Source organism: Homalodisca vitripennis, chromosome 2 (genome assembly GCF_021130785.1).
Source record: "Homalodisca vitripennis isolate AUS2020 chromosome 2, UT_GWSS_2.1, whole genome shotgun sequence".
NCBI classification, from domain to species: Eukaryota; Metazoa; Arthropoda; class Insecta; order Hemiptera; family Cicadellidae; genus Homalodisca; species Homalodisca vitripennis.
In genome coordinates this window covers 89,278,032-89,350,120 of record NC_060208.1, presented here as the reverse complement: position 1 = coordinate 89,350,120, position 72,089 = coordinate 89,278,032, and positions in this window count along the sequence as shown.

Here is a 72,089-nt window from a genome sequence, read left to right as displayed (position 1 = left end):
GGAGAAAACTTTATCAATAATGACTTTAATTTGGTAAATTCAAGTTTTTAACGTATAAGATATATCGTATTGTATGGTAGATATGATATATCAATCATAATAAAAGCAGATCTAAAAATCCGTTTCCGTTAATAGTGTTATCCGGTAAATACTAACTTGGACAGTTGTCCAGCAGAGAATTTGTTGTAAACAATAATGTTTACTAAAATGTTTCTAAAAATCAAAGATAAATTAAATATAATGTACTAGTTGTTTTTTAAAGAATAATCTGTTAAGTTATAATATTTTTGTAATTAAATTTCAAACATTTTGAAAAATCAGTAGTGCCTTAATTTAATGTAGCAAATGTCTCGAATGGAGGCTAATTATTAGTTTTTTTCAGGCAGGTATGTGATATTTCAAGGCAACATATTTTCGTAGTAGCACCATTTCATGGCAGATTTATATCATGGCATCACTAATCGGGTCAGTACCATTTCGTACGTTAGTTTTCAAATTCTTTGCTGCCAGATCTTTGTAGTTGTACTGCAAGTATCAGTATAGTGTGCTACTGTTCAGTAAAGCCACCAAAGTAATAGAAATCTACAGTTTACATAAGGGAAGTCATTATTCTTAGTAATTAGATGATAATTCTGTATTAGATTTTAGGACACTTTTTAGTGTTTTACCATGACATTGGAAAATCAGAATCATTCGTTATGAGCTTAGTGGCAATTAGTATTCAATAAGATTGATTGAAATTCACATTTATTGAAAGCTCTAATAGAACTAATATTTAATTTAATTTTACGTAAATTCCTATACTTCAGTATAAGCCATTAAGAATCCGATTATGAATCAAGTCAAAAGCAACTGTAACCTCCAGAAAGATTTTCATATGACAGTAAAATTTAATAATTGATAATCCAAATTTCAAATTTAAGCCTATTAAAATGAACCTCTATGAGTACATAAACTAAAACTATAAAATACATCTACAATAATGTCCATTTTAACACAATAAGATAGCAATGCGGATTCAATATCATTATAAAGTGTAAGAATGATAATAATAATCGTTACACATTGTTTTCACAAGCATATCCGCAAAAAGGCAACTAAAGTAATGTTGAGTCGCACAAAAAAGTCGCTTTGTTTAATTGAAAAAACAAACAGTGCTTATCCAGTCTGACACCGCTTCATTCTTTGTGGTGGGTTTTATTATGAAACCTCCTTTAGGATAGAATTTAACAGAAATACTAATACCCCAGGTAGTGAAAATTATATCTTATGAATGAGGACAAATCCAATTCCTTTTATCCTAATTATAATTATTTTACAAGTAAACTAATCAGAAAGTGTACAATATTATTTCTGTTTATGACATTGCATGGAGATGGAAATAATATTTTGTATAGTTGCTGTTTCATGTTAATATTTACTTATTGAAATATTAATAAGTATTTAATGTTTATTCATTTATTGGCAGTAAGTAAATTAAAGGTATTTTCTTGACATTTATTTATATATGTGGCATATATGTGGTATTTCCTAGTGGGCTACATCCTAAGTCAAAAAGGTAGCTTCTAATGACAATGAAATTGCAATAAATTATTTATTAAAAGTGGGTAAGGTAAGTGGATAGACCCCATAATGTTTTGTATAATGAAGCAACTTAATGATAATCCTGAATTTTTCCCTTCAGATATATTTATATAAATGTTATGTCTGTTAGTATAAAAGGATTTTTTTACTTTTTAAAATCACAAATATTTTTTTTCTTTCCTGGTTCAACAACTAAAGTTGTTGCCATTTAAAAATGCAGTAACATGCTCAAATTGTTACTGTACTATTTATAATTATTGTACACGGAAAATAATTAGTGGCTTTACATAAGTATTATCCTATTTAGTTTCTATATTTAAATTAAACGGATACATGTTCATACATGTACGTACACGAAGTTACATAGATTCAACTTGAACTTGTAGACATATACATTGCTTTATAATAATTAGTTATCAAAGGCTAGCACTCACGGAGCTGGTTAAGTTTTATTTCTGTCCGTCTGTCTATCAGTCCACACGATGTCTATAAAATTAAAAGACCTATAGACTAAAAATTGTGCATGAAGCTTCATTTTAGTTTAGGTAACACTGAGTCTGATGATGCCCCATCTGTTTTGACTAAGCATTTTCCAAATTATTGACATTGGTCTTATGAGTAAATAATGTATATAACAATAATAATATACAACAACAACAATAATGTACAACGATAAATATAATTGTAAACAAATGGAACAGAATCATTAAATTAAATTTTACTATCCTCAATTCACATAGTAACACATGTAGCTGTAGGCTTCAAATGTTGCATGCAACCTCAGCAAAACCTGTTACGTAACACGTGGTGTAGCGTACCTTGCCATACAAGCTATACACACACAACGTACTGTTGTACTGTGGCAGTACTTTTCTAACGGGAATATTATACATTTAAGGTCTGGAAGTATGCGTTGCATATGAACGGAAGATGTTGCGTTGTAGTCTCTTGAAATGCATGCATTTAAGGAAAGTTATGATAGGGCATTCAACATAAATCTAAATTTTCACGATTTTCATCAATAAAAGATCAACATCTTTAATCGATTTTAAAAACATTACCCTAATGGCTCTTCCCCAACCTTTAGTCAGTCTATTGCTAATCAGTTGTTTTAAGTATAAATATAAGAAATAAGAAATATAAGATAATTCCATATTTTATGAAGCGTGCATAACACGACTAGCTGTATAAATAGAGTGAGGTGTGTTATTAATATAATAATCACGAGTATGCTCAGATAAAATTGACTTTCTGTCCGATTTTGAGGAGACTAGCCTATTCGGTTGGATTTCATGAGCATAGAGGGAGTTAGAGGGGAAATAGAACAACTATCCAAATTTCATCTCATTGTCGTATAACTAGAGATAATTATTTGATTTGTTGTATTTAAGCTGTTATAGATTCCAGATTCAATGGGAAAAGTTTTTGGAAAAACTGGCAGAAATTTTGCAGAGAAAAACTATATTTCACTGACTATTACTTACTTACCTCAGGTGTGCTATTTCACTACTCTTGTTATGATTCCAAGTTAAGTATCTAGTGACTATGAGTAATCTATCTTGGAGCAGTAGTATTTCGTATAAGTGTATAATTATGATTTATGTAGAATATACTCGTAAGTTTTGGAAAATAAAGTATAAATAACGTGGACAAATTTAATATCATCAAACCATGATTTTTATAAGGTGTTAGATGATCATTTCTTGTTTATGTAAATTTATGTTGAATGGTTTAGCAATGGTACTGCGATTGTGGAGTAAACTTAATACAATGGTGAAATAATTTTAGATAAATTGCATAATTCAATTCACTTTGAAAATAATCTTGAGACACAAAATTTAAAATATGGCATGGTATTTAATAAAAATAAAAACATTGAATATTATGCCACTCTTTAAGAATAAGTAAAATAAAACATATTTTATGAAAAACCGGTAAGCTTTGAATCTGCGACTGTTGCAATGAGCAAGAAGGCAGAATAATTTATCCTTATCATTTGTCGTCCATTTATTTCCAGAGTGCCTGTCTCTCCCGAGTTATTTTCTGGAAACCGTCTTGAGTTTTAAAAGTAGAATCATCTCTCCAACATATCTTTTGTACTATCCAAAGCCTAACACTATGCATACTATTATATTAGTAGTAAAAATATAATTTACGTTATTAGCTTACTTTCCTTACTTTTATAAACTAACTTATTTGTAGGAACTAATTTATTGATTCACTTCGGCTAGTTAAAACTATACAAAATATTTCCATAAAATATATTCTGAACTAGAATTGTTACGGAAGAAAACATTTTTAGAGATTTAGACATGTCTGGTAGTTAGCATATGAAATTCAAAATTTACATTATGAAATCAAGGTAGATATTTTCCTTTCATAAAGGTCATAAATATAGGATTGAGTAAAACGACTCTCAGAAATATTTAATTATATTGAAGGGGTTTACTGAAGGAAAGGATTTCTCAAGCTGTTGTCAACACTACTATTAAGAACACAGAACCGAATGACATTCGCAATTACAACCGTCAAATACCATTCTCGTTTCTATGTTTATCTGTTGTATTTAATATTTTTCCTTCCAGCAGTAAGCGTACTAGTACATGAAATTCAGCACTTTGGTTAAGACAATACCTCATAATAGTATGGAGATGTTCACCACACACATGGAAAATGGGTATGGGAAATACGTGTTCACAAGTGGAAGATGCATTTAGTTCCATAAATATATAATATCATTCTCTTTTTCATTTTTATCAATATATATGACACGTGTAGAGTAAAATATAAATGGGAAAGAAATTAAATGATGAAACGGGTATGAGAAGCTTTAATAGTGACTATTTTATTATTCAACTAATTCCCATACACACGAACACATACGAGTACAATATATACCATTTTTATCCAAATAATGAATGCAGCTTTGACAGTAGTTTTATTCCATCTACTAAAGTGTTCATACTGTGACTTGGAGACCCAAAATATGGTTCTCTGATGTCTTAGTTCCAAACATATCAAGAATTCAATGCCTCAGATGAACACATTGTGCCCGACGAGAAAATGGTGTCATTAGCCTCACAGTTGTACTTCAAAAACACACAAATAAAGCCCTCTAGATGCTGTGCTACTTTTCAGTGATCTAAACCAATAACAAAAGTTATCATAAGATTTATCGTAAATAACCAATTAGTGTTAAGTGCTTTTAATTGAGATATAGTCACGATATACATAAAATTACACAAATATGGAAAAATTCTCTCCTTTTTGTGGACTGAATCTACCAGCTTGAAGACTGGAATTAAAAGTAAGAAAGATACAAGAGGTATAATAGCGTGTGCTGCTAGAACATAGAACATTATTGGGAAAAATATTATATCTCAAAGCTAAGCTCATATTGAATTCCATTACATGAAGTAAAATTACTGCTTTGAGACACTTTATATGCTTTCGTACAGAGATTGATGCTCAAGACCTGTATTAATATTTACGCATCTCTTCACAAACATCTAAATTCTTGTCAACTGCTTTACTTCTAACAAACTCAGTTTACAATATAGTACCCGATATTTAATTTTTGAAAGAACACATTTAGGTTCATAATGTTTTATAGAGCCATACACAACTTAGTATTTAAAATTAATTTTTAATAATTATTTTGAAAATATTGCTTGTTTCGATTTAATTACTTAAATAAATATATCTCCGCATAGGGAGGATTAAAAAAATTCTAATATGCAGGATAATGTTCTTTATATTCTTACAGGTGATATGAATTGTGACACTCTTAATCCGTTCTCTAGAAGAAAGGTATAAGGATATTTAGATGAGGCAGGTTTCATGAACTGTATCAATATGGTTACGCATCCACTTAGTGAATGTTGTTTAGATCATCGCTATATAAAACTCAAGAATCATAACTATTAGTTCATGTGTCCTGGAATCGGCCGTTACTGACCACTTAACGCTTTGTCTTGATATCTCATCTAAAAAACATATAAAACCCAAAAGTACCGTAATGATTTATTCTGTAAATCTTGCAATTGGTATAAAATACATAATAATTTAAAGAAACAAAATTGGGAAGAAGTTTTAAGTTCAGTGCAAAAAAAATAAATTTATTTGCACCTATGTGCAAATACATTTGTATGGAAAATACAAGACACAATGCAGTGTAACTCAGAAAACTTTAAATCATCAGCAAACGTTTTTAAATAAAGCCATGGAATACTTCTGAACTGGTAAAATCGATTCAAAATTGTAATAAAATTTGTGAAAGGATCAAGGGAGAACGTTATAACGTTTAATTAAAACCTAATGTGTATGATATACACACTTCTTAAATCCCCTAATAAATAGCGCCAAATTTAATTATTATAAAAACAAAAGCATTAACGCGGCGGATAGCGCTAGGAAATTTTGGAATGAACTAAACGGGATAGCGGGAGGATCTGGGGTTAAGGAGCGGTTCCTGATCGAGGCGTGTGGTGATAGCGGCAAATGTGCCGACCGCGCACATATCAAAATAACCAGCCAATATTTTATTCAGTATTTTGCTTCTGTATGGGGGGCAGCTGGCTGGTACTATAGCACCGCGTGGAGTATCGAAGTAGATGATGCGGACTACGCCGTGGAATCAGTATTTACAATGCCAGTTGTCACTAAACAGGAGGTTTTTAATGTCGTTAAATCTTTGAGAGGAAGATATTACTACGCTAGATTGGGATAATATTCGAACAAAAACGTTCCAGGATTCAACTTATTGTCTAATAGAGCCTCTGACGCATATAATAAATGTCAGTATCCGTTCTGGAATATTTCCTTTTCAATACATTGCAAAAGTTATTATAGTATTCAAATCTAGTGTGAAAACAGTTATGAGTAACTTTAAACCAATATATCTATAGTATTAAATATAGGTAATAAAATAGAGCAATGTATTAAAATCAAACTTTAAAATATTTCGAACGAGAACACATGATCGCTGACGGCCAATATGGCTTTAGACGAAGTAAAAATACTGGTGACTATTTGTTTGATTTTACTAAGGCCATAGCTGAGAACTGTGCAGTAAAAATCATATAGTCCTAACATTTCTATATTTAGCAAATGCTTTTGACTCAGTATATTGGATAAAATTAATTTCGAAGATAAAAACTATTGGGATTTAAGGGACTTCCTTAAATTGGTTCGCTACTTGAATTCTCGGCTTCAGTTTGAGTTTATAAACGGCACTAAGAGTGACAACATAGATATAAATTATGGTGTTATAAAGGGCAGTTCTCTATATCCCTTCTTATTTTTGTATACATAAACAATATCTCAAAATTAAACATCTCTGGCAACATCTTCCTTTCGGACGATAGTGTGTTGGTTTCTGCTGACTGCACGTCGGAGGAGCCTGTAGTATGGCATCATATGACCTGACTTAAATTAAAAATTCGTTTTAAAATAATACATTAACTTTTAATATAAGTAAAACAAAACATTTCCCAATATTTTCAAAATCTGCACTTTTGTGTTGATACGTGGGCTGCTTCCTATGGTTGCGACTTCATTGAGCGAGTTGACCATTACAAATATCATGGAGTAATTATTGACCATTAGTTATGTTTGGTCCCAAACTTTCAATACGTTAAAAATAGGCTCACAAAAATGACTTACTCCTTCTCACAAATAAGTAAGGTGCTGTCCGTGGATCTCTGCAGGACAGTTTATTTCACCTACGTGCAGTCGGTGCTACAGTATGGCATCTTGGCCTGGGGCGGTGGCTCCGCGGATGTATTTTGAGCTTGTAGCGGTTACACAGAGGGTAATTATTAAAAATGGAGTATATTCCCAAGTGAAATACTGCAAAGGGACTTTATAGTTCTTAGTATCCGAAAATGGTTTATTGAAATTCTCCTAATACACGTAAAGAATGATAAAAATGATTTATTCTTAGATGTTCGGCACGAGTATCCGACGCGAAATCGAATTAATTATGGATTATTCACTCCTAGGCTAATTAATAATATTGGAAAAACAAATTCTTTCTATCTTTCACAAATAATATATAGAAATGTACCCAATCGTATATTAGAGGCTGAGGGGAGTAGTGTCGCTAAATACGGTAGTAGGGTGTGAGAGCTTTTGATAGACGCAGGATTAGATGCACCGGTGGCAATCTTGCACTTGCATGACACATAGCCATTTTGTGTCGTCTCAATATCAACATTAGAGTTTTAGACCATTAAAATCAACAACAGAAGCGATACACTGGTAGCACTGGTAGGTATCATTACAAACACCTCGTTATGTTATACTAACATTTTGTGTGTGTGTGGGGGGGGGGGTGCGCCCGCGTCCGTTCGTTTTTGTATGTATGTCTATTAATGAATATACAATGTATGTATGAATGCTTTATTTCGGTTCTTTGAGACCTCTATTGTAAATTTCAGATAAACATTAGCAACCTTATAGGATTTTGGTGTCACGAACTTTTAAAATAACTTATTCTGATATCAATTCTGTCTTATAAAATACTGATGCTCAAACAATCACTTTGATTCTCAATAGGATTCAGTCCCTAAAATTATAAATAAGAAATGTATAAGCATTATCAATTTATTAGTAAATAATTAATTATTTAATCCAAGGAAAACAATATTCAATTTAAATTTAAATCGTAAAATAGGGACTTTTCACTATAAATATATACAGTATAGTGTGTATATAATATATACTATATATATATATATATATATATATATATATATATATATATATATATATATACATTCATTAAATTTGTATAAATGGCAATAGCCGAATTTTAATTTATTTCAATAAACATTGAATCGCAAAAAGTACTTGCTCCGCCGGGACTCGAACCCGGATCTCTCACTTGCCGGGTGAATGTGCTACCATTACACCACAGAGCCCTCACTTTTTACGATTCAATTATTTTGTATTTGGCCGTTTCTTTCACATATGTGTTTAAATAACCAAACTAAACATATGATCGGAAGACCAAATACCTGTCAAATGACTTTTATTTACATTCATTAAATTTGTATAAATGGCAATAGCCGAATTTTAATTTATTTCAATAAACATTGAATCGCAAAAAGTACTTGCTCCGCCGGGACTCGAACCCGGATCTCTCACTTGCCGGGTGAATGTGCTACCATTACACCACAGAGCCCTCACTTTTTACGATTCAATTATTTTGTATTTGGCCGTTTCTTTCACATATGTGTTTAAATAACCAAACTAACATATGATCGGAAGACCAAATACCTGTCAAATGACTTTTATTTACATTCATTAAATTTGTATAAATGGCAATAGCCGAATTTTAATTTATTTCAATAAACATTGAATCGCAAAAAGTACTTGCTCCGCCGGGACTCGAACCCGGATCTCTCACTTGCCGGGTGAATGTGCTACCATTACACCACAGAGCCCTCACTTTTTACGATTCAATTATTTTGTATTTGGCCGTTTCTTTCACATATGTGTTTAAATAACCAAACTAACATATGATCGGAAGACCAAATACCTGTCAAATGACTTTTATTTACATTCATTAAATTTGTATAAATGGCAATAGCCGAATTTTATATATATATATATATACACACCACAGTAAGGGCTCTGTGGTGTAATGGTAGCACATTCACCCGGCAAGTGAGAGATCCGGGTTCGAGTCCCGGCGGAGCAAGTACTTTTTGTGATTCAATATTTATTGAAATTAAAAAAATAAGGCTATTGCCACTTATACAAATTTAATGAATGTAAAAGAAGTCACTTTGACAGGTATTTGGTCTTCCGATCATATGTTAGTTTGGTTATTTAAACACATATGTGACAGATACGGCCAAATACAAAATAATTGAATCGTAAAAAGTAAGGGTTCTGTGGTGTAATGGTAGCACATTCACCCGGCAAGTGAGAGATCCGGGTTCGAGTCCCGGGGGAGCAAGTACTGTTTGCGATTCAATATTTATTGAAATTAAATTTGGCTATTGCCACTTATATAAATTTGATTAATTTATATACATATATTTCCAACTGATTATAACATACTGATATTTGAATAAATATAATTTATTGAATTTGATAATAAATATCTGATAAACACAGACAACATGTCTGATATACGCAGCTTAAAGGTATTATATTTAACACACAGTATGGTCAAATAGTTTTTCAGGTATTATTTTGAAGTAAACCATGTCAAAATACAGTCAAACTGAACTGATTTCTTAAATCATCATTACCACTATCGTGATGAACAAAAAACTTTAACCCTGCTAAACAAGATTTATACTTTCATTTTAAGTTCATTATATTAGTTAAATTGCTCCTTAAATCATGATATAATGAACTACACTCACAGATTATATGTGTATCAGAATATAAATCCGTTTATTATAGATTTTACGGATAATAGTCCAGACACGTACCTAAGCATGAAAGCATGATGCTTGCATAGTCATTCGGACGCATTTAGTTTAAAACGTCTACCTATTGTATATTCCTTTAAGCCATGATAAGTTTTTAATAAATAGTTATTTTCTTTTTTCATCGGTTATAATAGCTAAATACCACGATATAAATACTTGCAGTCACTATACGAAACGGATTTTCTATGAATAGGTCAAATACGAAACATATCACATCGGAATGCCATTTGAGACATCACTAGGTGCAAACGCCCCGGTACGTGTGAGGTTTTGATGTAGCTGCTTTTATTGTGGCACTAGCCTAAACATAAATACAATATGCTCGTTATTTCCTACTGAATAAATATATCTATTTTTACTACTCATGATGAGATTTTGTGTCAAATCGAACACTCCCCTAAATGGCTATTTTCTTAATTACAAATCAAACTAGTTTAAATAACAAAAAAGCAGAGTTTTGTTATGTTCGTGCACTTTGCTTCTGCACTGATATTTAGAGTAAGGTCGAGTATTATAGTTTTGTTTTTTTTTTCGTAATGCATTTATGAAATGATTCTAATTGTGTGCGGCATTTGATTAATCGATATAAGCCCACAACATTTTAATAATTAACACGATGGTACTATTTAACACACTGTTCATTGTAATTAACACACAAAAAACTAAACTGCCGGTTTTATGGTGTTACATAGAAAGTAAATCACCCTCATGGAACTAATAAACAGGAGATGAATCCACTTCCCGTCCTATAACAGTGCGTAATAATTTACTCTTATCTTGCTGGAGGGCGCTGTGCTGTTCCCATTTTATTTTTACATACTAATCTTGTTGAAATTAAGAATATAAAACTTGATTTAGCGAATATTCTTATACTAGACAATTAACAAACTATTCAACCATTCAAATTATGCTAAAAGTAATGGAACATGTAAATTTATAATACATTTTAAATATGAAATAACATTTATTTTTCGAATATTTTGACACTTCGGAGGATATGAAAATTTTGAAATACTATTATTTGCCTCCTTTGCTAATTTATCATTGCGAAATAAGTAAACCAACAAACATATTATTAGCTGAGCATTAGTGAAACCAATCATGAGTTAAGCAGGATCAATAATTGTCTTTCTGTCTCTCTGTTCTATCTTCGCACGATATACCTAGAATAAATTATCTCATATACTTGAAATTTTGCTCGACTATATAGTCAAAGTCAGTTTGATGATGATACATGTGACTCCTTCGTATATTTCTGAGCGTTACTGGAGCCTATAACTATGTGACCTAGAAAACTTTCATTTATATCTTTCCGTCTATCTGATTGTCTGTTCGCATGATATCGAGAAATAAATTACTAATAGACTTGAAATTATGCTTGATTATTCAATGCAACATTATTTTGATGATGATGCGTATCATTCCATCTGGTTTGGCTAAATGTAATTGAAGATTTTTATATTGGGCCTACAGATGGAATAAAAATTTTGAATACTGTCTCAGCGAAGTCTGTGACTGAATAAATAAATGTGATTGAATAAATAAATATATGTTTTATAACTTAAAAACAGAGACGACAAAAATAAAATATAGCCTATATTTAATTCATTGATTTTAATGTTTATTTAAATGACAATTTTTTTAGATGCCTTGGCCTGAAATATGTTTTAAAATTAATGTTTAGTACAATTGGGCTCATCATAATTCAAATGTTTATTTTAAAATACAATTTTCCCTTTTATACAAAATCATATATCATATAAGTTCTGATAATCTTCTTTTTGTTCATAATGCTATATTATCTTGTTTAATAATTACCAAAGCAGTTTAGAAAATACCTTTAAATACTACTTAAACAGGACTAAAGTGGATATTATTCCCAAAACTTAAACCGGTTACAAACAATAGCTGCATATACTGTAAATTAAATAAGCAAGTGTAAAGTAAAGAATATAATTACAATATTCAGAGCATATACAACATAAAAAGGTCATGGTGATAAAATAATAAAGATGTTCTAGCTGAGATGTTACAAGTGGGAAAGTTTTTAAGAGTGATCTATATAGTGAAGCAAAGTATATTGAGGTCTCCTTTTATTCACTTTTATATCATGTAGGCCTAAACGTTTCCTGTATCACAGAAATACAGAAATTTTTGTTATTTAAAATCAATGAATAACTGGAATAAGAATCATTGGCTTATTGAATAAATAATGTACGAGTAGTAGGAATGTATGTCTGGAGTAATAGGTATACGAGTCACTTTTTGTTCTTGGATATATAACAATACTTCCAGCCACTGAGGCATGGTAGCGAACTGATCAACTGTGTATAACCTGAGGGAACATGGTTCGTGAAATATTGCTAAAATTCCTCTCTGGCACGAAAGTGACTGAAGGCGTGATGGCAGGTGAAAGGGCCGAGAATCGTTTTCCGATATCACACAAGGGCGGGGGTTTCCTCTTCATGTGGATTGAGAAAGAACCTTGGATATTGTCCAATACCTGGACCGCGTAATAGAATATTATAGCTTATTCAGTATTTCTAATGCGACCGACACTCTTGCCACAATTGTTTATTTTATTCAATTTTATCAATAAAATAGGTGCTAAGGCTTCCTCCAACAAATAAAATAATTTAGTAATACAATGTTATGAAAGAATTTTGTTTAACTTCAGTGATAAATCAAATTAAATTTTAAAATTTCAAATTAAATAAACTCAAATTGATTACCCAGGTAAATAAAAATATAAATTTTTTGAAAAAAAAAAGAGCTGGCTTCAAAATTTAAAGTATCGGAGAGTGCAGGTTCTAACCCTACGTTATACCGTACCGATTTTCCTCCTTCTATTGTATAATATCATGGCACAGTCCAGTGGTTCTTGTGGAGGGGGATAATTAGATTAAAAGAGGATTGGCCTCTCCTTAAAAAAGAAAACAAAAAAATCAAATCTACTTGTTATAGGGATTCCAGACTCGTAATAGTTATAGAGATTACTCTTAATTGTGGACCTAATAATATAGAAGGTTATTTATGTTATTCTTATATCAGATGTACATGTTACATAATAACTAACAAATATAGAAATCGCAATTACGTTATACAAACCCAGAGGGAAGGTATACATATCAATGACATTGATGATGATATTGCAGAAGACCAAGAGCACTACACAACAATGTCCTATGCACAAGTGAATTTGAGGGACTGAAAAGAAAATAACTATTATACTCATGTTCTGTTATTTTATTTGAAATTATGGTTTTTGCTGAGTAATTCATCTACTGACACTATAGCCTATATATATATATAATATATTCTATATTCTAGCCTATATTCTATATTTCGGCTTAAGCCGTCTTCAGGAAATTACAAAAATATAAATAGGGCTATAAGAACAGAATAAATATAAAACATCAACACAGAAAATGAAAATTAAGAATGCATTATGTACAATGGTAAATATATGATTTAATTTTATAAATTCACTTTGTTGACTAAGTCACCTTAAATTTTATCCACTTGGAAATTTTGATTTAGTGACGAGTTGATGGGCTTGTTCTATGGTTCTCAGACTGTGTGTACTTAAATTTTCTAATATTTTTCTAATTGGTTTCACTGAATATGTTTCTTCAAAATTTAAATTATGTTTTAAGCCATGTGCCACTACAGGTTGCTGTCTTTTTATGTTTATATGCATACCTGTGCCCTGCCATCCTTGTTTTAAGAGAATTTATCCTTGAGCCAATATAATCTTTAGGGCATAACTTGCACTGAATTTGGTAAACAATATTTTTTTATTCACATGTTAAGTCTTCAAATATATTGTATGATTTATGTGTAGATTCATGTTCCTTTATATTTATATATATATATATATATATATATATATATATATATATATATATATATAAAGGAACATTGATCATTGATTACCGCAAAGCACAGTGTATTTTACAATAAATATTTTAAAATTCATTTCTCCTAAACTGTACAGTAAAATTTTATCATCAGAGCGGTGCAAAATGTACCATATCACATCATATATCAATCTTTTATTTAAAACCATCATAAATGTGTTAAACACAGTTTATTTAAGTTAAATAGTTAGTCAGATCGGTACTTAGACAAGCATATTATTTTTTATATATTACTGTTTTTGGTAGTTTTATAGAAACTTAAATTACCTTATAATAACACACAATTGCTGTGATAACTTTATACCTATCGTAGTGGAATTCTACACGTCTTTTTTAGCTTATAAAATGATACATAATTAAATTAAAATATAATTAAACTGATCAAAACTATGATAAATTACAAAACTATCATTCATCAGGAACTTTCTGTCTCAATAAACAATGCAATAACTAAAAAACTATGTATTTAAATGATCCATTAAAAAGTTATATAGATTTAACTTTCAACTAAAAAGGTAACTTTCAACGCAACAGAATTCCAGTAAAACTGTTTTAGATTGTCTAAATGTTAGTAATAAAAGGTACTTTGCGCTTAAGATATTAAGCAATAATTTGTTTTATTACGTTTTTGAAGTAAAATACACAAATTTAAAAATTACTAATATTTAAACATTTAAATATTTTACGAATATTGATCGAGTATATAATAAAAATACAATAAAAAATCTAACCTTAATGATGCTGATTACTGTATATAAAAATCAAGTTTCATTGATAATTAATTCTAAGTTTATAATTACATCTGCATTCGTCATAACCTGCGGAGAGTGATAGGCTTCTTTAATGACAATATTCTTTAACGCTATATTACTAAACTTTAATTTCTTATTTCGTCTTAGTTAAATAACAGCCAATTAAAGTGTCTGTACGTGCACATATTACGGTACAGTTAAAAGAGATGGAATACTCAGAAATTAAGAAACTTTTTAATTTTTTGGTCACATTCACCTAAACAGTATTGAATTGCTCTGAGTATCAGACACAATTTGCGTTATGGTGCAATACGAGTTCCCTAACTGTCGTTCCACAGAAGACAGTTGTAATAGGTTCAGAATAGGCATTCATCACAATAACGTTTACTTCCTATATAATATTTTACTGTCTCATTCCTGCCATTTGTTTAAATCGTTATGAACATAATACATTTATGTTACAAGCTCCAATATCTTTCAAACCGTAAACTTCTATTTAATATGGTAAATGTAAAGAACTTAGCTTTTCAAAATAAACTACATTAAACTTAGTTTGCCTATACATACATACAAAGTCATCGTTAGAATAGACATGGAAACCTAATAATAGACGAAATGTAGTGGATTTTTAACTTGTTAAAACAGACTATCCTACCATGGAAGTAGATGTTTGCCTTAAACTCCGTATTTAAATCTGTTTAGTCCATTAAATAAAAATGTAAGTTAGAAAACACCCTGTTTGAGAATATAGGTTTCCGTAACAAGGCTGGTAATCAGGAATAGAACTAACTTAACTCGATTTTCATTACATTATGTGCAATAACAAAAAGCTTAATAATAAATTTCATCGTTCATTATGTGAACTTAATAGCACGTCAAATTTCACAGGGTTCACAGGGTCATTCTACAATTTGTATGGATTGCTATATAACCTCTTTCTAAGCGTAAAATACACGTTTATTTCTATAAAATTTTAAACAATCCACTTTCAAATGTAAACTCATAAAGCAGTAATTTATTACGAAGAGCTAGATAATTGATTTTACATACAGAAAACCAACGTCTTCAGCTGTTCAATCTTATAAAACAATGGCTGGAGGTAAATTGTGCTTTTCTAAAGAAAGTTAAACTCTGGCACTAAAAACAAAGCTTTTACTGTGTAAAGCTTTCAGAAGTTGATACATATCAGCGGAAAAGCGATTACTTCGTTACAGCCGAGTAAGTAAAGGGTTTTGACTTTGAATAATACATTAAGTTTGATATATTCCAGCTTAAGCTCCAGTGTTGAGGTGATTTGAGCGAGTACCCAAGCATATAAATTACCACCCTTATGGATATCAAGTTCTGATTTACTGTGCAACCAAAACATATGTTTGCAGCCTTACGTATTAATTTGTTTATCCATGCAACAATAAGTATTTTTGTAAATGAACGCTTTTACATGTCAGAGTACTGAGCTACATTGCAATACATTTTGAGTTTATCCACTATAACTTGATCATCTTCAATTAATGAAGTGAATGAATTAAAGTTAATGAAAGTGAGAGCTACTCCAAAGTCGTACTCCAGAATGGGATCCAGTCACGGAACATGGCGGGAGCTGTCCTCTCCAGGATCTGTCATGTGCATTGCTTGATATTTCGGATGTTCCACGTGTTAAGTCACATTATGTTATATAAACCATATATAATTGTGTGCACTAATATTCAATATGGTTCCATCTGATAAGGGCACGTCAGGTCTGATTTGGTCATTGAGTTCCAAATGCTATTACAAGCATTAGGTAATATCAATAGCAATACCAAATAAACTTAACGCGTAATAATAACTGAACTTTTGCAAAGTTCCTCTCTAAATATAGCAACTGATGACGTCATCTAAAGATATTATATTACCGTCACGTCCACAGCTGACACCACGAGGACATTAGAGTCCAGGTGTTCGCTGTAGCGGTGCTGATTGTGGTTTGTTCAATCTCTCATATTACTGTCACGTTATATAACGCTTTGTTCGTCTGAAAATTACTTGTACGTATAAATTCTCTCTGACCGGGTAGAAAATATTGACTATTCAATTTTATTAATAAAAGAGTAGTTTTTTGGTCTTGTTCAATTTAAACATCCTTATTTCTCAAGATATTTTTCCTGCGACTAAAAATATTACATAAAAATATGAGTGAGGTAAGGTACTGTATCTGTTTATTTAATATAAATATGTTCCAAAAATGTGTAATATTTGCGACGGTAGATATTTGAGGCATATATACCTGTGTTAAAAATTTGAAAACAGTATTAAATTAAGATACGAACGAGTACTCTAAGAAACTAAATTAAGGTTTTGGATTTAAGGAAAGAGGAAAATAAATTTGGAATTCAAATTACAAATTGTTATCTAGAAGTTAGGTTATACGTTATGCTAACGTAAACATCATCATATCTTTATTAAGCTAGTAAGAATCATTGCTATTATTCTCATTGTTTAGAGACCTTATCTGTAACTGTAATAATACAGTCATTACAATAACTTGCACAGTGTCTTTGAAACAATACAACAAAATCATACTGTATACTGAAAATAATACAAATGTACCAGCTGCAGAATAAGATTCTAACTTATATTTCATTGTTACATTTCTCATATTATATTGGCTTTAATAGATGAAGTGTTTAGCATTCACAGGTCAAACATAATACCTAATATGAAGCCACGATCTGATCCCCAACAGTATACAACAGTGCACAGCTCAAGCGTTTGTGACAGAAGCAGGCTTGTTATTTGCATGACAGATTGTCAGCTCTGGCGATATTTCTTACTGTCCAACATGACACACTTAGTTTGTCGCATATGAAAGCAGATTTTTTGATTAAGTGTTTGAGTATTTTGCCTTTGATATTTCTGCAGTAAAAATATGACAATATCAAACTAGCCAGGATATTGAATTGATTTAATATTGATTTTTAGTTTAAAGTTGTTACAATATTTAAAATATCGCAGCATTTGTTTAAAGGTGAATTTTGTGAAAGGCTGTAAGGTGAAAAGTATCAATTTAAAATATTAAGCTTCTTTAGAACAACTTTTAGAGAATTTTTATTTATAATTATGTTTTATAAGGTTATATTAACAAAACTCAATTATTGACATTAACAAGTATTTAAGTTTTTTTATTTTATTTTAAAATATACCATACTGTTAAATTGTTAAACATTTTGTATATATGTAACTGTTCTTTTTTAGGAATAAATTTCCGTATCACCAGAATAATACATTATATTCAGCGCATCATTCACGAAACATAATATATTTTAAAACAAGTACAGGTGAGAGAACAGGTATAGATCATAATTTTAATAATAAGATGTGTATTAACGCGCACGTTTACTTCCCTTCCCACCCTTTGTATGACAGGTATTTATTTCACTTGATACTACGAACAAAATCTATTTCAATTGTAGGAAACTCATCATACATAAAACTTGTTTGACGTTAATCGTACATTATCATACATAAATTACAAATAAAGTTCATGAATATAAAGGTATTTAATAATAATCCAGAATGGTGCCCAGTCACGGAACATTACATGAGCTACCTATTTCTGGATCTGTCAGGAGCATTTTTTAAAATTTGGAATGCTAAGTGCTTTAATGCACGTGTTATGGTCTAATATTTATTAAAGATCTAGTTAGAGCAATGTTTTGAGGAATTTAATAATAAGTAAAACTACAAGGATACATATATCATTTTTTTATTCCAACGAAGAATAATACTTCAAAAAATTCACTCTCGATTCAAATCACTCCATACGATCAGGATCGTAGGGGTTTTTCAACGAATGTTTTTATAAGAGTTCAGTCTCTTAAGCTGGATGGGTTTGGTACTCACAAGTTCAAAATCTGGGTACGCTGTAACACATTGACAGCTAAAATCTGCTGTCTTTGTGTGATTTAAAATACAAACCTTCACTAGTCCAGAGTATATACTTATTTGCTCCACCACTTTTTCGCGAGGAAATGGTGCTTAACCAGGAGACTGGTGATTAGTGAGCCTGGTTTACCACAAGGTGGGGTGAAAAACCATTTCAAAACACAACTTTGAACCTTTGTTGTTGTAACCACAGTGAGATCATCACGCTTCTACTATTGATCTTCATAAAATAATATTTGAACTTAATTTCAAACAGCCTTACTGAGCTAGTAAGCGATTATAATATTTTCTGGGTTAAGATCGACCAGTCAACTTAAAGTTAAAAGCGTATTCGAAAGTAAACATAACGCTTACTAACATTTAACTTGAGCAGAATATGTTTACAATTACGATAACTAATGACGTTAAAATAGGGTGTTATATATCCAACGCGTGCACTAAGCAAACCCCACGAGAGCATTACAGCGCAGATAGTTTGTGCGAAAGTGATTGTGGTTTGACCAATCTCTGACATTACTGACATTTATTAACACAATATTACTTTTAGTTACTACAACTGACATTTTAATTTACAAGTACATTGTAGTACAGGTTTTTCTGCGATACCGATTGTGTTTGAATTAGTCTCTTATAATACTGCCATTTACCATAAATATTGAATTATGATGTTGATTATAAATTTACCTTCTCACGTTCCTTACTATCGAGAATATGCTACGCGTTTCGTGAACGCTGTGGTATCCTCAGATATCCACGCATTATCGTTTCGTTAAGGTTGAAATTAGAAACAAATATTAGACAACAAAATAGGACTTAAATAAATAAATATGGCTAAGGCACAGAGGACACAATTTCACACGTGCTGGGCGTATGGTTTGCCTCCAGTAGGTGCAAGCTAATGAATTAAATAGGTAAAATTATCCAGTTTAAAATTATATCAACAAATTATCCCTGGTAATCTGGATAGGCAAGACAGTGGGAAGAGTTAAAACAAAAGTATAGCTTTTATTTAGGTTGTAACACCATCTAAATCTCTGTATGTGATTGACCTTCACAGAAAATCTTTTATTTTTCTCTTGAAAGCACGAGACACACGTAAGGCTAATTTTATGGTGGTAGGGAACCAGAAAAATTTAGCAAAAAATTGTAGTTCGTATGGGATTTCTACCATTTTCAATCCCTATGGGTGGCTGGTAAACCTTCACAAATATGTTATTTTCGTGAATTATCACGTTATAAAAGTGATATGGACGTGAGTGAAAAAATGTATGTTTTCTAAGAAAGCGATCAGTTAAAAATGCGATGAATCTAGAGATTGCTATCCTATGTTAGCCGCAAAGGGTGATTGAACTGCATGGTAAATCTTTTTTTCTTTCTTTTGATACGATAATGCACATGTGTGCAAAATTTTATATTTGTAATAACTTAAGAAATTATAAAACACTGTATAGTTTTTTTAGGATTACAATTCGATTTCAACCCTTATAGGTGTTTGGTCTTCATGAAAATCTTAGATTTTTAAGTAAATCATAAAGTACCTCTGAATGAAATTATATCTTTCTAGAACAGTCAGACGTTGAAAATAAAAAAATATAGGTCTCTTAGGGATTGCAGCCCTTTTTCAGCCATATGGGTTTGATCTTCATGAAAAATATTTTATGTCTCTCTTGAAAACGTAAGAAACATGTTTATAAAATTCCATCTTTCTAAGACATCGATAAGTAAAAAACAAAATATAGTTATTTTGTTTTGGATTGCTACCCCCTTGGAATCTTTATAGACATTGAGCTTTTTTAAAATGTCTTAGTGTTTTAACAGGAGGTATATGTGTGCCCAAACTGAACTTGCGGTATATCGGAAACTATTAGACTAGCCTCTACCTTTATATATATATATATATATATATATATATAAAATTATATATTATTTATATGTATATATATATATATATATATATATATATATATATATATATATTCAATAAATATTGAATGACAAAAATGTTCTGACGGGACTAGTTACTTAAGAACATAATTTAATTTTTTACCTAGTTTGTTTTAAATTGAGTTTAATGTGTTATTTATTTTTTCTATGAGTCCTTACGCTCTTGTAATACAAACTCATAAGATGAAAACTTTTAGACTTATAGTTTTTAAGATATCGTGATATGAGAATATAGTATTAAAAGTAAGTGGCTGTGTTATGCGTTCTTATTACATTTTTTGTTTGACTTTGAATATCATCATTTATGGAATGTACATTTCATTTACAAGTCTCGAAAGTGACCTATTGCAATAGAATGTTTGAGACTAGTATTAAACATTACTTGTATCATAATGCAAAAATAACACATGTAATCTTTTAAAAGATTATCTGATATTTCATATTTCATGAGGAATTAAAACACTATTTTATAATTCATTTAGTGTTAAAATCTTCCGTTTCAACATAGGAATGTCTAAGCAAATAACAATTTTATAAATATTATCATGAGGAAAGAATTCTATATATTAGGAAAGTAATGTTAAGGAAAAGAGGAAATACGGAATACGGTTGAGTTAGCTTCGAAGGAAACGACGACTTTCGCAGATTTCAACTGTTTTGGAAACCATCCCGTTGCTATACAGAGTGATGAAAAACAAATTTATTAGCTATTCTTTAGGCTTTGTTATATATGGCCAATTGCTATTATATTTAATTTGTTATTTTTAATATTATCTAGATTTAGGTTGTGTGGCATTCTCATATTACAAAATGTTGTATCTACAGCTTTAACTATATTGTCTGTTTAGGAAACTGAACATTGGTTTTCTTCAAATGATATATCTATGATTATTTTTTAAAGCAAACATATTGTATTTTATGGTTATAATAGTGATAAAGCACAATAATCTATGAGAAAGGGAAACTGAAATTGTGTAAAAAGGTCATTATTTTATCGATTATGTTGTATTCGGGTAGAGGAAAAGGATTGGTCTTTGCTTTATTTGTAGTATATTAAGCAGTTATATTGTAAGAAAATGTAAAGATTGGTTTGAGAAATGAAGATTGTAAAATCAATAACGAACTTGAGAACTAGGAAGACGTTTCGCCCTTTTGTACACGATTTGTAAAAATGATTTTTATAAACTGTGAAATCAAATGTAGTAGTTGCAAATCACAACTAAGTTTTATATTTATGTTTCTATAATATGCATTTTTTTTATTAAAAATAATTTTCAAATAGCAAATATAAAATCGCCTGGAAATGTAAAATTTGCATTTAAAAAGACATAGTCAGTAAAAGTCACAAAGGAAAATAAAGTCGGCGAAGCGTAACTGTTGACTTAGGGGAACGGTGACATTGAGACTGACTAAACAAACTGAGACCACTCGCTATTCAATGTTTTAATGACATTTGCGGCAAATACTTTGTCATTCCCTTTATTTTATGTGTATGACATTATTTTTAACACATATATTCTAATCGTTATCAATCAATTGAATATATAAACTTCAATATAATATATTATTTATTAAAGAGCCAACAAAGCATATTTGGCATCGTGACATTGTCCGCATGTGTAATAATTTTCTATAGGCATTTATGAATTATCTTTAAAGCGATAAGTTGACATGTTCTACAGTCTTGAAACTTGGTACACGGATTATTCCTCGTTTAGGATGGAAAGGTCAATGCTCACTTTGTCTATTTTTTCATTCATTCTTTCAATAAAAGTTTCAAATCGTGTTTACATTCTTTAGCAGAGTTAAAATAAAAATTTTAATTGTCAGAATCAAACCAACAAATTTAAAGTAAGAGAAAAAAGGTACAAATAAAATTTAGGCTCAACAAAATTATCTGAGGCATATTAGAAATATAAACAAATAAATACATTTCTTATATATTCATCAAAACAGTAATATGCTCGGTTTGAGCGTCAGACCGTTGACTTTAAACTAATTTATTGTTTCACATACGGACGTTTTAAAGGCATTTTCAAGCTCAGCGAAATTAGTTCATTTTGCTGTTAAAGTTGTGTCAAATCCAAATAATTTAATGGACGAACAGGTTAGGCTGTTTGAAATGTCATTCATGTAAATAAAAAACATCAAATGGCCCAATACTGACCCTTTGGGAACTCTACGGATGATAAAATGTGTGTTTCCGTTAGTTCTTTTTGTGTGACTCTTTGTTTCATATCAGAAAAATAAGAGCTTAGCCAGTTGTGGACCTTTCCATTGTAATCGAGATTTACTGAGACCAACTTAAGTTCCACGTAATGAAATCTTTTGTGAGTTTACATAAAATAGAAATAGTTTTATGACTTGTATTAATGCATTTTAAGATTAAATCCAATAATTTTTATACCACGGTCACTGCAGAATAATTTTTAATAAAGCCAAATTGATTTTTACATACAATTTTATATTTTTCCAAAACAACATATTGCCATTATTTTTTCACAGATTTTTTTATAAAAGACGTGAAATCGATATTGGTATATAGTTAGACATGTCTCTCTTTTCAACCCTTTTTAGAGTGATTTTACAATAGAATGTTTCTGAAAAATACTGTTGAATAGTTTAGAAGTGATGAGGGTACCTTGGCCAGTAATATAAAATATTATTTATACTATCTCATTTATCTCCCAACTGACATGCTTCTGGAAAAATTCAATTGAGGAGACTGTACTGTATATTGATTAATGTATGCACATTTGCCCTAGAATTACCTAGTTGATATATAATTAGTGCTATGGATTTCTGCTTACTATCACTCCCTAATTCAGCACATTATTTACCAAATCAATTTGTAGCAATAAATGCCATAAATAAAGGGATTTTTAGTACTAACTATCCTCTCAAACACGGTGACTAACAATTTTTAATTTTTTTTTATTTCTACTAGAGGACATATATAGTCTAGAGTCAAAAGATAAGACCGGACGCAGCTCCGTTTACCCTTCTTCCTCTGGAACACCACCATCAAGTGACGTTGTTTCAGATACTACAGGAAATAGCAACATTGATTTTCTTGTTTTTCTCTGGTGTGACTTGTATATTTGTTCTTGACTTCTGTATAGTGACAACGCCTAGGTTCATCCTCTCCTATCTGGACTCAAAGTAGTTTTTCGGTAAGATTCCTTTTTTGTTTTGTTTAGTTTTAGTTTACTGGTATACGTTGTAGCTTTTAAGTAAATGCGTATGTATTAATTATCTTCATATCTGACGAAATGGACAGATTTCAATCTTTGAAAGGTAGTTTTATACAGTTTGTAACATAGAAAAGATGGCAAATGTCCGAAATCCTATTCTCCAACAATAACTAGAGTATTGTCAAAAGAGACTGAGTAGTTGAAAGAATAGGCAATTCTACTGAAGGATTATGGTATTCATATTTTATGTGCAAACAATTCAATACAGTAAAATACTGCAAAGTTTTGTTTCTGATCACTGATATCAATGTTGATCATTGTTGCTTTCTATGATATATGTAAGAAGATTTATATTTAGTTTATAGTTTAAAATAAATTAACATATTTATCCCTCAAACTATATGATTTAGTTTCTTTTTAATATCTGAGCCAACGTCATCTCGCTGTGCTAATTTATATCTCCACTGTTATCATAGAAAACTTCAGAAATAATAAGATTATGTACCGTTTTCGTTTGCATATGGTATAAAAATGTAGAACTATACGATTAAACGCAATGTAATAATGATTACATATGTAGAATAAAAACTTTTTCATTAACACTTGTAAATAATTGAAACCTCAAAGAGTTAAATTTAAACTATGTATACCCATATAAAGGAAAAATGTAATGATTATGTTCTAAGGAATTTACTAGTTAACAAGAATCACTGTATGTGATGAATTCTACTTAGTAATACGTAAATACTTTAAAATGTACGGACATATGTTTCATTAAATTTATTACGTAATAGTCTTCTATCACATTCATTGATAAATGATCAAATACTTGAATGAATAACGGTTTAAAAGACGCGCATATGTTATAGATTAGAGCAGGGTTTGATAATTGTACCTTAATTGTCCAGCTCCTTAATGTAGACTATTGTGAAATTTTAATAGGCTTAGAAGTTAAAAGATTGTGGCACGAAATATTAAAATAATAAGCGAAAGATAAATTATGAATTTTTTCTGCGTTTTGATGAGAAAATATTTAAACGTGAATAGTTATTAAAAGTGTATGAATAAAAAAAAAACTCCTAACCATTTTCTCTTTGAAAATATGGAACTTATTTTTGTATTCCACTAATATAGTGTGAACTTCAACTTTTATCATATTGTATGAGCGATATTCATAATTCGTGTATAATTTTGATTCAAGATCTGTTCATCTAGTCCCGCCATTAATAGCTCTAATTTTCAGATACATCCAGAGTTTTTATTACAGTGTAGCAGGGCTTATAACCTGGTCGCGTGTCTTCAAATTTAAGAACTAAATTAGAGATTAAACCAATAAAACTGAATGAATGACTTAAACACAATTAAATTAAATTACGGTTATAACTATAGAAAAATCCTTCTCGAAATCAAGTGATAGGCGCTGCTAAGTTTCACCCCAGAAGCCAATATGTATCATAATCAATTCCATCCTATGCAGACGTGCAACTTTTTAAATAGTTTCATGTTAATAGCTGTGGCATTTCTCAAGATATTGTGCAGAAAACAGACAGTCACATAGACAGAAAAAAGAAGATAAAATATTTTCCAAAATGGCTTAGTTTTCAGCAAATGTAAAAGTCTACTGATCAATCCTTTCTCAAGACACCCTGAGAAAGGTTACTATTAGCTAACTCACTGTAAAATCTCATGGAGGGACATGCACTGTCATTGAACTTGATGGTACCTATGTAGAAATTAAGCAACTTGCAAACTTAAAAGTTGTTCATAAATATCGTGCTAGCATAAGTTTATATTGCTAGCAAAAATACTAATGCTCAGCAATTTTTATCTATTTTCTAGAAATGTCATCGTAAACAATTATCGCTCATTTATTTTAATATATTCAGTAAATTTTAACAATCCCGAATGAACTACGTTACGTAGCAGAAAGGCATAAATACGTTCAAGAAATTTAGTTTATCAACTACTTCTAAAAATAAAAAAACCTCTACGGTATCTGTAGATTTTAACTATTTCTTAAAGTTAGTCTTCCTTTAAAAAAAGCGCAGTACTACTTTATGTTAAAACAAAACATTTAACATCTAAAAATCCCATTGTAGGAATTATTATTATTGTTAAACTTTATATATATTATGTTATTAACTCCACTTATAGGGTTATCTATATATATATATATATATATATATATATATATATATATATATATATATATATATATATATATATATATATACGTATTTATGTGATGAAAATAACAAAAACCCTTTAAATTAAAACTTTTTATTACATACACGTGTTTCGGTTTTTAACCATCATCAGTGTACATTAACCTCTAAATATATATATATATATATATATATATATATATATATATATATATATATATATATATAAATTCTTTATTCCCCTCTTTTTTCTAACAGTTTGTCAGAAATATTGTGGCACATCAAAATAATGTTTTAAATCATAAGCTTTAATAAGTTTTAACCATGACTTTTACATTTTGAATTCATTCAAATGAATAAAACATGAGTCGGAGAAAAAGATTGCGTCCAGTTCACGAGTCACTGATCAAAGTGTGGTGGCGTTTGTAACGATTGACTAATTTAAAGGTTTATTCCACAAGGTTTTTATGAAGTAAATTCTTTAGTATTTATGAGTGTGCAATTAATTTAAATCCATATCCCAAATACTGTACTGAAAATTTTAAATAGTTAGACTGGTAAATATTATTATTTGCTCTACATTTGTCTATTTGAGTTTTTTTGTGTTTGATCTATTTACACATTGTAATCCCATTGCTTTGGTAATATGTTTAGTATTAAATAATCCTATTCTTGTATTTTTTTCCGTGACTTATTTTGGTTTTAAAATTCAGAGATAACCGATTCGACGTTAGGCATGTGTCCACCCTCTATGAGGTAACTCTGAGTATAAAACACTGTATAATGGTGGAATTGCCAATCTATGATCTAGAGGTGTAACTATTACGCGAATAACAGGGGTGACTGATTCAAGTGCTTTGATAATTTCCGACAAGATAAAACATCGAAATATACAACAAATATACGTTATGGCACAAAATAACTTCTCCCATCGGCAAGAATTACCAGTTAAGCATACGAAATATTTGCAAATCACTGTAGTTAAGTGGTGATTTTGTTCCTTTGCAAGCTATCATGTCCCAAATGTAATATACGTTCCGAGTTTTTAAGACTGAGCTATATTTGTGTAAATTTGGTGATGTTTTAATACATGAGTTTTAATAATTGTGGTTTGCCTGCTGATTTCCGAAATTATTATTGACAGTCTCGTCTTGACCTTGCTTAAAACTTGTAGCCTTATATTGCCAGTAAGAGTGCAAAGACCTTATACATATATAGGAGTCGTATCTTTTAATAAATGCAGGTTTACATGCTCCCGAAAGCGTGCCAAGAAGCTGTCAATGTCAAGTAGGTCAACTTGCAATGTATACCGTACAACTAGGGTTGAATAACAGAAAATTACCCAACAATGAACATAATTAGTCATTGAACCAATAACATTTTACAAAAATTACACGGCATTTTGCAAATGCAAAAGAATAGTTATTTTTAGATAGCCAGTGCCTTTAAATATTAATAAATAAAAAACAACATTAGTAGGTATCCATGGGTCAGTTTATCTTTAAAATAGAAATAAATTTTAAACATTGCAGTTCGTATTAAAAGAACACTGTACCAATTAAAAACCAATTAGAATTTCCTCTGTCTTATTTTACATAGAAGGTATGAATAATAGAATTTTATTTGGATTTAGAGATTCTCTTCATATTAAGGTATGCATAATGGCATAAATTTAGTGATTAAAGTTGTTCTTCAAAGTTATAATGTTTTATATTATGTGCACATTATGCAGTCGAAGAACTCGTAAAAGTCTACAGTGATGGTGATGAAGTTAGCTATTTTAAGTCTTCAATTACCGTGAACCAAAACATTTTTAACTATTTCTGTGACTAATTAGTTAAAATCTGAATCTAATGCACATCTATAGCAGAGTGGATTTACCAGCTAAATTTCATCCTAATACGCATTGTATGTCTGGATATACAGTATACTATAGAAAAAGCGTATATCAGGTTTATAATTATAAAGGTAGACCAGAGAATTCTAATATTTGTAAATAATTCCATTTTGAGAACGTTCAGGGTACAGTTTAATGATAAATACTGCTTCAACTTATTATGACTGTAAGGATTAAAATTTTTACGCAGTTTTTAAAAACATGTGCTGGGATAATATGTTACCTTTTAATGAGTTAAAATTTCATTTAGTATATTTCTATTCTTATGTATCATTTTTTCACTTATTTGGCAAAATAGTTTACATCTTTTCAGAAGGACTTTTAATAAATGAATAAAACCTTGATGAATATAATTAATAATAAATAAGTTCCTAAGAGCCGAAGGCCGTAAAGTGTAAGGCATTAGCCTTTGGATCCAAGTTAGAGGTAGTGCAAGTTCAAATCCTGTCTGTGGCCTTTGCAATTATTTTATCATAAACCCTTTCTACTCTCCTCCTTATTCCGTTTGGTAAGATCAACGCACATGCTCGTGAGGATTGGCAGTATAAGACTTAAAAGAGTATCGGTCCCAGCTTAAAAAATTTAGAACAGTGTAAAATAAAACCTTTTTATAGTCTATATTTAACTGTAAAATCATTCTGTGACGAGAGAGAAGAAAGTAAGGCTTGAAGGGGAAATGGTTCAGTTATAGCCTACTATTAATTAGCGTAATGGAAATTGATGGTATTGCTTGTATAAATATTAATGTTTGCTGACCAACTCATTGTTTAATGTTACCAATGTTGAATAGAGATCTTTTATTTGCATTGAAGTGAAATTAAATGTGATATTATATGACATAATATTTTATATTCAAAATTTTAGAGTTTTAATGAATATCTATTTTATACCTCATACTCTTGATATTACAATATTGGATCAGTTCTATTTCAACAATATTTAGATTTATTATCATAATTAATAACTATATTAGAACAAATAACAATAATACACTCGCATTATAAATAAAAATTTGGTGAGTAAACATACAATGAATAGCATTTTTGTTTTGTATAATTCCAGTATAGAATCGATACCGCTTGTTTGAAGCGTAATTCTGTGATTGGTAGGGCTAATTTCATGATTAAATCTGCTACGCATTTTGGAAACCGATTGTGAGAGAAGGGAATATAAGTTAAAATGAATTTTTGTTCGTAATAGAGTGAACCCCTTCCTCGTTACTACTAGCATTGTGGTATGTTATTGCGTTGCACTAAAATGCGGTAGCTCAGTCGAGTTGTTCACCCATATATTTACTTAATTTATCATCCTTCTCCTTAAAAATAATTTAATAATGTGAAGAAATACATATACATTAGAAGATTATATTTTATATGTATAATCTCTGAGGTTAAAGAAATATTTGAATAATTACCTGGTTGGAATACTTGTTGGAATTTGTAAAAATTTTAAGATCTCGGCGAGGATATTAATCAATACGTCTACTCTTTTCTGTATTTTATCGTATTTGTAGGTAAATCAGTAATGAAATTCTCAAGTGCTTCCTTAATGCCTAACAATTTTAAGAATATAGGTAAATAACCTGAGAGTTTCGCCCATGTGTGACGAGTCTGAAATATCGCAATTCACAGACAGTTTAACTCAACATGCCATCAACAGTCATATCTACACGTTTCATTCAACTTTGTGATTTCTGAGATAGATACTCTACGTGTTATTTCTCACAGAATGTAATTTTAATTGGTCGTAACCTAATTTTCTTGATGGGCGGAAGCAAATAAAGTATTGCAATCTACTGAAGAATTACATCACGAATCATTACTTTGGTTAGGTCATGCATGTCTTTAAAAACGATAATGGCAATCAAAATGGTTTCAAACATTTTAGTTTCAGTAAAGTTTTATTTAAATTAAGCTACATAATTATTCGTAATAAAATATATTTATTTTGCCTGATTTCCCTTGATATAAATAGTGAGGAAAACGCTGTTTAATTGATTATTGGTTACCAAAATTTTAGTTCTTTCCTAACAGATAATAGTTAACGCAGTCGAATAAGAAACATACGTGATATTTCAGCGCAATGTCACAGTTTCAGGCTACTTTTCCTGTTCAAAGCGCAAGTATAAACATAATTAAAGCGTCATCGATTCATGATGTCACAATCTACGAGAAAAGTTTCAAAGAATTAGTGAGTAAAATAACCAACCTACCCCAACCATTGGCTTGAATATAAACTATCAAGTAATACTACTACATGTTACCTGCAGTTATTTTATTTTCAACCGAACGTCGTTGTAATGAATACCCTGTAACTTCGATCCTGTTTTGTTTCACAATGAACTCAGTAATTTGCATGAAAATCACCATGTTGTGTGAACTCGGCTGATCAATCACTAACAAAGCTAGAACTCCGAGTAGACTGCGGTTGCTAGTAATCAGCTTAAGTTGAGTAATGAACAACTATCATATAGAATATGTAAATCTAGCAGCAAAGTTAAACTTTACTCGTAGGGTGTAATTTTCTTACACCACCTTCTTGAATATAATTATTGATATTGTTTTTTAAATCTATGAAACTGTATTTAAGGTTGATAACAATTTTTAGGAAGTATATCCGAAAATGGTAATAGTGTTAATCACAAAACCTCTTTAAATTCCTCCAGAAACCAGAACCGAAAAAATGTTCGGTTCCAACATAAACAAAATTATGAAATAAACGTTTGATGATTTAAATGTTACTCAGAAATTTAATTTAGCTTCAAAAAACAAGAAAATACGACATCCCCATATCGTATTCACATGTAAAACTTACTAACTATTGAATTTTATATTTAATCAATAATACAATGATGCAATAAACTCCAGTGTATTTTGTATATGATGACGTTTCATTTGAAAATATAAACTGTTATAAGTTAACTAATAGTTTTTGGAACTTAAATTGTATCTTTTTTAAATACGATAACATTTAAAAATTGTCACGAAAGATTTTTAAACGCACATAAAACATATGCGTGCAGATAATGACAGAATCTTACACAATAGGTTTGGTTATTAAAAAATAAATAAAAAAATAAATAAATTTATTGAAAAGTAACCATTAATTTTAAAGGGCAACCATTCACATTCACTAGTTGTGTTTAAATTTCAATATTTTCTGATTAATACAAATGAATAACGTTTGATTAATAATAGAACATTTAAATATCTATACATGTTCTTTGAAACCCAACTGGTTATAGATAGGCTACAGTAGGAGAACTCCGTTATTTTATAGTGGATATCATGCAATTTCACGAGGAAGAATAATTTCATACAAATATTACTGTTTTTTACGACTTTTGTTTTTGAATTGTAATATTTAACACATTAACTTATATTTAGCTATGGGTTGAGAAATCTAATAAGTTGCAGGGTAAATATTTTTAAGTAAGCTTACGTGGGGTAAAATTGATTTATAAATCAAGCGTTAATTAGGTTTGAAAGTTGTAGATATTCCAGTAATGCAAAGTATGAGTATACCAAACCATCGTAACCAGTTTTGCTCACTTTCCGTGATAGGCTGTTACCGTGATTATGGCAGAAATATCTCATTTACCTTATGGCATTTATAATAAATAATAAAATTAGTTATAAATTACTTTTTAAACAAAAACACTGTTATCTCTTAAATACGTAATTCATAATTGTGGAAGACATGGAATATTACAATTAATGAGAGAAGATGGAAGAAAATTGTGTATAACATTATTTTACCAGGTATATAGAACATTCACTGTTTCAAAATAGTAAATTATTCTTATATATAATATGTAGTGAAGTTTGTTTTTTTTTACTGAAATAATAGAATATTGTAGTAATGAGATATTGAATTAATTATAATAAGAAATTCAATAATTAAGCTGCGTCGAATCCTTTCAGTTAGGTATTTTATTATTTATACGCTGTTATTAATTTTTTTATATCTGATATATATTTGTATATTTTGTTATAATAATTGAAGTTTATTGTTAAAAGTTACATAATATTCCATAGTCAATACACTATCACAAAATTTTTGAAAACTTTCAACGCTGTAAATAAATGGCTATTGTCCTAAGTACCTACTAGGTTTTATTGAAAAACATTTACATAATAAAATAATAACATAGTTCAGGGAATACTTTCTCAGGGCATTATTTATGTTTCATTAAAAATTATTGTTAAAACTGTAAAAGGGTTTTTATGAACTGGAAATAAGATACACTATACGGTACAAGTGGAGTAAGTGTAATAGGCATTTTGTTGCGTCCCTTTCAGTTACACGTAGGAGTACTTTGCAGTGTACAATGATTTTTTATTACGCAGGATATGCGTGGAACCAAAATTTAAAAAACAATCTTTGTCACTTATGAAACATGTATGTATTTTATAGTATAAAATGACTTCTATTAATCCATAAATCCCAAATATAAAAAGCAATACGTTTATATGAACTAAACTTTATCAAGGCAACTTTAAAAAGAACAAAGTAGTATTACGAACACAACGCTGTTTCTTATTTCTTACAAATCTAGTTTTACTATTCTCTTTTCAACTAAAAGTGCTTAGCATAATTTAAACCATAATATAATTGGAATGAAATAATGACTAAATTGCGACTTATAGGTTGTGAAAGCCATTTGTATCCTGAGCTTTGGGCGATTACAAATTGAACGTGAAATTATAATACCTTACATTAATGAATTGTCATGTTTTTTATATATGGCTCCGTTCTAATTGGAATATTAAGTAAGACTAATCGTATGTTATAATTGGTGCTTTAAAATATTGCTATTGTAATACCTTATCCCATAATAAATATAATACGTTTCTAGGATAATAATAAAATATATTTAAATGAATTTAAGATAAATATTAAATATATATATTAATAATTAAATATTATATATATATATATTAATAATCAATATTAAAATTTAATATTTTATATGAGACAATTAACAAAGTGCATGGTGCTTTTAGACTGCTCGCGGCTTGCATACAACACAACTATTGCTGATTTCAGCGCATTCCGTACACGTGGCTGCGACAACACCGGGCTTCCATTTAATGCATATATAGGCTGTGGCATAACTCCTGTCCCTTTCTTATGAAGTGGCCTTAACACCTATATATTTTCCTATATTAATCCGAATGGCACTTGATGTGTACGGAGGCAATGTTACATATTGTGTAGGTGTTGACTTCTAACATAAAGGTGATTTAAATAATCACTAAAGTATCAATAAGACATTTTCGTAGAATTCTCAGCACAGTATTAGGTTAAACTAATTTATTTGTTGAAATTTAGGGGCATTAACACCGAGGTGTCACAACAGAGAAGACTAATACTTATTTATGCTCTTTTAAAACCATAAACTAATTGAATTAATTATTAAAACAAAATTTCGGCATATATTTGAAGGAATATTTGTATCCTCAAGCTGAGGGCACTTCCAAACTGGAATATTAATTGTTATTCCCCTACCTAAATGAAATCTCTAGTTCTTTCTGTAGTTTCTTTAATTAGTGTATACTGTGTAAAATAGTAATTTGTATTGAAAAAATCTATTAATCATATTTAAACACGTGTACTGTATGACTACAAAAGTCATACACTGTGACAGGTCTAGGGATTAACCATGACTAAGCAACACAATCTTGTTTCACTAGAAAATTCAGTGTTCTCAGGATCTATTAAATTTTAAATACTGAAAATAAATATTGTAAACACATTATAATGGGTGGAACTGAAATAAATTAAATTCAAACATCAAGTAACAGTAACAAAATACAAGGCTAGGTCCGTTACTACCTGCAATTTAGTTACCTTTTTGTTTATGTTTATATTACTGTTGTTTTGCGTTGACAAAGAATACTTTGTTTATTTCTAATTATGACTACAAATTATGTCTAACCTACCTTCAAGCTGCTAGGTTGGTTTTATTATGGCCCTCGTGGGAAAATACAATGAGTATTCAAGTCAAATGGTTCTCTTAGACAGACGAGTAGTTATTGACGAATTAGCACGTCGCCTACAAATTATTAATGCCTCTGCCTACGAAATCATCCACAACTTGGGTTTCATAAAGTCTGTGCAAAAACAACCAAGTCCTAAAACAACTCATTTACACGATTGCTCACACATACATGAAGTACGTAAATTATCAATAGCAAATTACTCGTTTGGACAGGCTTTACATAAAGGATAAACAGATCAGTAACAATAATCGCTTTAATGTGTTGTCACTGAAGCATGATAACTTGGTTTAGTGTAACTAATTGTTCATTGATTATCAGCCCAAATGAAGTTTGAAATTTGCATTATGTTTATCATACTTTATTTGAAAATTAAATGAACCTGTTGTTTTAGAATAACGAAATAAATATAAATACTCGTTCACAAATTTTGGAAACATATAAACAATAACAAAGGTTATGTTTATAACAAAGTTGATTAAATCTATTCTTTTCAATTAATAAAAAATAAAATTTCTGTTTACTATATTTATATTGTTTAACTGAATTTACAACACTAACAAAGAAAGTACATTTATTTCCAGCCCAAGATATGGCACATCAACAACATTAATAAGTACGTTTAGTCCCTATTCATAGGTATGCAAGAATCGAGTCTGATCAGTTCATTTTCAGTTTAATAATGTGTTAGTTTGTTTCTTAAAGTTTACGATTACAAATGTATCCAGTTAACATTTGAGTAAAATAAGGTATACGTATTTATTTTACAAATTATTTAAGAAATACGATTGGCTTACAGAATCTCTAAAGTATGTATTTATTTTGTAACTATTTCTAAAACTATATATATACTACAACTTTATCATCAAGTTAATCAAGTGCCTTTTATAACGTGATTATTTACAATCTTACATGGAAAAATGGATCGAAAAATGATATGGTGTTGTTAAGCCATAATCTTTAGAACGGCTAAAGTAACTCGGCTAATTCTTTTGTAAAATATTCGTTCAGATCCAGGGATGGTTTATAATAAAACAAAGATATCAAACGTTACTTGCAATATTATGGTGTTCTGAACGAAATTTAGTATTTACCTTTCATAGTTCATATTAATGACAATAAACAGCTGTTTTAATTTTCAATTAATGCCAAAAGTTAGCCTGAAACAACTAACTGTTTACAGTTAAATCTCATGAAACATTTTATAAATTGCTTGATCAGTAAGGTATGTAATACAGATAACAAATGCAACAAATATATCTAAGTTGTATTACAGATTGCTCAATTCTTTAGAAATCAAATGTATTACAGCTATAAAACCCACCTTGATGAAAAATGTATGAAGGTTTCAATATTACGTAATTAAAATTGGTTAGCTTTCTTTACATTGTGATGTAGTATTTTACAGTGGCTTAAGGAATGGATACTAACATGTTTCAACTTTAGAATCTTTGAATAGTTTGGTGGTTGTTAGAATCAGGATGGTGGTTGTTTATGATGATGAAAATAAAAATAAAAAGAACGTAATTTAATTACTTTTCAAATTTATTTTATAACTTCACGGTAATCACTTTACAGTTTATTATACAGATTTAGAGATCCAGAGTTTTCAGGTGAAACTTTTCAAGAGACTGGAATTGCTACAGTGTTATTGTAATTTTTTCGATAGAAATATTTCGGACATCGCGACTTGCCAAATTCCGGAATTTTCTCAGGTTTTAAGTTCCCACTGATTCTCAGGAAACTTATCCCAGATGTAGGAATAAAAAGTACAGCGTGTTAATCCATGCGCATGTACCCTAAATAATGGATGGTACTTGGGTGATCTTAACAATCAATAAAGGGAACAGGGTTCCAGAGGAGGTGTACTGCTTTCAGGAGTCAACTGATTTCAAATGCCTGTTATGTCTTATAAACTACAGCGGAGTTCAACTGATTGTTGTGTTCGGCGAGCCAGAAGATCATTTTTACCTTATAAATAAATTTTCTGTAGCATTTATTACGGTTTTTATTTGGTTTTTAACGGCTTTGGAAGTTGTTTTATCGAGTTTTAATTTATCAATAATAAAATACAGTTCAGCAATAAAAGATTTATTCGCAGATGAAGGAATTATTCATTTTGGTCCATCTGAAATAATAGCCATATTACATACTACAAATAAAATATTTCTGTATATTAATTGCCCCTCAGGAATATTTTCCGTATAAATGGGTTTGGAGACTGTATGTGTAGAAGTTTTTAGTGGTTAGCAATGGATATCATGTACTAAGTTACATTATTTTTTAGCTAATAATCGATAATTATTGTCATATTTAATGTTTATAGCTTCAATTTCAAACTAAACATTTCACAGGAAAATTTTATAATATCTATTGTAACGAAATGTAGCAGAAAAATTACTAATGAAGTTACGTTAACTCTTACTTGAGAAAATTAGAATTCCTTTAAATGAAATGGTCAAATCCATTTTAACCGGCCAGGAATTATTTAGAAATAGTTTCTTCTACTACCCCTCCCTCCTATCGGCACCAAGATGAGAGTCCAGCCTTATCGGAACTTAGTTAGTGAAGGCAGTAACGTTGTTAGAGGACCGGCTGTCAAACTGCTTGCTTTGCCAAGGGCAACTGACCGGCATTCTGTCACTCCCTCTCTTGTCCATGTTACAGTAGGGTACAACTTGGGTGTTATATATTTATATTAGTGACAAGGTATACGTGATTGTTTCCAAAAATAATAGCCGTATATTTTACATACAATTTTAGGGGCAGTAGGTAGGACTATTATGCAAAGATTCCGCAACCCAAATGTTATGTTTGAAGGAGGACAACTTACTGATAGTTAATATAAATGTCAAATCTAAAATTAAGTATGTCAATTATTAATTTGATTTATATATTCCCATATTTATAAATGACCAATCAATGAAACTCATGATTCTATTATATTAATATGAAGTGTTTACTGCAACAGAAATAATTTTTTTCAAACAAATTGTAAGTGAATTCGTATACTTAAAATCCTTTACTATTGACTCAAAATTCCCGTAAAATATTTAATGAAGCATGCTGTGTCAAACAGAGTAGTTAAGTTAATATGGTCAATGCACCCATCATAATCCTACATTTCACTCAAACATTTTGACGTGCGAACGCACTCCTATGAAAATTAATTACACCATTGGTAAACTAGCATTCATCCTCCTTACCAGGTTTGGTTTTTATCAGGATGGTGAACCTGGTAGTTTTAAATTTCTGACTTAATTCGTGTTTTATAAATACAGTATATAATATAAACTAACAGTTAATACATTACAATATTAACATTCTTAGGGTCTATAACGACTTGGATTGTAGATATTAATATTCCAGAGTATTAATATTTAAAATATCAATAAGACATCCAAGACGATATAAAATATTTTTTGATTATTAAGCTCCTAGTAAATATTAAGTACAATTTATTACTAAATTTGTTAACTATTAAACATTATCTGGTTTGTCTAAAATAAAAATCACAGTTCTAAATAAAAATAATGGATTTATTTTAAACTGGCAAATTATTAAGTTCAACGTTTCAGAATTTTTATCACTCTATTTTCCACAATGAATTGACAAACCTTTTAGTAAATTTAAACATTCCTTTGGCAAGAAATTAAAATATTAATCAAATATATCAAACTAAAAATCAGAGCTCTCTTCTAAAATAAAATAATAAAGTTTTAAAATAAAAATGAAATACCACTTGGAAATAACTAAAATAAAAATGTTCACTTCTAAATTCACTCAAAATTCAAAATAAAAATTTAAACTTCTCTTTCCACTACTTGAACCTTAACCTTCAAGTCTCTGCAATTACTCAAACTCTCTCTAACAATTATTAAAATTCAAATTAATTTCCAATTAATAATTCACAATAAAACAGTTCCAGTTTAAATATTAATAAATTACTACTTTTCCATATCTCAATTAAAGTTATTAACGAAGTTCAATTTTAATTCACTTTTCTTGCAAGTATGAACCAAATGTAACTTGTATGATTCTATTATGCTCTATTGTTCCTCGAGAATAAGTTATTCAGATTTCTCTGTAGTTTCTATGAATTTAATTTTTTCCTATAAAAAAGACAACAGAATTAATTTAATATCAGATCAGGAAGACTATTTCAATAAAACGTACAATAAATTTGGTGCTTACCTCAAAATCACTCGCGGAAAAAAATTAAGAAACACGGCGCACTGTAATCAACTTAATCACAAAAATAACCAAAAGAAGAGCGAAAATTATGAGCGGGCGCTTAAATACTTCCCTTTCCAATCAACTTGCAGGACATCCGCGGTGTTCTCTCATTGGTCCAGCTGTATCAAACCAGGAGAACAATACTCGCAACAAGACAAGTTCTAATCAATTCAAGGCAGTCAACCTGCCTTCCTAACAATTTAAAACTACCAGTACTAACTTGCCAAAGGATTTCATGTTCGCTTTTTACCCTGACTTTTCACAAACTAATCTAAAATTAAATCCCAATATTTCGATCCAAAATTTTAATTTAATCTAAGATTTAATTTTTTTTTAAATCAATGTAGCTTTAAAAACGCTACAGGGTCGTGTAGCGCAAGGATAAAACATAATGAGCGTACTACTAGTTTCTTTGTATATAGAAATTTTTAAAATAGTGTCTCACATTTTAACATATTATATTATAATGAGTGTATTTCCGACAGTTTATTTTCGAATAGAACTTTCACGCAATATTTTTCAACTTATTTACGAAAGAATGAGTATACTACATATAGATTTTTCAACTTACTATGAAAATATTAGTTAAAACATACAAACTTTGTACACGGTATACAGTGTATTGTAATACATATGAAATACTTTTGAGTTTAATAAGCGTATGTCTGGTATTTTGGGTCTAGAATTTATAAATTTGCATTCAACCCTTTATTACATTTCTTATATTTTCGTAATTACTGAATATTTTAGGTCTCGTATAATTGCAGTCACTATAATTTAACGTTTAGAAATATAAAAAGTACAAATTATTATTAAAAGTACAAAAATGTAAAGAAAGTATCTGTAGATACTGTTTTGGGAACTCATTTTTCTATTGACGCTGAGGTTAAATTTATAGGTGTAGATTAAATTTATAAGGTGTAGACATCAGCTCATAATTTTTGACTTGAAATTATTTATGATATAAAGTTCTAAAAAATGGAGAAATGCGTACCACAATGTTAGAACTAATAACCTTTTGTGACAGAAAATTTAATTACAAGTTCCGGGTGTTTAACATTCTGGCCAGGGGTAAATCATGAAATTGCGGGCCAGCAATAATTACACTCAGCTCACGGTTCAGTTTTCAAAGTTATAATGATGCCATTTGTGGCTATTTCAATACTTTGTATTCAAACTGCTACGTTTTAATTACGTAAATCCTTTTGTAGTTATATTATAAAAGTTTATGACACGGTTTGTTATACGGTTACATACCAGTTAATAGTAACCACTGTGCGTGTATTAAACTGCTGTAGGGACATTCGTTTGAGTCACTCAAAATGACAAATGTTTGTTTTTTTAAAGCTCAGAACTTACAAACATGTAAAAAAAATGACATTAAAGTTCAACTATAATCCTGGACTATATGACTAAATTACCACCATTCAATGTGCTTTGGTTAACGGTAGTTACATTATACTTAAACCTAACATTTTAAGGCAGTTTCTATCACAGAGTATGAAATAACTATTATTAAGATGAAATAATTGTTCGTGTCTAAGAGTTAAAAAGCATAGGCTTGTTTTTATTAAGGTAAACTTTATCGGTATTAAGGTTATGCAATTTAGTTCAGGCTCTGGTTAATTTTTTTATGTTAAATTCAGAAAACAAAATTTATTACAGAAAATGTAGAAAAGCTGTTTCGGTACTATCCACCTTAAATTATAATTTCATAAAGTTTAATTAAAAAACATTTTAATTGATATATCTTAAAGAAATTTTATAAAAACATTAAAACATATCACTAACGATAAAGGAATGTATTGAAGAATATTGCTCATATTTGATACAGACTCTTAACCTTCATTACATGAGTAATTTATTATTAGCAGTTTCAGTTTAATATATATTCAGTGAACAATGTGACTGTTTGTTGGGTTCCTGGTCATAAGGGGATCCCTGGGAATGAGGGAGCTGATGCCCTGGAGAAACAGAGCTCAGCGTCAATTATGACAGCTCCTCAACCGATCTGCGGTATTCTAAGGTTTGAATCCTTTGGGGCTGTCTAGAAATGGGTTCGCGATGAACATGAGAGAAGGTGAAGGGCATCCGGAAGATTGCATCCGGGAATGAGAATGAGAAGAATAGTACTACTGTCGCCTTCCTCCTGAGTGGAGTCTGACCATCTCTTACTAAGTAGATCAGTCTTCTCGGGTTATGGGTATTAGCACGGGACATGGTCACCTGAGGAAGCATCTTCACAGAGTCGGCATCCTTTAGGAGGATCCGCTCTGTAGAATGGGTTATGAGCAAGATGGAACTGCCGAACACGTGCTCTTTGATTGTCCTACAATAGCAAGGAAGCGGTATGCCATCTTTGGTCGTTTGGACAAGGGTGGTGAATTTCCACAGGAGGACCTGATGTGTATTTTCGGCGGTTTGTGGAACTGCTGAAATCATAGTCTGACAGGTAGGCCTAATGGTGTGCTTCCGGGGTGCGCAAAAGGCACTTGAGGCTCAAGTGAATGGCGATAGGTCGCCCCATAGAAGAAAAAGAAGAATTTTAACAATTAATAATATAAATTTCAGCTCAGTTGGATGAATGGTAGACTTCTCACGTGGTCGCCACCTCTAATGTCAAGCTTAAATTGCATTATTGATTTGGAGCTGTAATTTTAACAACTCAGATATAATTTATGTTAATATACAATAAAATGTTGTACTCTTTTTACTTTTGTGTAACAATCTTGGTTTCATACTACAATACATTAATTAATTTTGTAGGATTTAAGATGAAAACTATCTTTCCTTGAATTATATGTAAGAACTTCCTAAATGTTCGTTCCATTGAGACATCAAATATTGCTAGTAAAAGCGGGAGTTTTCAGTTTGGAACTACGAGGCCATGATATTTTGGGCGAAAAGATGCAGATTTCTCTTACAAGTACCTCAGAGAGCATACTTCATATTACAGCTGAAGCTAAGCGAAATTAATTAAATACTAGAGATACCAAAGAATTGTGGATACTAGAATGTAAGATAGTAATATACGCTAGATACTAAAGAAAACCAAGTCTTGCTACTCATTCATAATATGACTCTTCCTAATGCATGTCATCTAAATGCGTTTTGACTGCATCTAACTGTGGGCCATACTTTATTTTCGATTTATTCCACGGCTTTCTTGCTTCAGAAGTATCATGATTATTCACTGTATCACAAAATTAATATCCTACGGGTGATACATAGTGTGTTCAGAACTTTTTTGATACATGTCAGTACCAAATTAAGAACTTTTTGGATGATTTAGTTGGATTTTGAGTACCCCCATGTCAATATTTTAATGTCAAGGATGGGTCATATAAATCTCAAAAGATTAGTTTTTATCTTCTCTATGACTTCAGGAATTCTATGAACATGATTGTCAAGATAAGTCTTATGATACACACGCATTTCCAATAACCATTATATATAAGTATAAAAATGTGTTTTAAAATATTAAATTTGAATAGAGTGTAGACTTTAAATTGAAAAAACTTAATATCAAATAAAAATTATTCTATTGATAAAAAAGAAGTAATACATATTTTTATAGCCAAAACTTTGGTAGAGACACTTTCAGGAATAATACCATGTAAAACAACTTTAAAAAAATACGCCACGATGTTTAATGTTCATTTCATAATCAAGGATAAATTGTTGTCCTTTTACCCAAAATATTATAGAGACAATGGGCGTAGTAGTACTATTTAACTAATTTAACTAATGACTGCACAAAATGTGAAGTAAAAGTTCTCTTTGATCCAGGTAGTGCCGAGAGGAAAAGAGTAATTAAATATTTAACTACCAAAAACCACGTCTTCTCTTTATTTAATTACATCTTCGTATTTACTATGCACTATAAATGTCTTTACTCCATTCAAATTGGGCTGGTTATAATGCAATACATTTTACTTTATGTACTTTATATTGCAATACTTTGAACCAATTCAGTAAAGAAGTACATATCTTTACTTAGTTAATTAGAGATTTTGTAAGGTAATACTTAGCAAGTTATTTTAAACAGGTAGATTTGTACTGTTACATGTTTAGGCAACCATATGGATATTGTAATAAACAAAAAAACAGCTTTTTTGACCAAAATATACTAGTTGAGTAATGTTGACGTCTAAAATGTCATAAAGCAGAGTGAATTTTTTATTGTAACTTTACACAAACTGGTAGTATATCTTGTAGTATAGATAACTGGTTGTCTATAGAAGTAATCATTAATTCGATATCGAAAAAAAATAGTTCATATATATTTAACATGTCTGAAGTAAAATTTAATATTACATAAGATAGCAGATTTAAGTAAAATTACACTTATGAAAAAAAGAAGAGCGTAGTGACTTCAATTAGCGTTCAATAGCAATAGAGGGAAATGGGTTTGAACATGCGTAACTGAATTAAAAAAACATTTTAAGGCACAAAAAGGGCAGATTCCACTCACGGCTGTCTGATTCAGCAGGGCCATCGGCTCAGAGCTACGGAACATGTAATCACGTCTACAGCAGTCAAAGGGGAGGGATTGGATACAAACATTACCCCTAACTCTGATGGGAGCTGTATATATAAAAGGGACATACACACATTCAGTGGTCTGTGACTGCATGTATATTATATTACAGCGACAATTCAACTCATTTTCAATAAGACCTAAAGTAGTTTTGGTGTTATTAAAAGAAATGACACTTATTCACAAAAAGGACGTATTCTTTACCATTTTAATTTATTTCGTGAACCTATCCGCAAATCTTACCTGACCTCAAGCAGCAAAGTTTGCCATTTTGTGCCTACTGAACGATAACTTCTGGCTGCAAGAGATGAGCAAAAAGGATTATAGGAAAAGCATATCTTTGTTTAATTTTCTAAAATACATTGTCTTACTGTTTTAAATAAAATGCTGCTATTAAATGTATTAGATGTGCACAATAAATAGTTCGACATGGAAAAATTTTACAGAATTTGAATATTTAACGCCAACATATTGTAATTACATTATTCTAGTTTTGTTTAACCGATGAGTTATATAATAATGGAAATGCCGAAACATGTGGAATCTCTATCGTTGATATGGTAATTAATTATTTTTATTATATAAATTTTAAAACACCATATATAACAAGGATGAATAAATAATATATTTAAAGACGTAATTCAATATTTACGATATAATAAACTTACTACTCTCTTAAAATTGTATTAGATAGAAATATTATATTAATTATATTAGGATAATGATTCCATTTTCAGACATTCCTTTATAGTATGCTGGGCCGAAATGCTTTAATAAACTGCTCCAACATTTTAAAAGTATTCCAGAACTTATAGCGAAGTTTTACAAGAAGCTTAATATCTGGCTGCTTGAGCCTGACAGTTTAGATTTCCTTAAAGAAGTGTTGCAAAAATTCAAGCATGTAATAAATCAATGTAAATAATATTTAATAATCTTTACAATTTAGTCTGGTTTTTGTTACAAAAATGATAAAACATATTATTGTCCTGATATTGTTCTTTATTATATTATATGTAGTTGGTATTTATCAATTATCCTTCTACATACTATTGTATAAGAAGTTTTGATTTGAACTGAAGGTACTTGAATCACATTATAACATAGAGTAACATGTAATGTGCTTGTCGTTTGACTTAAAGATAAGGATGCTGTGTGAAATGTACAACAATTATGTTGACCTGGAATTCAATGTGAAATAATCTTATTTTCGACCAGTAATAAATAACCATTTTAACTTTGGTTTGGCTTACCAAAAACATACGCTTGATCGGCACTTTTGTATCTGGATGAGCAGTTAAAAATCAATATATTATCAATGGTCACTTTAAAACCAATATAACAAAAGAAAATGTTACCTGCTACACGTGGTGTACAAGTGAGTTCGCAAAAAAACTCCAGTTCAATCACCTCACGTCTCTATCACTACTTTTTAAATGAATATTGTTATTAAAACAACAAACTGAAGTGTTTCTCGGATAGTTCTGGTGGCCAAAATAATAACAAATTCTTATTGCTATGCTCGTTAAATGGCTTGTGTCTGATGCCCCTGAATACATTTCAAGCATCAAAATTACCTTCCCTATGGTGGGCCAATCTTTTCTTCCAACTGGCAGAGTTTTCAGGTTAATTGAAAAAATTAAAAAAAGATATACTATTTTCGAACCAAAACAGTATGAGGAGATACTAGCAAAACATGGCTCTGTTTACAAAATAGAAGTGACAGTACCAGTCTATGATTTTAAAAGTTAATCTAAAAAGGAACAAAAGAAACCAGGCAATTGGCACTTTAAGTTTAATCCCTTACGTTTAGTTACGGATTAGTTACGTTTAGGCAAGTAACTAATCCAAATTACACAAATCAAAGTATGACACTGATTCAGTTGGAAAAGGGAGTGAGTCTAAAGCCCTAGAAAATTAGGGATGTTACTAAATTGCTCTCAAAACACTTTGGAGATGATTAGAGAAAACTCAAATCTCTTCAATTTTACTTCCAAGTGGAGAAAAATCTAAATTGAAATATAGAAGAAACACCGGAAGAGGACGATAATGGTGAAGTAGTATAAGATATTGAAGACAACAATATTGAAGTTGTTTAGTGAAAAACATTAATATAAAAATAGGCTTTCTCGAATGTTTGCTTATGAAAACTTTACCTATTTTTCTATCTTACCTAGTTTTTATGTAAAAACTAGTGTAATCGTTAGTTACTCTGATGACACAATACAGAATTTGCATAATCTAAAAAAAATCCACACCTTTATGCCTTATGTGTTGCCTATATTCCTGTTAAATTGTTAGTTTTACAACCCCATAGGGCAAAATCATTAGTTAAATTCATTTTAAGTTTCAAAACCCACCACATTCTTAAGTGAGTATCAAAACTTACCACACCCCAATTTCCAAAAATTACTTTTCCTCATAGTAAATTTATATTTGTTTCATAATTTGTAATTAAGATATGTTAAAATGTAAGAAATTGTTGATAAAATATTTTTTTGTATTTTGGTGGGCCTGTTTGTTGCAGTTTTTGTCACTTTACCAAAAAATAAAGTAAGTGGATGTAGCGGGGTTTGACTCTAGGCGCCTCAAATATAAGATAGCAGATCTTGAAACATTTGTTTCTGAATTTTAAATAGATTTTGTATTAAAACCGGCATATCGCAATAGGTAGGGTAGAATACAGAAACTTTTAAACCTCCCGCAACATTTACACATACATTATCAATATAATTAGCCTATCTAATTCAATTTGAGGAAACAATAAGTGTGACACAAAAAGCTCAAACAATTTGAAACTTGGAAAAAGTTTCTATTGTGAATATCTTTATTGAGTTTCTAGGTAAAATAGTACGCCATACGCCATTTTGTTCCAATGCAACTAAAACTTTAAAATATTTAAATCTATATTACAATTATTATTGTTATTTATCTATTTTGGCAAAATATTAAAGTTTATAGAATGCTTATACCATTTTATAGACTTTCCGTTCTAGGCAATGTTTTCGTATCTCGAACTACCTAAAAAATAACAGTTTTAAAAAACATTTCGTATGATTTTTTTTTGGTTAGCTATTAAGAAAAAATCAAAAGAAATGCTGAAAAATTTCACATTTAGTACAAAAATGGATTTTATAACCAATCAGCTATAAACAGAACTGTATGTTATAAAATAATTGGTTTAATAAAACAAACCTAGATATACTGCTAATGGTGCAGTTGATTAGATTAACCTAAACAATCATTGATTAGGCTAATTAAGCTTTTTGGGAATTTTATATTGGTATTGCCACATTTATTTACTTTACCTTGGCGTCTCTGTTGTATTAACCAACTTTGACATCAACGACGCAGGGCTCAATAGCCCTTCACCTAAAGTTTTGTCAAACTTGGTTAATAACTTGTTTTTGGCTGTGTTGACACTGACACTGCGCAAACAACCAACTTAGAGAGAGGCTACAGGAACTTGCATACCGTAATTAGACAAGAATACTTAGACACAGACGTTTCCTTTATTATGAATCCATTGTAATAGCATGATAGGACTAATGTTTTATTAATATGAATGTGTATTATTATGTATCTTTATTTCTGAAATTTTCAAATTTATTACATACTTAGCTCAAGTAGTAGCGTTATACTTGTCCTGAGTGTCTATTGACTTCTCGTATTGTCAATAATCAGGTCAAACTTAACTTATTCATTTACAAAACAAATTTATACTACTGATATAAATTCTTAAATACTTTTCGTATAAGGTAAGTTTAATCATGTGTGGTTATTATGGGCATTACATCCCTTGGGAATTCCCCATTGCTTTTTAAATCCTTATCACATGATATTTCGCACCTCTAGCTTCTTAAAGAATTATCAAGATATTATTGTGGGCGGGTATCGGACCAAGGGCAACTCTCAGGATTGAGGGCACCAACCTCCAGTCGTAGATTGAGCCAACCAATAGATATGCTACTAGAAAGCATTTCATGTTTGATTTGCTATTTTGAAACTCTGGTTATTGCATTATATATAATTTTGTAAGGTGTTTTGGACCTCTTTTGGTCCTCCTTGTATATTCTGTTTGTTGTAGATGTTTTAAAGAATGTTTTATAAAGTTTTACTGACATAGTACTAGCCCTATAATAATGAAAAAAATTCACATTTAAAAAAGTTTAAACTCATTTCGATTGCAAATTTACACCGTCGTTATACCGAAAATATATTGCACTGCATAGTTCAAAGAGAGAGTTAAAAATATTATGTAGTGTTCAGCCATGTTCACTGGGTTGGATTTGTAAGCGATATTAGTAACTACTGTGAGGATCATATATGGATGTATTGACATATTTCACCAGTGAAGCAGGAATTCTTATTGCCACCATGTAGAAAGCAGTGTTATTCGAGTAGTACTAACAAAATTCAGAATATGTGTAGACATTTCGTAATTCAAGTGCAAAGTAACGTAACACCTCCGTGCGAACGTGTGATGTAGGAAGGACAGATGGAAAGTAAAATGTATTCATAGGAGTACTGCTGACTTCAGTTAAGTTTTAAGGGAGATAATATTGACCATTTCCAAGACTGGCAATTTCTCACATGACCAATATTGATCACCATTGTGCTAAGAGCATCGTTATACATGTATAATAACGTACATGGTGAAGTCTTGAAACCGTCTTTGCATTTAGAACTATTATAATGGAAAACAAGTTTGACGTAGTCGCACGTGAATTTCCGGGACTTTAAAACTACCTAAGCTTAAACTTTCAGCTCTGTTATAAGTTCTGTTAACTTTTAATCGGTGTACTTTTCAAAAATTAAATTGCTCTCGTTGTTTAACTTTCGTTGAACTTGGAGATCACTTAAATGTAGGAAGTTGTGATCATGTGCCTTAAGTTCTTATTATTAAGTTAGAGAATAAAAAAATCTTAATAGTTCTATCAATGAATCCTTTAATACTATATATTCCATTCAGTGAGTGTTAAGAGTAATGGCTATAACGGAGCGGGTCTGAGAGGTTGTGGAACTTAAGTGGACTGTGATATTAGCCTAGCTCATAAGTGGTCACTCTCGCCTCACTGTTGGTCCACTGACGCTGCTGTAGACCGCACGTAAACCGGCCTGTCACTCGTCACGTTAGTGGTAGCGTCTCACTCTCATCAATGGATCAATAAACTATACAGGCTTGTTGTCCGTATGAAAATAAAATTGAAATATAACTCTCAAATTTCATACTTTTACTACCAAATAATATTTCAAGCAGTTATAAATGAAGTTTTAGTTTTGAATAAAATAATCATTAAATTTCCCGATAAAATAAGATAAAACAACGCCAGACCACATGTCGATTAACAGACCTCGCTGAAGTTGCATACAAAATGTAAATCCTATAGCTCATTTAATTCTCCAGATATCTGCCAAAGACATACAAATATTTTTCAGTCCAAGGACAGGAGAGAAATTCTACCAGTCTACTGAATGATAGGAATATCTGTTTTAAATTATTAGAAAGTAAATATTAAAGTAAAGAATATGTTGTGAAGTCCTTACGAAACCTAGTTGTCGTGATTATAAGTTGTCTCGATAAATGCCTAATATTTTCATGCTTTTGTTTGAAACGAGATCCGTTTACTTCTTCCTCTTGAAGGTTTTTTCTTGGGATTGGAATTCAAATTCAATTAATTTGTAACTACAAATATAGGACTTCGGCGTCTAAAGTCAATATCGAGGCATGTATACAGGCTTCGTAAGGACAGCTCAGCAGAGCAAAAAAAAAAAAAAAAAAAAAAAAAAAAAACAATTAGACCCTGGTTCTGCAATCCCATCTGGTATAGAAGAACGTTACCATGTATACATAGAGGACTATTCCGTATATTTGTTGCTATGCTGACGCTGTTCCCTCTTTACCCTTTCTAACGTTGTCGATTAAACGCTAGTTTCTTATTTGTATCAAATTATATTTTTCCTATTATTTAGAGATATTATTATTTTTAATATTGTTATTGTTCAAATATATAGTTAAATTACAATATTTTATTTTATATATATATATATATATATATACAGAGGGGTGCAAAAGTAGGTATACAGTTTTAGTTGGTTGGTAATACCCAAGTTAGCCACCTGATCAGCTGTGTAATACGTTTGCTACTAACAGCTGGCAATGTTTTCTCATTGTTACTGTTGTTATTATTACACTTCTGTCATCATGGCTGGTTACATGACCAACGAACAACGAAAGTGGGTTTTGAAAGAATATTGGAAGACAGAAAACTGTGAAAGAGTTCGAGAGAGATGGAGAGAAGAGTTTGATACACCACCACCAACCAGATTAAGTATTTATAGACTAAGAGATAAGTTTAACCTTACAGGATCTATCTGCAATGGTCCAAAGGCTGGACGACCAATCACTGTCACTACTCCTGAAAACGAAATGATTGTCGCGCAGACCTATGTTCAAAGCCCAAAAAAGTCAATAAAAAGGGCATCAATTGAACTGGGCATTGAACGCAGATCTTTAGGACGCCTAATGAAACGGTTAGGTTTGAAAATGTACATTCCAAGACTTATTCATGGGCTAATAGAGGACGACCCTGATCGTTGACTGCAGTTTTGCGAGATAATGTTAAACGAGGAACTTCAAGGTGCGGGAATTATTCAAAAAATTGTTTGGAGCGATGAGGCTAATTTTAAGCTTTCAGGTGCAGTCAATAGACACATAACTGTGTCTATTACTGTTTTGATAATCCACACTTGACATTCGAAGAACAGCTGAATCAACCTGGAGTAACAGTTTGGGCTAGCATTTCATGTAAAGGTGTCATTGGACCTGTCATTTTTCATAACACTGTAGACCAACATGCATACAGGAACATGCTGACTGACGTTATACCACAAATCAAAATCCAGCAGGGTAATGAGGAATTCTACTTCCAACAAGATGGAGCTCCTGCCCACTATGCGACAATCGTGCGTGACCTACTAAATCGGGAGTTTCCTAACTCGTGGATCGGTCGAAGAGGATCGGTTGAATGGCCAGCAAGATCTCCCGATCTGATACCGATGGATTTTTTCTTTTGGGGAGTTGTCAAAGACAAGGTTTTTTCGAAAAAACCTCGTGATCTTAATCAGATGGTTGAATTCATTCGCCAAGCTTGCCAAGACATAGATGAAAATAAAGAACTTTGCCGAAAAGTGTGTTTAATCGTAACTTCAAGGTTACAGCAGTGTGTTGACTGTGAAGGCAAACAATTTGAACACAAAAGGAAGTAAGTGTATTGGTGAAGTACAACACTTTTAAGAGTTAATTTCTGTTTCTTAACGCTCTTAAAATAGATTGTAAAAGTTTAGTTTTTGTAGAAATAAACCTACTTATTCTTTAACATATTTAATTACTGTATACCTACTTTTGCACCCCCCCGTATATATATATATATATATATAAAATAAGATATTGTAATTTAACTATATATATATATATATATATATATATATATATATATGGATATATATATAATTATGGATATGGAATATGGATATAATTTGTGATCGTCTGAATATATAATCTCATATTTGAGATTAATCATAATAATTTCAGAATTACTCATAACTTGACGTTATTCTGCTTTTATGAAAATTAATTTGCAAGTGGCCCAAAAAACCCCAAAACATTATGTTGGACTAATTATTTCTTCTTTATGGGACGCAATGATGAGAATGTTCATAACTACGTTTTTCCACTTTAACAGCACAATGTTTGTGATCACGCTTTCTATTTATAATGTTCAAAATTATTGTTTTATTCTTCATATATATATATATATATATATATATATATATATATATATATATATATATATATATATATATATATATATATATATATATATATATATATAATTTCATTACTTTTTGAATAATGTTTGTCTTAAAATCATGTGGTTTAGTTCGAGTAAAGCAATTTAAAAATATACTTAATATACTTATAAAAAATTAATAAAACCGCAGGTCTACTTTACATTACATAGTTTGTTTAGTGTCCGTTTGACAATGTTCTAAACGCACGCGAATATTACATATTGGTTATTATATTTTTCAAACTGTAAGTACAAAATACAGGAATTAATATATCATACAAAAATAGTGTAAACATTTTGTAATAGTGAGCTATTTTTGTAGTAATTATTAGAGAGTATTTAATTGAGTAGCCCGTATGCAAAACACGTTATTTCCAGTTTTTGTAAATTTCGGGAAATCATAAAAAACTTCCGAAAGAGTTTGTTTCTATGGTAACCACTTGTTGTTTTTACCAAAAAATTAACACATAATTAGATTTGTTATTTATGGAAAATTATATAATGTAACATTATTAGTTAATAAGATATTTAACAATAAAGTTTGGAAATAACTGGTTTTGAATCGGTAAAGTGTTATTAACAGGTTTTGGAACTGTGTGGTCAGCCATTTTTGTACTTACTACAGTGTTGCAAAACCTGTTATTTATTGGGTAATGAAATAAAAACAAAGGAAGTTGGGTTGAAAATTGAGTAAAAATCTAAATACACACACAATAATCTATATTTTTATTATAAAAAGTTAAATGTTAGAGTATTTTTACATATTACACCAAATTGGAAATAACAGGTTTTGGATCTGTTTTCTGATATGGCCATGTTACTCTGATAGTTTTTAACGCACTTTGCAAATCAAAACAATGGAGATGGAATTGACGCATTTTGGAACTGGCGTATTTTTGTTATGCAGTGGAAATAACGTGTTTTGGAAATTTGACCAGTTTTCTATACCGTTTTTAAAATGGAAATGGCTGGTTTTGACAATTGAAAACACCATATTCTGATAGGTCTTGATGAACAGAATTCAGGGATACCAATATCTCAATTTCGAAAAAAAATGGAAATAACGTGTTTTGCATATGGGTTACTCAATTATGGTGTATGGTTATAGCCTCTGGCCAAACATAAAAAATAACCTGTTTTCAGTTCAGTAGTTTAAAATTTTAAATCTTAATTTAAGCTTTAAACATAATGATGGACGTAACTCTATAAGATTTTAAATTAAAATCATCGAATTCAATGTTGCTTGTATAGAAGTGGAGCTTCATGTAGGCTACATATTCATGTCTTCTATTTAAGAGATTTAGTGTTTGAGATATCGTATGGACAGAAAGACGAAAGTCTTGAAAATATTTCAGCCCCTTGAGTGATAGACTTCGGTAACGCTCAGCCAATAGCGGATTCCCTGCAATATGAATCTTTTGAACACTACATGCCATATTAACACATAAATGAATAACTGTCAAAACAGTGCTGGTAGAAGCACAGCAACGGAGTAAATCTTGGAATTGTGTGGCACACAATACAGGTGACACACCATACATTGCATGTAACGTTAGGTTTACTTGAAGATCGTAAAGCATTAGATTTACATTATGTATTATGCATGTCGCTTGTATTGCCGTAACTCGTAGTAATCCTCTTAGGAAGAACAGTATATAATATAGTAGCCAATATACAGTATAGAGGTATTAAAGTGACATATGGTAAAGCAGAAATTTGAACCAAACAATTTCCGATTATGCCAGTAATCCTATATCAGAAACAAGTGTTTTATTTATAGTGCCAATATCATATGAAGTAAGTTTTAAAACTTGATCATCATAAAGTCAAAGCTTTTCAGTGCAAATAAAACACATATAAGTTTATTTCCTTAATGTCTATTTGAGATTTTCTTTTAGATCAACAACTGATATTCCATTTTACCATTTTATTACAAAAAACAGCATATAATATAATGTTTCATATTTACCCTCATCCTCGGACAGTTCACTCTTTGTTGGAACTGCAAGTCCTTTCTTACTACCTAAAATATAAATATTTTGTGTATAAAATGGAGAAAATTGTACACATGTGATTTACAAAAATATGTAATACTGGTGTGAACTTTATTTTATACATTAAATTAAACGAAATATAAGGAATGAGTGAGTAGAAGTCTTGTGTAGGCGAAAATTAATTGTAGACTTTAGAGGAAACTTTCCACTGCCAGTTCACAGCATCAAAGGGTGTTATGGATTTTAAATAGTAGGTAACGTAGATGGTGTCTGTATCTACCAGAGAATAATGACCTATATCTGTTATATTCTACAGTGTTATACACATGCGGCATATGCTTACAATTTGATATCGAGTAGAAATAAGCTAAAAATATAAGCAGTAATACATAGTTTGTTTCAAAAGTCAAAACATTTGCCGTTAAAAAGTATTTACTAAATTCAAACGCAAAAAAATTAAATAACATGCGTGTTAAAAAAGCATGCTTTAATTTTGTTGGAGCACGCAGAACATAATATGAATACCCATGTGAAGTTACGTATTCGATAGATACCACTATCCACTATTATTATGTATTCATAATAATCAAATAACTTTTATTGCAACAAATGTGTTATTTGAAGATGTAAAGAAAATTTGCCGTTACACAACATAATGATATGAATATTGAACATTTTAGCTATCCATTCAGAATTATAATTGTTTTTTGTTTATTATCCAGATCAAAGCCTTATAAAATGAATGGTTAAAATACGATGTGTTCCTTATTTGAGTAGTGAGTAGTGTAAAGACACGATAGATTTCATTATTACGTGGTACATTTCATTATAACTCACATTGGAACTATCCTTTTGTTTGGCGTGTGACTTTGCTTATAAACGTAACAGTGTGTGTAGCCAAAATAAGAATGAGATACCCTCGTGTTCTGGCTTATTGGTGTTTCCGGTTAGGCTACAAGGATATTTATTGCTACTAAATAATATTATAGACAAACATTTAACCAACCATTTGAAAACATAATTACATATGTGTGAATGATTGATTCATTCCTGACGAACACGATTTATATTGTTAAGACAGATTAGAGAAATGTTTAATGATTTTTTTATTTAAATTCATGTTATTAAATAACCATACCTCATTATTTGTTTACCAATAATAATATAAATAAAATTATATATTTGAAAGAAAATCTATATATCTTTTACGTCTTTTTTATTTCAATTTTGGTACACTTACTTAGGAAAGTTTTAAGGATGGAAATTTGAATAGTAATATAAGAATTGTTAGGACCTAAAACTAAATCTTCTCAATTTTTAATTCACCTGAAAAAATACATATTCAGATAATAATATGGAACTTTCATTCCATTATAACACTGTCTATTCCATATACTTCTGAATTTGTAACTAATTAAAATTTTCCTTACATCACAGTTTCTGGATTATTACTGTACATGTATTTAAATTAGTTAAATAGCTACAAAAAGTTATTAAAAATTTTAACGCGAGATATTTTAAACAATGTTTATTTTAGCTTAGGTCTTTTGGTTTCGTATAATATTTAAATTGAGAAAATTAATATATTACATCGTAATGAATGAATACTATTCAGAATTCCGGCCTAGTTCTTCACAATAATAACACAACAAAAAATAAGATTAGCCGTTATTGTAAATAAGTTAAGATACATGTTGAGACCCGCATACTAATGTAATGAATTTATGAGGCTCAAGAGTTGCAGGAACATAAACTATTTAAATCTCATCCTAATATATAAACCATAACCATGCTAGGAAGCATCGTTAAAATTGGGAAAGCTTCTGATTAATACTACTTATTAATAGTAAGGGTTTTGAGAAAATAAAACTTTTAATGAGAAATAAAATAAGCTTTGAAAAAGCCTTCAATTAACTGGTGCCTTTGTTATAGAACCACGTGTATTACTGCCTATTTAATGGACTTATCTACTGTGTTCAATATAAAAAAATTATTTTTTATCAAGTAACTTGAACAATCTTATGCTAAAATATAGTTTTCATTGAACACATAGTACGGACAGCTGAATAGAGGGTAACACACTTTGGATGGACTGAGAATTGTACTGGTTACCGGGAACGACTATACATTTTACGTTTCACCCATCTCACTATACCACAAGTGGGAAATCAAAAACAATAACAAAATTCATATTTGGCTCGCTCATTTGCAGATTCCCGAACAGCTGTGAGGCGCTTTGTCGTGATTTCTTCAACCCAACCCATTTGACCAAACCTATTATATCAACCAAACCGTTGATAGGGTAATAGTGAAATTTTGATATCCTACATTGGAGTCATGATAATTAGTAACACAAGAGCAGGGTTTCATAATTAGTGAAATCAATTTTAATTTACTTTTCTCACTTAGAAAACACATGTTACATAAACCCACTTGCTAGGAAAGCTAACACTTTTTCAATTATATTTTAAAACCAGCGGGAAATAATCATGTTACTAATTCGGATTCTATTTTGTATAGTTATTTTAGCTCAAAGATTTATAATTGGTAATACTTACTTGGCTGCATCAATGATGAAGGGTAAGATAGTCTACGGAGCCACACGACTCCAACTTCGCGCTACCTGTTAGAGACGAGGGCCGACAACATCATTATTGCCGCTAACACAGGCGTTTTGTTATCGGTGCTGGAACTGACAGCAAATCTCTCAGATATTTCACATTGTTACATGATCGAACTGGGAAGTTAACTCGCGCGAATTAATTTCAGTTTCATTAAATATTATTAGAATATGGAATTTTAATAAGGTACATTTAGAGTTTTAATTCAATAATGCATAAGAAACCTTGTAGGTTGATATTTTTGCATTTTAAAACATTCATAAAGCTTTCGAAATATTGCTTGGAACTAATTATGTGTTTACAACAGGTAACCATTTTAATGATAATGATTTTTTGCAGAATTCCATGCATGGATTATACATCTCGTTTTGAGAAGGTACAAATTTATAAATAATAAAAAATAAAATAAATAATAATAATAATAAGTATAAGTATAAGTTTGCACACTTTACTCTTTCATGCAAATGAGTTATAAGTACTAGAGGCATAGGGGCAGATAATTTGCAAATAGAGCCTAGTCTAACTAAGTCACAACAGTAATAATGTGATTTTTTTTATATTAGCAATTTTAAGGATAAAACAACATTCATCATCTATCAGAGTAAATAGATGGAATATGTTGACTCATTACTGACTATACAGTAATAGTATCATATGTTGCTGTCATTCTATCTTGTATTTGAATATAATAAAAAGTTATACTTGCTCTCCATTTATATTTTAAATTTTATTTATTAGTGATTTTATTTGGTTGAGCGTTAGTGATTGAATTTACTTTGGTATTACTGGTAACGATGATCGCAACCAGAAAATAGCAGAATAAATAAATTTGAAAACAAATTCAGTAACATAATAAGTTATAAGACATTATAACAGGTGATATATTAACACATATAGCCTACTTATCCTAAAACATACAACGTCAATATGTTATGGTAATTGATGTGTAACTTTTAGTTTTTATAAATATACTTTTATAACACATTTTAATTTTGTATTTAAGTGATTGGGTTTGTATTAGATCATTAATTCTAAAGTTATACATGATAAACACTTCCCCTTATTCCAGGACTCCTAAATATAGTATTTAACGTTTTATAGGTAACGAAAGAAAACTTTACATCTTATTAATGATATACATTAATTGATTGCAATTAGGATGGATAAATCATTAATTTTCGAAGAATTTCTTCTCTGCCTTTTGTAGAACGCATATCAACGACACACTGACCAATGACTTGTCCTAGGTGAAAACGTATTCACACTGAAGTTCTGTAGAGCTGCCAGGAGGGATATATAAAGAAGAAGGTTCTCACGAATATTCCTTTGTGCAAGCAGAATCAGATCCCGAGTTAAGCAAACACCTTGCATGTAACATGAGACAGTACGCCAACTGGGACTCTTATGCAGCTATGCTAATGCATAAGAGATTTTATAAAGTAGACTAGTACATACTGTTACATATTTAATAATTTAATAAATTGGTAAATTTTATTTTTTTAATTTTAATATATCAAAACCGTGATATTAATTCACTTTGAACACATAGGAGTGAACAGGTTATACTATAGTAAAAAATTAAATGTGGGTGAACGGAGGAAATACTTATGAAACTTATTTTACCAGATATAATATAGCATTAAAAGTAATAAATTACTACATCTAAGAGAACAACACCATTTACCGGATATTGTCTTTAGCTGCACAGCACTGTATTTCACATCAGCCATCAAGGAATGGAGCAGTGTACACACTAATATTAAAAATCTACCTTCGAGGGGCAGAAGCGGTTTTGAAAATTAGCCATACAAACGGTCAAAAATAACAATAGAGAAGTAAGAGAGAGAGGGGGGGAGAGAGAGAGAGAGTGAGAGAGAGAGAGAGAGAGAGAGCACACACTTAGTGCACAATAGTGTGGACTTGAGAAATTCTTTATTTTATAACGTGTTTACTTTCATTTTACCTATGGGGTAGGAGCCACTCACTATCGCTTCACTTCCCTTTCTTCTAGAATTTGACGTTCTCACAGTCTTGAATCTGGAGTTATGTTTGTCTGCACTTATATGTGTTGAGCTTACCACCATTACTCAATGACCTGAAGATCACACTGAGTAAATCAGAGTTGATTTGAACAATAACCTTGGCCAACATGTTCAGGTCATATCACAAGTCCAGCTGAAATTTGATTTTGAAGGAAACATACCTTTATATCAAATATAAGTTGTGATTTACATTTGACGTTAAAAACACATGACGAGACTGACTAGTTATTAGTCTCCTACGCCGGCTGGGATGGTACTGGAAGAAAGTGCGAAATGCAACATTCTGCTGCACAATCTATAACTGAATATGCTGTAACGCAATGACAGCTGAAATCTGATGTATTTCAGAAGACAGGAAACATCGTTGAAATAGCTTTACAAAGCGGAGCATATATACCTTTGCTCAAACTTGGCTTCCCAAGCAAAAAGGTGCATAGCACCGAATGCCTTAGCAATCAGTTAAGGAAGATATCCTTCCCCATATAACATGAGTTACAGTTCCTGATCGAGCTGCTTTGGCTGTTCCGACAAGTGATTCCAAAATTGTCGTATTTCTCGGTCTGTATATAAATCCCCACATCAGGGACTCGCGTATCATGCTCGGTTTCACACCCTCTGGGCGGATCAGCTCTGCTTTATTCCCTAAGTAATTGTGAGAAAATCCCACATGGGACATAAGCTCGTGGAATTCTTGATAGAGTTTCGAGATGTATGTCTCTCGTGACTCGCACGAAGAAGCACGAGACGTTAGGATCACATGAGACCATTCGAGTGCATCCATATAGAGATCTACTAGTTGGTATTCTACGAGATCGTCTTAGCCAGGAAAGATTAGTAGTCGGGTTTAGTTCCCTACGCTGGCTGGGATGGTACTCGAAGAAGGTGCAGAATACAACATTCGTGGCTCAGAACACTGACGAGAAACAGATATCTCGCAACGATATTGAGAATTATATAGATATTTCCTACAACGGTTAAACATATAAACAGTAAAAAAATAAGCGCCTGTGTTAATGAGGAACACGACACTACGTTGTTTGGTTATACTAGGTTAATTGGTACCGTAGTTAGCCAAATTCCCGAATCACGCCGTATTGTTATTGGAAACCATAATTAGAAAGTACTAATTACAGACCACCGACGACTGGCGTTAAATGCAAGCCATGGAACCTAATTATTAAATACATGTATGTAGAAATTATTTGAATATTACAATTTATAATTTGGTTGCGAACACAGTACTTCTGTAACAGAAATGCACCGGAATATTTATTGCAAGAGTTATTTTTATGGTTTATGACGTTATTATCTTGTATGGTAATTATTTTAAATAAACATCAATGCTCAAGTAATGTTTGTATAATATTGTCAATAAACATATAAAACTACGTAAACGTTTCAGAATAACAAAACGTAACTGTGGTTTCCTTGGAAAGAAGATTCACTTTATGTAATTACAACTCAACATTACAACTCAGAATTTGTCAGATATTGTAAATAGAACTAGACACCTTGTAAGATTTGTTTGTGTACATTTGTAAGGTTTGAAAAGTATAATTACATAAGTAGGCACTTTTTTTAATCATTGGATTTTCCTTCTATTTTATACATTAAAAATCAGAACATAAATTTTATTAACAGCTATTGTACCTCTTTTTAGTTAAAATTAAAATATATAAGGTTCAACATTTCATATCAAGTAAACAGGTTTTCAATTGAATCACTAAAAACTGAAATAAAGTTTAGACAATCAATTTCGGCAAAATTTGACAATAAGTTCGTTATTTTACTTACATTAAATCTTCGTATTTAACCAATTTCGTTTTATCTTATTGTTTCATAAAGTTTAGGCTGAATGTGACGTAAACGTTATAAATAAAAAATAATCTAATTAAAATAAAACAATATTTCAGTATGATGTAGTTTCAATCTGCAACACAATATCCATAAATGGTGAACATTGTATCTAAATTGTCATAGATTGTAAAGGAGTATAACTTTGTATGCAAAAACCACAATTGATATTTTATTGTAGTTATTACAGTATATTGGGTTGAAAATCTTAAAATTTTATATTAATTTTAAACATTACAATTTATCACGAAACTCTGCTAAAATAAGCAAAGAGTTTAGGAATCATGAAATTCTGTTGTTAGTTTCTACGTCACAATTTTAAAATCATGACATTCATAAACCACACAGAGTATTTAGTGTATTACTTTTAACTTCTCCTTATGATAAATGAAGTTAAAACTCTTTTCTTGTTAAATTTTTATCCAATATTATTTTACTAAATTTATTAATAGGACATCCTGTTATTAGACTTACTCTCTGATTAGAAATGATTTTTTACCATTGAGAGCTACGAACATCAAGAACTATGTTTGTGTAACATATGTTATGATTGTGTAACATATGTTATGATTGTGTAACATATGTTATGATTGTGTAACATATGTTATGATATTCTTTTTTAATAAATCTAAGTATTGCCACTAGAGTAGTTGTTTTAAAACGATATGGGTTTACTCCTTTAGTCCGATTGTTCCAATTGAGCTTGAATTTTGAGTTTACGTCTATAAAGATTATGTCAGTTTTATATATGAACAATTGAAATTAAACCGATATTACTGAGGATACAAGGGTATATTCTTTAACTTTTAAATATTTATTCTTAAATACAGTATAAAGTGCAAACTGGAAGAAAATCTACCCGAAAACGTTATAACAAATTTGAAACAATATAATAGTTAACATAAAACTTCCCATTTGTTATAAAAGATTCTTATTGAGCGTCGGGATATCCCTAGAAGCACAAATACTGCTTATGATACAGTTTAGTACATACTTTCTCACTGTCAATGATTTGAAATGAAATCTATTTCTAAGGATCATTACCTCAGTCGTTCTTCAGAAAAAGAACAACCCTGACACAGACTTTTAACATTGCCTTTAATAACTCTCAGCAATATTCTGTGAAGGGACAAGCATTATGACTGAACTCAGTCATGTAAAACTAAAGTTGCATGCAAAGTCATAATCTATATCAACGAAATTGTTCTCGTGTTCTTGATAGAGACAGGTTACATAAATCTCAAGAAAATCACACGGAAAAGTAACATCATGAAATTCCATTTTAATTATGTTTGCACCCCACAAGTATAGACCACCATGTCTATTTTTTTAAATAAAATTGAAAATTGAAATATTCACTACGTAAGTTTCGTAGATCTATGTAATGGAATAAATTATTATGTCCGGTCATTTTTATTAGCGAACACAGCAGAAGAAAACAGCATCGCCTGTAATTTTTTTGGGATATATATATAGCACCATGTAGACAGAGGATAAAAGGTTAGCTATTCTGTTGAATTACGACATACAATTACAGTAGGTACGAGGATCATTCAATAATTAAAGAGACTAACAGGTCTGGGAAGGAAACTGATGGTAGGGTACTTTTGGTACTTTTATAGCTTTAAGCATTACTGGGATAAGCCCTGATCAGCTGATTAAGTAACATTGTTGTTTTAACCTCAAAAATACATTGAGTTATGGGGAGTTCAACTGCAAATTTTTGTTTTTTTTACTTGCTGAATGTAAAAAACCAGTGAATATATACTCTACATATAATAACTAAAGTGTACGGTGAAATTGTTTGAATCATGCAAATTTGTATAAGTGGATAGAACAGTTAAAAATTCCCGAGACTCAGTGACTTACAACACCGTCCAGGCCGAGCAGTAATGTTGAAGTTTCAACTGCCTCACTGGAAAGTCGAATTTATGACGTAATCGGTGCTGACCGCCGAGTCACTGTGAGAATGATAGTTGTAATGTGAGTATACGTACAGTTCATAACATTAATAAAAACAAGTTAAAGTACCGCAAAACGTGCAAGATGGGTTCTAAAGGAGTTGACATGGCTACACGGAAACAATGTTGAGTGTGCACAGAGCTACAGGAACGTTATGAAAGAGAAGGTGAGCACTTCTTCTACAAAATTTTAATATTGGATGAAACTTTGTTTTCTATTATTAGCCAGAATTAAAAAGGCTAAGCACGTAGTGGAAGCACATCAACTCACCAGTGAGAACAAAATTCAAAACCCAAGCATCAGCAGGAAAAGTCATGTTGACGGTGTTTTGGGATGCTGAAGGTCCGGTTTCTTGTGATTATCCTAAAGAGCAGCAATTAACAACAAGAGAGCAATTTTAGACTGATAGCGATTCGAGCTTCCAGAGTATACACACGTACCATTTATTATTCTTTTCAGGCCAGATTTAAGGACAGCTGATTGAACTTACTTGAAGTTGAACATGCAGCTCATCTAGAAGATTCCACAAACTTAAAACACTATATATTGTGTGTGCGTAGGAAAGTTTTGAGGATGAAATGAGCTATACACTTGAAGTTCTTCATTCACTCTCAACCGTGTCTGATACGCGACATTTAGTGTAGCACTTTTACCTTTTTTATGTGAGAATGAATTTATACGAAGAATTTCATAGCTATAGGCCAAATAGTTTCCAAGACTTTTAGCATAAACACATAAACCGTTATCAAACTTTTGTTTCCTATTTATGATGAAGTTACATACATAATTCCAAGTCCGTATGTTATTTAGTTCTGGAATACTTTGAGAACAAACAGGCATACACATAATCAGAAAGACAGACAAAAAATGTATTGTGCCAGCCTCGTACTTATACTAAATATTTCAACCTTTGAATTGCAAATGTTTAACAATGTGGATCAATTTAATTCAAAGTTATCCTGAAGACAGATATATAGATGAATGGACAAAATAAAACGGATGAGAACATTGTACAGGACCTCTGAACCCAAGTACAATAAAGGTACATAGAATATCGGCAAAATTCGTGTTTTATATATAAAATATGAATTTAAACAATTTCAGCTCCACACGGTAATTTTATTACAAATATATATTGGTGATATAATATATACAGATGTATGCATAATATACGATAGATGGGTAAATCTTACAAGTCACCTGAGTGTTAGGGTGGGCTAATAGATATCCAGTTAACGTAGGCTATATAATTAAAATATATTGATATTTGTAATTTTTTTAAACTTCAAACGTATCAATATATATATATTGATACGTTTGAAGTTTCAAAAAAATTACAAATATATATATATATATATATATATATATACGTTGTTAAAACAGCACTGTTAATAAATAAATAATTCATTCAATATTCAATTTCCATGTTCCATTAAATATATTATGAACTTTACAATACAAATTATTCTGCATTCATAAATTAAACAGTTACACGTATCAATCTAAATGAAAATTGTATTTATAAATTATAATGTAAACGAATGTTATTATTTGGAAATTTACTACAAACAGAAAGAATATCATTTATTATTTTTCTCTGATCCAATATTATACGAATACAGTACAATGTAAAATATAATTTGACTTTTCCGCATGGTACAATCGGAAGTGGTAAAAATTTTTCGAATACTTTATGAGAGGCATAATAACCTATCTAATGATACATATTTTTAGCCTACAAAATATCTTTTAGGTGCAACGATGTGGAAAGAAACTCGGCTGTAAGCTCCTCTGTATTACATGGACACAAAGAGTTTCATTTTCTTAAACTTTTTATTGTTAAAATTTTAGCACTACCAGAACAACCTTAGCATTTATATTTATTTCACAAACACTACAATAATCTTTTAAAATACCCAAGATGATTAACTGATACACATCTTAAAAGTTTTAGAGGCGAGTGCAATTGAATATGGTAAAATTACAGAGAAGGAACTCTGTAAAAACAAACTGAAGTGGAATTAAGAACCTCAGTTTCTGGTTTATGACTTTTCAAAAACTTGGAAAGACTTCCCTTTCACGGATCATGGAACAAAGTTTTGGGTAAACAATGACAGTTTTCTCAAGCACCGCTGTGAACAGTGAAAAGTTAGTAGCTCTATAAAACTTTACTGAGTGAGTCAAAGTTACACAACGAGTTAACGCTTGAACTGACAGTGGATGTATGATTTCATTTGTTAAATGACTAGTTGAAAGTTTTTTCATGTACTAATAAAACAGAATAATTTATAGAAAGTTAATAATTAACTGTTATCCACAGTCTCACAAGCATTCAGCTTCTATAAATCCAAAATATCAATAAGGCAAGTGATGGTTTCTGAAAAGTGTCCGGAATTATTCCGAGTCATAAAATACCTACCGTTGTCAAACAGAGATCAGTACCTCTCTTTGTAATTTACTATGCACAATCGTAGTAATAATTATTATTGATTATTAACTTCATCACAATTACATAAACTACTAATGACATAAACATTTATAAATGTTTCCTTAAAGAATATGAAACAAAGTATAATAATGCTAATATTATACATTATAAAACTATCAAAATACAAGTGGTACTATAATACAAGGAAGATTGAAACAAAAAAGTATGAGTAAAATAATGTTAACAAATATTTATTTCACGAGTTAAAAGCAGTGTTATCCGATTTTTAGAGAATCTAAGTATATTATAACAATAAATAACTGAAATATTAATAACAGTGCGAGTTATAGGTTATTAAAAGTGGTGAATCTAAATCTCCTGTCTTGCTGGCTGACCCTAATATAATTATTATTTCATTGTATAAAGATCTAAAACTAGTGTTCTAGCAACGATATGTAGTCTGTGATAAAATTTACCATTTCTAGTCCTGTCACGACTCTATGATGTATCCAAAATCCTTCCTTCAGGCAATCCCTTTCTCTAATGACTTATGGTGTAATTTCATTGACACCATATAAGAACAATATTACTGCATTGTGACCCACTGTGCGACTAGCTACCTGGGCAAGGACATACTAAATATGAACAGCGGTCACATGCGGGTTAACTGACAATGGAGCAGTATTTAAATGCAACATCGTCACCTCCTGGACAGATATAATTACTATGGAATGTATAATCGCGTTTATAGATTTTAATTAAAATTAAGAATGTTCAAACATGTGTATATATTGTCACATTTAGGTTAAAGTTGTTTTAATGATAGCTCGAGTACACCAACAAAATCCAAATTACGCTAATGGTGAATATTGTTCAGTAATGATAATTTTTTAGTATGTTACAAACTGAAATAAAAAACCCACGTATATTAACATTACACCTTTTTAGGTTGACTCCACGTCCAATTATTGACCACATAGCTAGATTCTTCAGATCTGTGTCGAGAACTATCAGTTGACTGCATATGGTTTATACAGCGAGGCCGAAATTTTCACGACTTGAATGTGTAAGCAATGTTTCACCACGGTGTTAAACAGGAAATCTACATGTTTTTGTACCGTTTTAAGACTGGTTACGTAAGGCACCCTCTAAATTTCTAAAATTTGCATAGGTACCAATTTCACTAAAATATCTCAGAGTGTATTTTACTTTTTGCAAACATTATCCCCCATGTTCCTTGTAATGTTAATATCTTTCTAGAAATGTACCAATACGATTTTATTTTCTCCAAGGTACTGTGATTAAATAGTGATAAATCTAATAAAGGTGCTAGTACTAATTCCTTTCGATCTTTAATGACGTTTTGGTAAAAAATAATCTATAACAATATTTATATTCTTTAAATATAAAGAAATAAATAAAAAATTATCAATAATAGTACGTGTCAGAGCTTTAAAAAGTGTATTGTTTAACATGGAACTGTGCAGTACATATTTCCCTGGCTTTAAACGCTAATTACGTACTCAATAAATATTTAATTTGGCGTTTTAAAATGTACCGCGATGTGGAAATGGCGCCTTTGTGAACATAATTAAGTTACAAACTCTTTACCGTGGGTGCCCTTTAGTGTCAAATTGACCTGTCAGCTGCTCAGAAAATAACTTGTTAATTTTAATTACTTTATCGGGCGTAATCAAACGATTACTGTTCATAAATATTTAAAAATTAAATTTATAAATGTAACATATATGAGAGGAAAATATATTTTATCGTAGGAGACAATAAAATGTATTACATTACAGCAATCAACTGATAATTTTTTCAACACATCATAATTTTTTTTACTAAAACTTACAATGCTTCTACATTCATTCATATCAATCATTCGCGTTTTTTAATACCAATTCCAGCTCCCGGTGGCAGTCAACCAAATGCCTTTCTCCCAGTTATATGGAAACAAATCGCAAACGTTATATTCCCAGAATGCCTGAATAGCGTTTCAGGCGATTTTAACCGCTTTAAGCGTTGGAACACTTTGTATTGAATTTGACAACCTGTTATAACAGGTTGTCATATATAATAGGGTGTTATATAATAGGGTGTCATATAACAGGTTGTCATATAACAGGTTGTCATATAACAGGGTGTTCATTTCTATAGAAGTGAACACCCCTTTGAGAGAGCAAGTGTTAAAAAAACTACTGTTATGTATCTCCCAGTGCTCTGTCCCTGGTCTCATATCTTTCAATGTCATTTTCTCTTGTCAATGCGCGTCTAGACTTACAGAACAATGCGGTTTCAATTTCTATAGCCTGGGGAGCGTCGATAGTTACAGGATTTTAAAAGCCTTTATGTAATAAGTACGACTCTCTAAGTCAATTTTGTAATGATTCGAACAACTTTTTTCCGAAGAAGGAATGCCCTGATAAAGTCTATGTTAACACTTGCTGAGTAAAATCTATGTAAGAGAAGTTTGAGTAAATGAGGCCATAATACACCGTCATCAGTGCCTGAATTGAGTATTGTTTAGCTAACGATCTTAAGAAATAATGCCTTAGAATAGTCTAGCACAGACGCAGCATTTATGTAGCAATTCCATGTGAACCGTTGATACAGGTGTACCATAAGGAATTTTTTTTTCCTACGGCCCGACGTAAGAAAAGATTAAAAACAGTTTACTTTGCGAAATTTGTTACAAGATCGATGGATTAGAAAATTTGGAAAAACCTGTAAAGATCGACAGGAGGTTTGGCTCCAACAGAAGCGTAATGTGTATTGGGATGTTTTAGTTTTTAAACTAATTTGAGAGTGTCGTTTCATCAGAATACTCCACGAGTCAACTGTTTTGTAGTAATGACCCTATGTCGTTACAAAAATCAAAAATAGGACTGGACTGAGGATGATCCTTTGAAGGACTCCATAGCTCAAATTCATTGAATTGGAAAATTGGTTCGAAATTGGGACTTTTTATTTTCTGTGGCTAAGAAATAAACTTAGCCTTTTGTGGGGAACTCTTCGAATGCCATTCTATTCCAGTATCTCAAGTAATAAAGTAATAATTATGGTCAACACAGCCAAACGCTTTTGATGTCGAGAAACATACTTGTAGTGGAATCCCGACACTTTAATCCCTCCAAACCCATATCTACAAGACTCGCTGTCTGTGTATACCGTACATATCCAATTGCTTATTTTAGAGCTGTTTGTTTTAATTCAAAAATTGCAGCATTCTTATTAAGAACAGTTTTGTAAATATGTGGCAAAATTTGGAAAGTTTGTGACAGACCGATCGTTGTTAGCAGATAAATGGTCAGCTTTTTGAAAATTTGGGTTGCTTTGGTAACTTTTAAGAGATAGTGGGCACTCATTTCTGAAAAGACAAATTGATTAATTCGGTCAGTTGGTTTACAATGAGCTTGGAGCCACAATGAGTAATTAGCCACATGGACTTAAAACTTAAAAAAAAAAACATTTACATTTTTGCCTTAGAGCGCTAAATAATTTGTACAAGCTCTTCCTCATCGACGTGTTCCAAAGCTATTGAGGCTAGTTGAATCTGTCTTTGCGTGCAATACACTTTGCTGCGACGTGGCTGCTGGCCTGGCCACTAACAACATACACAACTCCTTAGCAGCCTAACCAGCATCAACCAAAAAACTAGACTCGATTTTGATTTTAATTTTATTGTTATCTCTATTTTTATTTTTAATTTATGCCTCAAACAGGTTTGGCTACATGTTTTGAGTTTAGAATTGATCTGAGACATCCTACGCCTATGTAGCTTCGATTACCTTTCAATAACTTTCCTTGTAAATTTAAAATAGTGTGTTTAATTTGTTGAACTTTTTCGTACATTTCGTAAGTTTAGAGAGTAAAACATGAATATTTGTCTATCAAATTAAAATTCCTTAAACTATGATTGTTTATTGACGGTAGTATTTGTTATTTTGATAATTTAAGCAATCATTAAATGTTTGAAACTGCTCCCCCGTTGATCGAGAAAAATTCAGAAAAAAATCCACTTGATAACGAGGAGAAGGACAGCGTATTATTTTACACTGGTGGATTATATACAAAATATATTGTTTCAAATAATAAGGAAATATTATCATTGTAAACACACAGAAACAACATTATTATTAAATAAACATTGAGTTCCTGTTCATGTAAGGATTTCTACTAAATTAAAGTAGAGGTTTATTGGTAATAGGATTTCCGATTTTGTAGTGGCCTATATTAAATTATATCGTTCTTTAATGTAAACTGTTATGTTAATAAAATGTACTAGTAATACGTTACCTAAAAATAACATCAAACATCCATGAAAGTGGCATATTAACAATAAAATGAAGTTAAAATAAATATTTTGATTTTGTTTACGAATAAAATGGATCAAAACTAGAACCATACAAGTGAAAACAGGATTTTGATTATCTACATTTTTTATGTAATTCGATAACTATAACAGGTAGTTTCGTAAAATATTTTGTTCCCTACTCATCAGTCCTTTACTCTTAATAATATAATAATAAGCCCACGTTAAGCAATCCGTAGCAGTCAGCGTAAGTAATTCGTACTAAAACTAAAGTCGGTAGCATAATGTTGCAAATAGGAAAGATAAGTATGTATCTCTATTCAGCATAAAACGTAGCAGAAGCACAAAGAAAACATGACGAATATATTTCACAGAAACATACGTTACACCTCAGCAAGCGGGTTGTGCCTGGACGGTGAGGCCTTCATAGTTAGTCCTGCTTCATCCTGCTGGCTTAGCGAGTCGCCGTCAGCCCTGAAACCCGAGAAAAAACTAAAAGACATAGAATGGTGAATTGATGGAAGGTCAGACGCCTTCGGCTATCATTTTTATACATCCTTTCATTGCTAATAATGTCTTCGCGTGCATCTAGGTTTTATAGGATGAATCTTCTTTAATTGTTAACAGTTTCCTTAAGTTCTGCAATTAATTAAACTTTATCATTTAGCGTAGACGTTTACTATAAATTATATTTTGAGCAATCCCTTAAGACTATAAACTTCTAGATTGAAGACATCGTCGCACAGAGTCAGGAGCAATACAAGAACTGATACATAAATAGTTTTGATGAAGATGAATCCCAAACTTGTAGGTTTACAATTAATATGCAAGTTTATAGTACAATTATAGTAAATTATTGCTGAAATCATGTGGAATATATAATATAACCAGCAGTGATACATTCAGAATTGGAATTAACTATTTTGTCTTGTTACTATCAAAAATTATAAAAATATTTTAAAATAAACAAAGCCGTCAATAATATATTCAAACCCGTAATGCCTTGTCGTCTAACACTGTATAAATGCATATATTTTTAGATTATACATTGTTGATGTGTAACTTTTTCCACTAGAAAGTTATGAAAAATATCAGGGATGACCTAAAAAATCACTCTAATAAATTTGTCTCTTAGGTGTTCTCAGGTCTGTAGTATTGCAGTCCATGCAAGTTTTAATATACTACGTCACTACGAATGAGAAAAGTGTAATTGGCTTATTCTCTGCCAAAATGATGAAGGATTGTTTACTTAGTCTAAATGTTCCTCATTACAAGTGGTAGTTTGATTAAACATCTTGTGGGCTTAGAAAAAGTTGGCTTACGTAAAGATGGTTTGGAAGTCAAGAATGGTAAAGTGATAAAAATTAGATAAGAAACACATGCAAATTAATCTTAACTCAGTAGTACGATGTTAAAATTGTATTTACATTGGTTTTGTTTTCAAATTTTTTCATACAACTTTAGGATTCAATCAATTTGAAAACGATGACTATTATTTGACTTAAATTTTGAAACATACACAATTTCATTATATTTTATATTCTTAGACAGGACTTAAATTAAGATAAAATACGACTCTCTTCTCAGTTTGGGAGATCACGAGTTATTATTACTTATATAAGGCCAATTAGTGAATGTCTAATATAAAACCTAATCAATGTTTACTTTTAGAATCTAACCCTAAACTCTTGTAGCCCTAATCAAGTTTTTAGCTGTTAAGCCCCTACTTTTATTAAGTACTAAACTACATGGAACCATAAAGCCAGTTATTTTCACTAAATATAGGCTAATGAGTGGAAAAATCAAGTTGAATTTAACTAAAATGTGAATAATATTAACTTTACAAAATTTTCTATCTTTATGAAACTGCTCTAATCAATTGAGTTAATTTATTAAGAAATTCTTAACGCAGTAAAAGAGAAGTTTCGCAGTCTTATTACAAATCATTTCCTGGAACAATAATGCAAACCTAACCACCCAAGTGTTTCCTCTTGCTTAAGCAATTACGTTTAAATAAATTTAAACAAGAGCTCGTTTATTACTAACCCAATTTTCTTTAGGCAAAGTTTACTCCAGTAATGGTATTTTAATTCTAACGTCTAGTCAAAGCAGAATACACTGATAACTAGAAGTTTTAATATCATATACGAGCTCATATTTCATGATAATAAAGCATGCTCAAAGCAAAATCTAATGCTTAGATTGCATCTTGGATGTGGAAAGATCTTGTGTAATAAATAGAAATTATTGGAAAATCTGTGATTCTTTTAATGAAAATAATGCCACGCTGTGTTTTTGCACATTCACTTTTTACGCTACTAATTTACTTTAAACTTCCTGTCCTCTGAAAATAGGTATTCACTGTATGTTCCATTTTTCATTATCCAATAATAGATCATTTATCAAAATTAAATATATTTGATCTATTACATATTATATTGTGGTGTTAAAAACTATTTATGAATAAATTTGAATAGACACTCAAATTAATAGACAGGGGTATTAATGTGGGTCTGAGTCACGGAGTTGAGAGTGATACCAGCTCATCACATTTTTTCTAGCTTCATGCCTGGCTTCATACAGGGGCGTTACCTGAAGCTCCTTCAAGGCCTCCTGGGGGTTTAATGTGATCCATTAAAAGATGGGCCTCTTACATCGCTATATCAGTCATTGGCATCGAGGTGAGACACAACTTTGGACAGACTTTTACATATCTGTCTATCGCACACGAGATAAAAAAACACTACTGAGAACGGCACTACTACTGCAAAACATAAAAGACATCGGTACCCAGGACGGCACTACTAGTTCCAACGAGGAAACAAAGGGTTTGTTGGCATAGCGGTCCCGGTCCTACCGAGCCGAGATTCAAGTCTATCCTACCATGCGATTATTCCGTCAGTAGGAGAAGCGGTGGCCTCGTCGGCCAATTGGGCAAAAATACACTGAATCAGATTATTTATTTTGCTTTGGAATGCCCTGAACTACTCAAATGACACAATGAAAGCGTACTCTAGCTAGATATTTTGCGAATAATATATGACATATTATTTGTAACATATTTTATGGGTCCAAATAACAGTGGCCTCTAATTGACTCTTATGATTTCGTTACTGAATGGTTTTAGCCTTCTTGTAATTAGGTTGAACTTCAGGTTTACGATCATCATCCCCACTCTAATGCTGCATGTTTTTCTCACAGCCCGATTCTACTCATCTTGTAAGCTAATTTCCTCTAATTTTTCCAACCTCTTGGTTCATGTGACATACAGCCTTTCTGTTTCTGACAAAACTGACAAATGCTCGTTTAGCAACAGGCAGAATAAAGCATTCCATGCCCTCCTTGTTCATCAATACACATAAAACTGGAACTTATCCCATTTCTGTATCTTAGATGGATATTTTAAGTATCTCGTACCTTATCATTTACCTTCGAATCATTTGATTCACTCGTAATGCCTTCCACAGCCAGTATCCCTCTTTTATAGTTTACATCGTCACCTTATTCATATAGGCTAAGGTACCAGGTAAATTCCATATTTGCTACGTATACAACTAGTTGGGAATTCACGCAGATCATTTAACCATATATAATGCCAAGCTCGCTGTGAGTTTGTATAATAAGATTGAAAATCCTAAAGCTTGTATCGGTTTGTAACCAGAAAAATTGGCTGAAATAAAATATATTTGCTAATGAGTAACTGTCTGTTACTCGAAATAGTTTAGTATTAAAACCTATGCTAATTCAACCTCAGCGAAACATAATACGAAACGTGTTAGGCGTTCTTATGCCTTGTACAATAGTTGCAATAGTTGCTTGTATACACAGTTTTTGTCGCTCAGAGCTATGTCTACAATAAGTAAGCAATCGTAGAGGCTAGGTCCTTGAAAACCTTCTTGGTGTATTAAGAATCATTCTGTTTCATCTGCACCTATTCTGAACTAGTTTCATTAAAATCCATACTAAGTTTTGTCTCAGAAAGTACATTGGTTGTAGCATCAATATACGCTACAACCTAGGCTGCAATAGAACGCCATATAAATATCAGCAAAATTGTAATTACTTAATTTTAAGGTTCACATAGATTTTAATGCATTAAAATTATTTCAAATCTAATTTAAAATAGAGAAAGTCAAAATAAAGAGAATAATAATATTAACTTTTATGTAGCCATTTATTTAATTTTATTGAGAGCATAGAATGTTTTGTTTTCCAACAGTAAAATGTCCAATAAAAAACCAGAGAATTTAATTTAATTCTTCGTTCGGTTGAATTTGAACATATAATATGAAAAGAGATAAATAGGTTTTTTATTCGAATTAAAAATTTAGGAACTATTTGAAATTGTTTATACTTTAATCTAGTAATCAACGTTTTTAATAGTTTTTGTGTGTAAATTTGTATATATTTGTTAG